The 72,089-nt window shown below is 38.6% G+C and overlaps 4 protein-coding genes and 2 pseudogenes across 4 annotated transcripts; 5 read left to right on the top strand and 1 right to left on the bottom strand.

Annotated features, from left to right (window-relative positions):
- Positions 1-2,443: 2,443 nt before the first annotated feature.
- LOC107518369 lies at positions 2,444-5,414 on the top strand (annotated as a pseudogene).
- Positions 5,415-22,629: 17,215 nt separating this feature from the next.
- LOC107509725 lies at positions 22,630-23,569 on the top strand (annotated as a pseudogene).
- A 7,325-nt stretch (positions 23,570-30,894) lies between these two features.
- Positions 30,895-31,848, top strand: LOC107518375 (olfactory receptor 5B12-like). Its single transcript, XM_016159957.2, has one exon. It carries the CDS (start codon positions 30,895-30,897, stop codon positions 31,846-31,848), a length of 954 nt encoding a protein of 317 aa, XP_016015443.2.
- A 7,941-nt stretch (positions 31,849-39,789) lies between these two features.
- Positions 39,790-40,749, top strand: LOC107518372 (olfactory receptor 10Q1-like). Its single transcript, XM_016159952.2, has one exon. It carries the CDS (start codon positions 39,790-39,792, stop codon positions 40,747-40,749), a length of 960 nt encoding a protein of 319 aa, XP_016015438.2.
- A 9,729-nt stretch (positions 40,750-50,478) lies between these two features.
- Positions 50,479-51,457, top strand: LOC107518377 (olfactory receptor 1S1-like). The gene has a single exon (XM_016159959.2). It carries the CDS (start codon positions 50,510-50,512, stop codon positions 51,455-51,457), a length of 948 nt encoding a protein of 315 aa, XP_016015445.1. The 5' UTR covers positions 50,479-50,509.
- An 11,927-nt stretch (positions 51,458-63,384) lies between these two features.
- Positions 63,385-64,329, bottom strand: LOC107518421 (olfactory receptor 9Q2-like). The gene has a single exon (XM_016160065.2). The coding sequence runs from the start codon at positions 64,327-64,329 to the stop codon at positions 63,385-63,387; it is 945 nt and encodes a 314-aa protein (XP_016015551.2).
- Between the last annotated feature and the right edge of the window lie 7,760 nt (positions 64,330-72,089).

Raw genomic sequence — 72,089 nt, 5'->3', positions numbered from 1 at the left:
ATGAGGGCCAGGGGGAGGTGAGTAGAGCATCATCAGCATTGGCTACAGAAGGGTAATTTGGAGGAGAAAAGAAATGCATCTGCTTACAGATCTGAACCAAAACTTTAAATGGACTCATCAGAATTAAGGCAGAATTTAATCTTCATCTCTCTGACTCATGTGTCATATTTGTCTGTTCTTTGTAAACCTAGGGGGGAAAAAATAAATATTATTTATCAATTTCTTAAAATTTCTGGTTTCCTAACATTTAATTATAACACTAAAAAGAATGGGAAAGAGGAAACATAATAAAAAATGTGGCAGATAGAAAACAAAATCAATTTTTAGAAATATTTTGAGTATCAAAAATTACAATAAACAAACTATTTAATCAAAATCCCTTTTGATGTATGTAAAAGGTACCTTAATACTTTAAATAAGGGCAAAAATAAAAGATAGCAAGACCCAAAATGTATATATGCGCTACTCAGCATATCAAATTATGTCCCTGCACACAGTTGAATCGCTATGTAGGTGGGATGAGAAGTGATTATTCTTACTGGGCCCTGTTCACCTGAGAGTTTCATGCCTAGTACAATTTTCTTTTTGTTTTCATTCATTAGGCCCTGAAGTTTTGTGATGATTCTGCATGACATTATTTTAAAAGGACCAGGCTCTGAGTCTTCTCTGAGCTCTGAGCCCATTTGTTCTCTATTCATTGAAGTGAATGCTAATAGTTTTAGTATACATTATTTTCTCCCCAAATTGAGAACTCATAGAGAGTCTACAACCCTAAGCTACAAATCAAATTGATTCATATCTAAAAGTTAAACCCTTACTAAGTTCTTTTATATACCTACTCTTATTTGTTATTTACAGATATAATTGTGTAAAATATGTAGACAATATTATTTTATTATCTCTATATTACAGATAAGGAAACTGAAGTCAACAGAAGATAAAAATTTCTGAGTACACAGGAAAATCCAAGTAGATGTATTCAAAGCTAGGCTTCCTAGCTCCACGTTACAATTTTTTTTCTCCACCTCTTTATGCTTCAAGGAATTTGGAACCTTGTGATTAATACAGTGAAATAATTCCTCCTACATTATTTATACAATCTTCTAGGGCTGAGTTTCTGATATTAGACTCACAATTCAGGATTGTCTTTCCCTTCTTTTCAAGAACAAGGTAAGCTTCTCTATGCAGTATATACATATAGGGGAAAATGGAATTGATGCAGGTGCAGTGGGGAAGTCCATCTTCTATGAGTTCTTGAGCTCAAGTCTGGTTGTTCGAATGCTTTTTCTGAAACATTGGCATAAGTGTAGGATTCAAGTGCAAAATATTTTAATCAGCAGGGAATAGAGTGATATTTATGAAATTCCATACTGTTTTCCTTAGGACAATAGCGAAAAAACCTATGATAGATTATGATACTCTGGTTGAGTAGCTGGTAAATTCCTCTTGTTCACTATGTATTGACTTGTCATTAAAGGGATGGCTAACCGCACAGAGTGAAATGACACTTCTTTAGATTCCAGAAGGATCATCATGAAGCTACCAAGATCCTTACTCTATTTTCACTATCATTTCCCCCCAAATCTCACCCTTTTATTACTTAATCATCTAAAAAATCTGACAATGCAGTGAATAAAGTCACAATCATTGGGTTCAATTAGATGTGGGTATGTATCTTAAATATCTTGTACTGGGTAAAGAATTTTTAAAAGCTACATAACCTCTCAAATTCTTCGCTTTCTTAACTGTGAATTAACTTATATACGTGTGTGTGTGTGTGTGTGTGTGTGTGTGTGTGTGTGTGTGCATACACTTTCTCATCCTTTCCTCTTCTGTTATTTCGGTCTATCTATCTATCTATCTATCTATCTATCTATCTATATCATCTATCATCTATCTAATCTATAATCTATCTATCGATTTATCATCTATTTATTTATCTAATCTATAATCTATCATCTATTTATCTAATCTATAATCTATCATTTATCATCTAGTTATCATCTATCTATCTATAGCTATCATCATCATCATCAGTATCATCTAGTATCTATAAATCTATCCATCTATGAGACAAACTACACACAATCAATAAATTTAAGCTGTTACTAGCCTCAGGAGATCTATTGATATCAATTAATATATGTGTGATATCTTAATAATATATTATCGTGTAGATGAGGTATTGACAAACAAATAATTTAAGGTGCAGACATGTAAAATAATGTGTTTAAGGTCCAGGAGAAATACAGAGAATAGTGGTTACCAAAGAACGGATAACTTTCAAATGATTTCAACTGAAAATACAAAAGATTTGTGCTTTCTCATGAAGAGATCTACAGATTAGTATCAACTCACAAATCATGAATTTTCACCCCTCATTTCCTCAATATCTGTGATCCAGCTAAATGTTGATAGGAATGACAGTAAGAATGAGTGTAAGATGGAGGAGAATACTTCAACGTAAGCTAAAATGTGGATCTCGAGAAAGATATCAAGAGAAAGCACAGCATAGGGAATGCAGTTAGCATTAATGTAATGGCTAGGTGGAGAGCCAGAGGAGAGAAAGAACAATTTGGGGCAACGTTTTATAAGCTATATAAATGTCTAACTAATATACTTGAAACTAATTGTATACTCGAAACTAATAAAATAAAATAAAAATACTCCCCCCCACACACACACACACAAAAGAGGACATGAAGATTCCTATATTATCATGCAAAATGACTGACACAGCCATGAGAAGAGAGTGAGAAATACAGGGCGGGGCGAGGGGGGCGGGGTATAAAATATCTGAGTGGGCAGAATGTAGGAAAAGGCAATTCAAAGACTAGGACTACCAGACTTCAAAACCCACCCACCTGCATCTGTCACTTGACTTTCCTAAACCAACCCAGGGACTGTGGTTCTATGCTAATAATAATATTATAGCAAGTACTCATCGGTATCCTGCTTAACATTCACGTTGTGCTGTTTCCATGCATCATTTTTTTAACTCTTACAATAATCTCTTGAGGTAGGTCCCAATACCACCTTCATTTCTCTGACAGATAAGATGAGTGAAGTCAAGTGACAAGGCGGAAATTCTGAGATGTTCTAAATTAAATTACAGTAGACAGAGAGTGAGAAAGACAGAACTGTTAGTCTGTTCATGGCTGCTGGCCAGCTACTAAACGACGGCTCTCATTTCTCGCATTCATTGCCTGTTGGAGTTTTGGGTGGATTTCCAGGTGGCTATTTATTGTAACCAGGCACCATCTACCTCCAGGAGCCTCTGCTTGTGGTTTACATGTGGGCTTTCTAGACTGCTGCCCACAGTCAATCGACAGGAGCAAACATTTCTTTGTGTGAACGCTTTGCCTGTCCCAAAGCTAGCCCTGTCTTACCTTCCCCCACCCCTTTGCCTATAGCTAATGTCGGTTTTTACAGACTACTTCTTTCCTCTTTTTCCCTCCTACTTGATGTATAAAAACTACTTTCAAAACTCTGGGACAATGGACATGCTGTCTTTTCTACATAGCGATGCTACTAGTTGTTTAGACTCTAGGCCCCAAGACTGGTCTTTTTTTTTTTTTTTTTTTTTTTGCCTACCATTTTTGGCTCAATGAAACCTCACTTACAGAAAGATTTTTGGCTGTGGGAGTTAAAGATTTTTTTGTTTAACATAAGTTAGGACCGATGTCTCCCAGGTAGTGAGTGGTAGGGCTGGTATGCGAATGAATACACATGTTTTCTCAGGGTCAAAGCTTTTATGGCCAACACTATACCTTCTCAGAATGGCCTTGTTGGCTGTACATGCTTCAAATGCTGCCTTTAGACCACAGCAACTACTCTGCATTTACTTGTGAGTTACTCGACTATGCTACTCTATGAATTAAGCTTGGTACAATAGAGGCACTTACATATAAATTGAATGACATTAAAATTAATTCAAATTTGTTTACTGCATTAAGTTGGGAACCTCTCTTATTGAGTTTAATAATGGACTGTGTCCATTAATACCTGTGTAAATTACTCATTCTCTCTGTTGTCAAGTCACCAGATATGTAAATGGGAAGAATAAATAATCAATCTAATGGATCGATGAGAGGATTAAATAAATGTACACATGTAAAGCACCTGGCATGTGAGTACTATAGTGCAAATATTAGAAAACTCAAAAGATCCAATTTAGGAGATGCATTCATTCTTGGCATGTGAATTTGAACAATTCATTAGCCCTTCCTGTAACTCAGTTTAGTCATATACAAAATCGAGAAGTTGGGAAGATGATCTGAAAAGCCCTTCCCTCTTCAAAAGTCTGTAAGTGTACAAATAAATGATCACTAAATGTGGTTGTCATGTTCATGCTTTAGAAATAGAAGAACGAGTTATTCTACTGAAAGAATGCTCGTACATTGGAATTTCTGTGCAGCTGGTTTTTGTTAATCTATGTGTTCCTTTTCTTATTCCTTATTCTTCCATGGAGAATAAATAATACAGAGGTGAAAGAATTCATCCTGCTAGGACTCACTAATGCTCCAGAACTGCAGATTCCTCTCTTTACCATGTTCATCCTCATCTACCTCATCACCTTGGTTGGGAACCTGGGGATGATCGTGTCGATTCTTCTGGACTCTTGTCTCCACACTCCCATGTACAGTTTCCTCAGTAACCTGTCTCTGGTGGATTTTGTATACTCCTTAACAATCACTCTGAAGGTCATGACTGGGTTTCTAATAGGAGACAAGATCATCTCCTACAACGCATGTGTCATTCAGATGTTCTTTTTCATAGTCTTTGCCACTGTAGAAAGTGACCTCTTGGCCTCAATGGCTTATGATCACTATGCAACAGTGTGCAAACCCCTTTATTACACCACAACCATGACAACGAGTGTGTGTGCTCACATGGCCTTGGGCTCCTATGTTTTTGGTTTTCTGAATGCTTCTATTAACACTGCAGACACATTCTGTCTCTCTTTTCGTGCGTCCAATGTGATCCATCACTTTTTCTGTGATGTTCCAGCCATCATGACTTTGACTTGCTCTGATAAACACATCAATGAGCTGATTCTTCTTCTTATCTCAAGTTTTAATGTCTTTTTTGCACTTTTTGTTATCTTGATTTCCTACCTGTTTATATTTATTACCATTCTGAAGATATACTCATGAGGGGGATACAAGAAGGCTTTATCTACCTGTGTTTCTCATCTTGTTACAGTTTCCATATTTTATGGGACTGTCATCATCATGTACTTACAGCCAAGTTCCATTTATTCCGTGGACACAGACAAAGTTGTACCTGTGTTCTATACCATGCACATCCCCATCCTGAACCCTGTGATCTACAGCCTGAGAAACAAAGATGTCAAGAGTGCATTCAAGAAAGCTGTTAAGAAGACAAAATTTTCTTTAGGTTTCACCTTTTAATGATATAGAATCTACAAAAGGTTATTTCATCTTTCTTATATCTGCTCCATGCGATAATTCAAATGCTAATGGCCATTTGGGATAATAGAACATTTATATAATGTTACTTATTTCTTTAGTTGAAGAATAACCAAATCACCTAAAATGCAGAAAAAAAATATAATAATGATTTTAAATGAAGTTTATTTAATGAAGTACATGCTTTTGTTGGCACATTTTATTCAGAGCTAAATAATTATAACAGCTTAATAAACTAATGCTTCAGTCATTATTGAGTGATTTAGAAAGAAAAAGCATATGCATGTGAAAGTTTTCAAAACTAAATAGCCTTATTAGAATAAAAGAAGAGATCTCATTGTCATTTTTACCTTAATCATTTGAGTACCAACTCTTCACATGTGGTTTTAAAAAACACACTGAAGTTAATAATGCTACTCATTTTTCTTGGCAGTATATGTTTTGAAATGATTAATGTCACTCACTCACTTATACTGTAGTTAAGCTATATCATGTCTTATCGCTTTCCTACCCTTCACCCACTTTACTCACACTGGTTTCTAGCAATACTAGACAGCTCCAATCTTGCCCTTCTCTCAGCTTCTTTGTATTTGCTGTTTCTTCTGCATAGATTATTCCCTCACTCATCTCAGATGCTGGTTAAATATTTTATACACAGGAAGGTTATAGAAGCCTGCCATGAACTACTTTATAAAATAGTCACTTTCTTCCCATGAACTTTTGTCCTAAACCTGCTCCATTCTTCATAGTCATCACCAACATTTAGCTCTGTTCATCTAGTTCCCTCATCTTGAATGGAAAGTCCCGTTGAACATTAACTTAATCTGGTTCTTTCACTGGAAATGAAGCTTTGAGCCTTGATTTTAAAAATCAGTTTACTGAGCATTATGGGAAGAAGTAAGATGCAGAAACTCTAGACTCTTCACTTGATAACAACTCCAACTTCTTGCAGGAAATTAGCAGTCTCAAAAACCTCTCCACCCCTAACCTTGAATAATCCTTCCCCTTTTGAAATTCTCCAGACTGTTTGCCTGCCCGCTTACAGCCAACCAACTGATGACGGTACATGAAGACCAGTTAGAATGTATCTCCCACTTCCAAAAACTGTATCTTAATAAAACTTTTGCCAACCATACGATGATTCAGTATTTATTCATTCTGCTCAATAAATTTACTCTCTTTTCTAACACCTTTGAACTCCATTGAAATGAAAGTGACCAAAGATGATTTTCTTTGTGGCAAGTTTAAGAACAAACCACCGTTGTTAATTTTATGTGAGATGTAGTTTTGTGTTTTATATGCTTCAGAAGTGGTAATGAAGAATAATGAATAAGACAAAAAAAAAAATCCAAGTGGTTAGAATGAGGGTCCAAGGAGAACATTGGAAAATTGAGTTATGCCCAGAGGAAAAAAATCGAGTATTATAAAGTAATATCTCTCATCACCAGATTTGAGGGACTTTTGTAATGTCAATTCAACTAGATTTCTAGACTGGCTAGTGTATCTTTCATTAGTTTCCACTATGAATGGAAGGTTTTTTTTTTTTTTTTTAATCTTTACTCTGGTCCAACATTATATATTTACTAGGTGTATATGTAAAATGAACTTTTTTCTTTTTGGTTCATAAGTTCCTGGACCATAAAAAGCCATATCTGGACTAGATGGAGAGGACTGTTTAACTCAGTCAATGATCTGGATGTGCAACTTCCATAATGATTAGTTGAATTTTAGATTGTCTCCTTGGTGGGGGTGACTACACCCTCCGCCTGGAGGAAATGCAAAATGGATATTCGCTGATCAAAGCATTACAATAAAAAAGACAGGATAATTGTTTTCCAACCTATGTCCTTTTCACTCCTGAGCTGGGCTCAATTTCTCAGCCTTCAGGAAGTTAATTGAGGTGATGTGATTGTGTTCCTGTCAATGAAATAAGAGCATAAGTCATTTGGGCCATTTTCAGGTCTCTCGTGAAACCTTCCATGTGATCTGCTGCTCACTCTCATTCTTTGTCATCAACTGGATAGAGAAGATTCAGACCACAAGAGATGGCAAAACCACTAAAGAGAAAAAACGTAGGGCACTGAATCACTGTATGGTTTCCCACAGAACAACTAATTTCCAAAAAAAAAAAAAAAAAAAAAAGAAACCCTCTATGACCTCCAGCACTGAAATATTGGAGTTTGCTTGTATGGCAGCTAATAATATCTACACTAACTAATATAGAAAGTTTTCCAAAAGTCAACCTGTATCCATTGGGAGTAAATCAAGAGTGAGGGGCTATATAATGAAAAATAAACTGTCAAAATGCTCTAACACAATTTAATGCCACAATTGTTTACTTGTGAATCCTCACCCAACCTCCAAATAATAACTGAAATGCTGACACAATTTAAATTAACACAGGTTTTAGAGACAGAAAATAGCTCAACTTGAACTCTATCTCAACAAGCATTTTGATATAAAGCAAATTAATTACATGTTCTGGGCTTCAACAGGGGAAAATAATGCCTGCCTTACAAAATTATATGCTCATTAAACCAGAACATATACTAAATGAGCCAGAATATAGCACAGTTCCATAAATGGAATAGATGCTCAAAAATTTTCTTTCCTTTCTTTCCCTTTTCATTCCCTACCTTCCTTTCATTTCTTCCTCTATATTGTCACTCTTCTCCATATAACTGTGGATGAGAAAGGGACTACATACTAAACCTGATAAGCTCAGGGGAGGCCTGCATGGAGGGCCCTACAAACTCAGAAACTGAAAGTAACCACATAGGATGGTCTGTACATATAAATTCCTAACTAAATGCAGCTCATAGCAGTCAACCACGTCCTAGGCCTATAGCTTTCTTGACGAAGGTCGTTCTTTAACTTAAGTGAGCCTGTCTATTGTCTTTATACATCTAAGATAACACCCCCTTGGAATGCCAGAGTAATTTCTTTATTCTAGACCCCTCAGGGTACAACCCATTGCACCAGAGCACAGACTACAGAACCCCTCATGGTTACCTTGCCCCCCTCATGCCATTTCTCTGTACTGTAAATGTCAATTATTTGTTATCTTGTGTAAGTCTCTTTGTTTTACTTTTTATCGAGTCCCAGAGATTTTCCTGCATTGCTTTCTCCCACCCCCTTAATCTACTACCAATGGATTTCGTGTAATCTTCCTTACACCTCCTCCTTCGATTCCAATGTGTAAAAGCTGCAAAACTTCCATTCTCCAGAGCATTTTCTTAATCCATTGAGATTTTGCTTTCTAGCAGTTGTCACTTTGGCTCAAATAAGCTCATTAAAATTCTCTACAGGTTTGAACATTCCTCACATCAACATAACTATTAAAAACTTAGCAATTATACTGGTTTGCATTTATAGTTGCTGTACTACTGAATAGTAAGTCCTTTGAGATCAACGATGTCTTCTTATTTAGGTCTGTATTCTCAGGATCTAATCAAAAGTTGATTACATAGAAAAACTCAAGAACATCTAATGAAATCGTAACTCAATTAATGAACAAATTTATATTGACTAATTTCCTCAATATTGACCCTACCACCCTCTCCTTCAGATTTTGATCAAAATGTATAATTGTATATTTATTTTTGCATGTGTTTACTTCTTTCATTTGTGTTCCCTAGAAAAATAAAAGTTCGGTGAATACTGAAAATATTTCTGATTTCTACTCTAATAAAAGCTTACATCTAGAAAAGAATTAGGGCTCAGTGAAAGATTTTAATGAATGAATAGAGTAATAAGGGAAAGTCAAGCAAAAGGCTCATCATTGGTTTGTAAAAACAGAACACAGACAACGAAACATGTTAGGTCGTTCTGCAGTGACAAATTAAATAAAAAATTTAATTGTTTAACCCTACAAAGATTTCGTATTAGTTTCCGTGGCTGCTGTAACAAATAACCATCCACTCGAAGGCTTAAAACAACATGGATTTATTTCTCACAACTCTGGAGGCCAGTTGTCAGAAGCCAGTGTCTCCAGGTGTCCTAGGGGAGAATCCGCTCCTGTGTGTAGCACCGTCAGGTGACCGTCAGCATTCCTTGGCATATATGTACATCGGTTCCATCTCTGCTCTTGTGTTCACATTAGTTTCTCCTCTTATTGTCTGTTTGACTTCCCTCTGCCTCTCGTTAATTGATATGAAATTTACATAACATAAAGTTAATATTCTAAAGTGTAAAATTCAGTGGCATTTCATACATCCCAATGCTGTGCAGCCATCACAGCTATCTAATTCTATCAGATTTTTCACTCACAAAGAAAATTTTGTACCCATTTAGCAGAAAACACCCCCCTACCTTTCCCCCGAGCCCCCTACCTTTGTAACTAATAATCTGCTTTCAGGCTCTATTAATTTATTTTTTATGAATATATCATATAAATGAAATTATACAATATGTGACTATTATGGATTGAATGATTGTATTGCCCCAAAATTCATATGTTGAGACCTTACCTCTTAATGTGATGGTATCAGAAGGTGGGAACTTTGGCAGGTAAGATTAAGATTAGATGAGGACATGGGGGTAAAGGCCTCATAAATGTGATCCATGCTTTTATTTAAGAGTTCCTGAAGAGCTTACTTATGCTCTCTGTCATGGGAAGATACAATGAGAAGTCAGCTATTGGCAACCAGAAGAGGCCTTTCACCAAGACTAGCCCTGATTTCAGGCTCCAGCCTCCATACTGTGAGTAATAAATATCTGTTTTTATTAGCCACCCAATTTATGATATTTCATGATAGCTGCCTAAGCTGATGAAGACAGTGACATTTTATGTCTAATTTTTTTTACAAGGTATATGTCCGCTGGCTGCCATATGCCACCCTCTCCTCTTCTTCAGAGCAGTGCACTGATTGACTGAGATATTGGATACATACTTCACTGCTGTCCTTCCCTCCTGGGGAGATAAATCTCATCATTGCACATCTTAACCTCACACAACCATGCAAACTTCCTGCCCCTTCTCTCTAGGACAGTGCACTGAGATGCTATGTTGTTGGGTGCAAGCTCCACTTCTTTTTTCCCTTGAAATAAAAATCTGAGGATTGTGCATATTCTCTGGATCTTGAAGCGCCAGGCAGGCTGCTGAGAGCCACCCGACCCTTTTCCTGGGGGAAAGCACTGGAATGTTGGGAGACTGGGTGCAACCTCCACTTCTCTCCCTTCTTCCTGGAGTAGAAGTCTCAGTAGTGTGCACCTTATCTCAATCTGGGAGACCTGGACAGGTTTCTAAGAATCTCACCCCTTTTCTTTGTTCTTTATTGCTCCCTAGAAAGTGTAGCTATATGGGTTGCTTCTGTCTCTGAGTGATGTGAGACAGAATTAGATCTTTTCGGTGGTGCCCCACAAGGCTGGTGATATCAGGTACATGCTGGATTGTCTCTTTCTCTTGGGGGGAGAAATTAGGATCCAAGTGGATCTCTCACAGTGCTGAGCCATCCTGGCTTGGTGGAGAAGCACTGCCAAGGGTAATATGAAATTGCTCTTCTTACCCATTTCGTAGCAGTTTTTACTCATTTTTGTGCTCCTCTGAGATGTAGCAACTTCTTAACTGGATTCTGAAGTGCTCATAAAATTGTTTGGACGCAAATATCTTTGCTTTATGAATGCTTCTGTTGGAGGAAGGAGGCTGGGGGACTTTCCTGGGACTTATCAAGATTGTACAATCTTGCTCTGTATAAATTCTTTATGTGTTCTGTGTAGCAAAATCTTATCAGATTATGATTTGGAAATATTTTCTCCCATTTTATAGGTTGTATTTTCACTGTCTTGAAAGTGTCCTAAGATGCACAAAAGTTTCTAATCTTGATAAACTCTAAGTTTTCTATTTTTTTTTTTGTTGGTATTTCATGCCTAAGAAACCATTCTGAAATAAAAGGTCATAAAAATGTATCCATATATATATTTTTAAACATATTGTTGTTTAAGCTTTTATATTTAGGTTTTGGGGTTTTTTTTTTTTCCTATTTTGAGTTGATTTTTACCTACGGTGTGAATAACAGATTCAAATTCATTTGCCTTATGGTGAAAAAGACACATAACATGAGAGTAAATGTACAGTATAGTATTGTTAACTGTAGGCACAAGGTTGTAAGCAGATCTCTAGAATTTTTGTGTCTTGAATAAAGGAAACATTCTAACCATTGAACATCAACTTCACAGTTCTCCTCTCCAAGCCTCTGCCAACTATCATTGCACTTTCTGCTTCTACTGGTTCGACTACTTCAGATACCTCATTATAAGTGGATTCGTTCTGTGTTTGTTCTTCTGTGACTTACTTGCCAAGGAAAATGTCCTCCAGGTTTATTCATTCTGCTGCAAATGAGAGTATTTTCTTCTTTTTAAGGCTGAATAATACCTCATTTTATTCAAATACCACATTGTCTTTATCCATTCATCCATTGATAAACATTTAGTTGTTTCTGCCTCTCGGCTATTGTGAATAATGCTGCAGTGAGGAGAGTGCAAATGTCTCTTCAAGGTCTTGATTTCAGTTTTTTGAATAAACACCCAGAAGTGGGATTTCTGGATTATATGGTAGTTTTTTCAAAATTTTTTTTAGAAATCTACATACTGTCTCCTACAGTGTTTACTTTATTTGACATTCCTAACAATGCACAAGGGTTCCAATTTCTCCACATTCTAACTGAAACTTATTATTTTCTAAGTTTTAATAATGGTCATCCTGACATAACAGATGTAAGTTAGTATCTCATGGTAGTTTTGATTTGCATTTGCCTGAGGATTAGTGAAATTGAGCATCTTTTATATACTTGTATTTTTCTTTGGAGAATTGTCTATTCAAATGCTTTGTGCATTTTTTAAATTATTTTTTTTCTTTTCTTTTTGCTATTGTGTTGTAGGATTTTTTACATGCATGTTTCAGATATTAACTTTTATCGGTCATGTTTACAACTATTTTCTTTCATTCGTTAGATTGCCTTTTTACTTTGTTGGTTGTTTCCTTTGTTGTGCAGAAACTTTTTAGTTTGATATAGTGTTATTTCTCTATTTTTGTTTCTGTTGCCTATGTTTTTGGTGTCATATCTAAGAAATCATTGCCAAGCCTAGTGTCAAGAAATTTTTTCCTGTGCTTTTTTCTAGAATTTTTACAATTTAAGGTTTTACATTTAAGTCTTCAATCCATCTTAAGTTGATTTTTATGTGTGGTGTAAGACAGGGGTTCAATTTCATTCTTACACATGAGTATATTCAGTTTTCCAAACATCATTTGTTAAAGAGACTATCTTTTCTCCATTTTGTAGTCCTGGCACTCTTGCTAAACATCAATTGGGCTCTGTTCTATTCCATTGGGTTGTATATCAGGCTTTATTCCTGTACTGTATTGATTACTGTAGATTTATAATATGTTTGAAATAAAGTGTGAGGGATTCAGGTATTTTTTTTTTTCCATAGTTATTTTGGCTATTCAGAGTTCTTTGTAGTTCCATCTGAATTTTAGAATTTTTTTTAAATTTCAGTCCTGTGGCAGAAGAAACAACAGGAGGGTTGTATATATGTTTGAATCCACTCAGAAATTATACATATTATCTCACCTGACAGTTCACTCTCTGCCACTATTTCATGTCTCAGCCCAGTGACAACAGAATAGGCACATATAGAGAACAGCACATGGAATGTTTGAGCAGTACCATTTTGGTGACCTATGCCAAACCAATTATTTCATAAATAATAAAATATTACCACAATTTATGAAACAAATGAAATGTGCTAGACATTGCACCTATCTTTGTATATATCCATCTTGTAATCTTGAAAGTTCATGAGTGTTATGTGATTTTCTTTTCTTTCTCTTTAAAGATGAAAAGCTTAAATTTGACTAGATTAAATCACTTTCTTGACTTTGAAGACAAGCAACCTGAGTGCACTGAACAAATCAGTAACCAGGACGCTTGTCTGTACTGAGAAAGGTATAATAAGTCTGCTTGGAAGTGTAAACTCATAGGTGACTATGAATAGGGAAGAATGGATATATCTTGTGGGGAGGAAGAACTCCCAGTTTAGAGTTGTCTTGGTAAGGCAAAGGGTTATTAACAAAAATATGTTGCCAAGAAAATTTCCCAAATCTTCATTGAGAAAACAAGAAATAAACTAAAATAAAACCAAAATAAAAGTTATACATTCCTTATAAAAACAAGTGCTGGCAAAACAGTGAAACAATTGTCATCCATTGCTAATAGAAATGCAAATGGGAGGTCTGCTTAAGAAAACAGTTTGGCATTTTCCATTCAATTAAACATATACTTACCGTCTTACCAAGCATCCCACCTCACAAATATTTACTGATATGAAATTAAAACCTATGTTCATGCAAAAAAAATTAGAAAAATATTTAGATACACTAATCTTAACTTCCAAACCCTGGAGTCAACCCAAATATTCCTCAACTGGGACATGGATAAAAAATCTGTAGTATCCAGGTAATGAAATATCATCCAGCAATTTAAAAAATATTTTGCTACTGATATAGTATGGGTTGAATTGTGTTCACAAAAATTTATATGTTGAAGTCTTAATTTCAGAACCTCAGAATGTGATAGTATTTGAAAATAAGGTCACTACAGATCTAATTAGTTAGGATGAGGTCATACAGATGGGATCCTAGTTCCTTATTGTAAAGGGAAAATTTGGAGAAAGACACGCACAGGGAGAACACCAGGTGAGGATGAACATAGAGATCAGGATTCCAAAGAAGTCAAGGAACACCAAAGATTGCAAGCAAACCAGTAGCTGAGAGAAAAACATGACAGATTCTCCCTTACAGCATTCAGAACCAACAGAACCAACCTGCCAACATCTTGATATCAGAAATGGGAGACACTAAATATCTGTTGTTTATGTCATCCAGTTTGTGACACCTTTTTAATGGTAGCTCTAGGAAATTATTACAGGTAACAATATGGATGGATCTCAAATGCACCATATTAAGTGAAAGAAGCCAGAATCAAAGGCTACATGTGCTAGGATTCTATGTAAATAACATTCTTCAAAGGCAAAACAATATGTAGAGAAAATAGTTTAGTGGTTGCCATGGACATTGGGTGGGAGAAGGGATTGACCGCATGAAGCTCAGAGCTTTTTCTTAGATGATGAAACTCTTCTACATTGTGGTTATGTTAGTGATTATGTGACCAGACCAAACTGTTAGAACTCTACACTAAACACTGTGGATATTACTGTCTGTAAATTATACTTTAATTAGAAAGTAAGGGGGGAAAGAAATAACAACAAGTAATACAAAAACATGTATGCATCCTCAACATATCTATCTAGGTTGCTACAGGCAATTTAATTGCTTCTTCATTAGGAAAATGGGATAAAAGCTATAGATGCCCACATAGGGGATGTCTCCAGAGAACTCCATACCTTTATAGCTCCCTCCTGATTCCCAGGAATTAGCTTCTAAAATTCCAATATAGTTCAAAGTGTCATCATTTTAGAAGGACCAGACCATGTGCTGAGTTCCTTTTGGCCATCATGCATTTATCCGAACACTAATAGTTGTTAGTACACGCAGTGCTTTCATCCCATTCCCACCTTAGGATTTGGTATAAACAATCAACCATGGCCAGGGAAAACATTTCAAGATGAAAATTATATTAATTGACTTTAAAATGACAACCCGTCAGCAAACTGCTTTATACAGCTTCCCTCATTTGTTGTTCACAGACACGATTCCTTGAATTATGTGGGGCAAGTAATTTTATTCATTATTTTACAGATTAGGAGAAGGTAGGAGACTCCTCCAATGGTGTTCAAAGAATGTGTAATAGAGTCAGGACTTGAACACAGGTTCCTAGCTCCACGTATATTCTTCACCTCATCTCTGCTTGCATTAAAGACCTGGAAAACTTTTGACAAGTACTCGATAGAGAACACATCTAGCAGTATGTATGCATTATTCCATGGTGAATTTCTGATTTCGGACTCACTATTCAAGATTGACTGCCCATTCTTTTCCAACATCAAGGTAAGTTTCTATATTTCATGTATACTTTTAGTGAGAAGTGTAATTTATGGAAAAGCAGTGGTACAGCTATACTTATTATGAGTTATTTAAGCACAGAAATAAATTTTTTGAGTGTTTTACTAAAGCAGTGAGTTGAGACTGGATGTAAGTATCAAAACTTCCATCAGTAGCAGTTTAGTGATACCTCTGAAACATTATCATGCTGCTCTCTTAAAAGAGGTTAGTAAAAAAAAAAAAATGGTGAGGTGATGCTCTGATTAAGTGTTAATTCCATCTTATTCACTCTCTGTTGACCTCTTATGGGAGGTTAAAAAAAAAAAGATGAGCATGAAATATCTTTCTTAAATTGGCAAGATTTATACTTCACTGTCCCGCCCGCGGGACCGGTTATTTGGTGGGAGAACCGAGGAGAACCCAACCTAAAGAAAAGAGGGGTAACACGGACGAGAGAAAAGAGTGGAGGCAAGACAGTGTTCTGATCAAGCCTCAAATTTTATTTTTGGATAACAAACATATTTATACGGCAAGAACAAAGGGGGGCAGGCAAAGGGTACCTGTTGCAATATGATTGGTCTTCAGCTGGTGGTGTGAGGAGCGGTAAGGACAGGGGGAAGTACGAGGTGGGGGGGAGAGCAGGAGACTATCAGCACCTTTGGTGGTCAGCCAGCTTCTCGGAAAGACTTGTTTATCATGGGTTTGGTTCTCACAGCCTGAGGGCTTGAGAAACCAAGGGCGCAGCTCCCAACATCTCCTCCCTTTCTATTTTAGAAAGGTGGGCCTTAACCGAGTGGGGGAACATTGACCTGGTTCCTCCCGTGGGCTATATATGCCCATCTATTGTTGGCTCTTGGTATCTTTTGGGGAGGAGAGGCAGAGCCGGTTTTAGATTGTGATTTGGATACCAACCTCTATGCAAACCAGGTATGTTCTCAGGGAAGGACAGAGGGGACCGTCTAGTGGGTCTTCCCTTGCAGTAGCTTTGCATCTGCACCCATCTCGATGCCCATACCTTCCCTTGGTCTATCAAAGGTGAAGGTAGACATTTCTCTGTCCCTTATGTCGTCCCCGTAGGGAGAGGGGGAGGTAAGTGTCTGGCAGTCCCCAACCTTGGGACGCCCCTGCAGCTAGGCGACAAAGGTCTGGGGTGAGTGAATTCCAAGGTGTGGTGGCCGCCAAAGAGGACGTAGAAAGGGCAACATCGCCCGCCTCGTTAATGATTTGCCATGTGTAATTAAATATTTGATGAGTATGGACGGAGGCAAAAAGTCCGTAAAGCAGGAGTAGGTACGTTATTATATGCAGGTGCAAAGAGTACACGCTCCTAAGAAGAAAAGTGTAAAGAACAGCAATCCTAATCTGTGGGTAAGGGGAATATTAGAGTCAGTGCAGAGGAGGACGAGAAACAGGAGGAAGAGCAAAATTCCCGTGAGGAGGAGAGGGGCTGGAGACTATCCTCTGCAATGCATCTCCGGAGGACGAGGCGGTTATCTGTAAGAGAACAGAGGGGAAGCGAGGTCTCAGGGCTGTGGATCCCTGGACAGATTATAGAGTTTTAGTAGCCGGTCAGGTAACCACCGGGCGTTTTGAGCCTGATTATCATAGATGCAAGCGTGTCCCTTTCCCCAGATAAGGACAGGGTCAGGGCCCTGCCATTTATTGGTGAGGGGATCTTTCCAAAGTGCTTGTGTATAATCAGAAGCGGTGGCCGGGTGCCAGAGACGATCACCAGCTGTTTTGCCGCAGGCGTCTAAGGTTAGGAAGTTAAGGACAAATAGGGCATGATTTATTAGGGTTTTAGGGCTGGCTCTTGTGTTAGAAAGGGCAGTATTTCCGGACTGTATTTTAAAGAGCATATTTTTTAGCGTTTGATGAGCTCTCTCAACAATGCCCTGTCCTTGGGGGTTATAGGGAATACCCGTGATGTATTTTATTCCGAGCTGCGCGCAGAATTGTCGGAAGGAGGCGCTGGTGTAGCCTGGCCCATTATTAGTTTTAAAAACTTTTGGCTGGGGGATGACGGCCAAAAGAGCTATGACATGTTGAATAACATGTTTGGTGGCCTCCCCGGTTTGGGGGGTGGCATAAATGAATCCACTATAGGTGTCTATAGAGACATGGATATATTTAAGTTTTCCAAAGGGAGGGTGATGAGTAACATCCATTTGCCAGAGTTCTCCAGGAACTATTCCCCGGGGGTTTACTCCCAGGTGAGGTTCAGGTAAAAGTGTCAGACAACCCTTGCATTGACGGACAATCTGGCGGGCCTGTTCTCTGGTTATGGAAAATTTTAGGCGAAGGGTATGTGCGTTGAGGTGATGTAGAGCGTGAGCTCGTTGTGCGGCAACAAAGGGGGTGTCTTCCTGGGCGGCAGCAATCAATTGGGTGGCCTGGTCTACTATATTATTTCCCTCTGTGAGAGGCCCAGGTAAGCCTGAATGAGCGCGAATGTGTCCAATAAAAAACAGAGCATTGCGATTAATGATTAGTTTTTGTAATTTGGAAAACAAGGGGGAAGCATTTGTGGAGGGACGTATGTAGGGGACTGTTTCAAGTAGGGGTACAGAGACAGCTACATAGGCGCTGTCAGTATAAAGATTGAAAGGAACCTCGCTTAGGAGTTCAAAGACTGTAATTATAGCTGTTAGTTCAACAAGCTGTGCAGATTGGAAGGCTGTCTGTATACGGGTAACCTGTCCATTAATACTAAAGGCTGCTATGCCTGAAGAGGAGCCGTCAGAAAACACGAGCGTGGCTCCCGCAATGGGAGTGGCTTTGGTTCTCCGGGGAAAAACAATGGGGGTTTTCTGTAAGAACTGAATTAATCTGTCAGCAGGATAATGATTATCAATTGTTCCTTGGAAGGAAGTGCAACTAATCGCCCAGTCATCATCGTTTTGAATTAGCCATTGTACCTGAGCTGTATTATACGGGAGGGTTATAGTGTCAGGGTCCTTTCCAAAGAGTTTTAAGGCTGACTCCCGCCGCGAGATTAACAGCCTGAGATACCTTGGAGGCAAGGGGGTCTATGGCCAGATGCATGGCTTGGGACATTTTAGAGGTGAAGGGATCAACGTCACGGCACATGCGCAACATTTCATCAAGGGTTTTATCTCGCGTCTTTCCGCGCAGCACCGCGCGGCAAGAGGCATTGGCATTTTCGTAGGTCAATTGTTTAACGAGCCTGTCATTAGAGGCTTCGCCCCCGAGGGTTCTTTCCGCCGCCTCTAGGAGTCTACTGACCAATTCACTATAATCCTCTTGAGGGCCCTGTGTAATTTTGGTCAGGGGAGTAGTAGCAGCCCCTGAAATGGGGAGTGCCCTCCAGGCTCCGAGTGCGGCGCTAGTGGTCTGGGCAAGGAGTGCAGAAGGGAATCTTCTCTGTTTAGCCTCCGCAGAGGTGGCAGGGACCGCATTGGGCCCCTCCCTGTGGAGCTTATCGTTTAAGTCACGACCTACTTTCTGCCATTTTTTAGGGTGAATTTCAGGTCCATTAACAATGAACTAAGGGCAAACCTTGTCTATAAAAAGAAAAAACTTAATAAGATCCTTTTTCTTAACTCTAACTCCTCTTTCCCTAAGAGATTCTTTTAGGTCTCGAATAAAGACCACTTCTTTAGAGAGCTTGGGGCCCATTTTTCAGGGCGGGGGCCATTTACTATGAACCAGGGACAGACTTCATCAATGAAGAGAAAAAATTTGACTAAATCCTTCTTTTTTACTCGGATTCCTCGTTCCTTGAATGAGCATTTTAAGTCTTTTATGAATTGTGCTTCTCTGGACAAGGTTTGTCCCATTTTTCTTTGTTTTATTTATCTAAAAAGAAAGAGGGATAGGAACTGAGGAAGTGAACATAGGTATCAAGGCAAAAAGGAGGAGAAGGGAACTTAACTTCTCTCCCGCGTGGGCAGCCGGTTAGTACAATCCGCTAACACGGACCCCCTGGGGTGCGATGCCTACGGACGTCCCGCCGGCTGTGCCTTTGGGCATAGACAAGGCTCTTTTACAGAGGCGGCAGAGGAGGGATTATACCAGAGGCCTCGACGTGGGCAGTCGGTTGGTACAATCCGCCAACACGGCTTCTCAAGAGGCGAATCGCAGACCTACAGCTCTCTCCAGGGCGGAGGGAGAGGTCTACGACCGGGATGCCCTCTGAGTGGACGACTTCTGCCTTAAAGTCGACTGACACACTGTATTCTCCCAACTCAGAAAAAGCAGCCTCTAACCTCAGGGGTGGACGGCTTGTGCCGAGAAGCGGGCTAGAGAGAAAAGTCCCAAATCCTTTGAAAAAAAAGGAAAAGACAAGAGGACCAAGAGAAGACAGAGGGAGTTTATGCTCAACTCTTTTCTCCGTTTAAAATTTGTTACTTATGATCCTAGCAGTCCGTGCCGAAACTAAACTAAGGCGGATGAACACTCACCGAAGACGGCGATCTCCGGTGAGCCGAAGACGAGGACCTTCCATGAGCGGTGAAAGGCAGTCTTCCCTGAAAAACTTCTTCTCTGAAAAACTTCTCCTTAACGAGCTGCAGCCTCTGTTATTTCGTAGTCCGCCTGGGTAAGGGTTCTGCACTCGGGCCCCACGTTGGGCGCCACTTGTCCCGACCCGCGGGACTTGTTATTTGGTGGGAGAACCGAGGAGAACCCAACCTAAAGAAAAGAGGGGTAACACGGACGAGAGAAAAGAGTGGAGGCAAGACAGTGTTCTGATCAAGCCTCAAATTTTATTTTTGGATAACAAACATATTTATACGGCAAGAACAAAGGGGGGCAGGCAAAGGGTACCTGTTGCAATATGATTGGTCTTCAGCTGGTGGTGTGAGGAGCGGTAAGGACAGGGGGAAGTACGAGGTGGGGGGGAGAGCAGGAGACTATCAGCACCTTTGGTGGTCAGCCAGCTTCTCGGAAAGACTTGTTTATCATGGGTTTGGTTCTCACAGCCTGAGGGCTTGAGAAACCAAGGGCGCAGCTCCCAACACTTCACTATAACCCTTTCCCCATAATCTTGCTCTTATTATTACTAGCACATCTATAATTGCTGACAGCGAGGTGGCTAAAAGCATAGGTTTTTGATTTGGTCACAGCTGGCTTTGAATCTTAAATGTTGGATTGTCCTCATTCTAGCTGTTAATTGGAGGGTTTTACATAGTTTCTCAAATCCTCAGTTCTCTTAATGGTAAATTGGGAATAATAATATTACTTACCTTATATGGTTATCGTGAGGATTAAATGAAAAAATCTGTAGATAGATAGTAGATAGATAGATGATAGATAGATAGATAGATAGATAGATAGATAGATAATAGATAGATAGATAATAGATAGATGTTAGATAATTGATAGATATAGGTGATACATGATATATTATAGATAGAAAGAGAGATCAATAAATGATAGGTAGGTAGGTAGGTAGGTAGATAGGTAGATAGATGATAGCTAGATAGATAGGTAGGTAGATAGATAGATAGATAGATAGATAGATAGATAGATAGATGATAGATGATAGATAGATAGATGAGAGAGAGAGATTTAAATATGCATGTAGATCTTACGGATTATAGATCTCGGTATATTCTAAAAGTGGCCATGATTATCCAACATTGGCAAACATAATGACTTCATGAGCTAGGCATGTTAAAAAGTAAATTTGTGAAAAGATTAAGGAGAACAGCAGTAAAGCAATGATTATTAGATGACAGATGCCTTTCTAAAGTCTTCAAAGTTAAATAAAAAGATTTAAAAAAACACCATTCCTACACAAGAATAGACTAAAAAATGTTAAAGCATGTATTTGGCTGAAAAAAACCAGATCTGCAGCCAACAAACTAGGAAATTTCACCCACTAAACTCTGGATTCAACTATGGGATAATAGTAATGAGAGAAAGAATATGTTTTAACTAAAGAGACTCTTTGAATCTAAGCTAAAACATGAATTTTAAGGAAGAAATTAAGGAAAAAATGGCTCACATGAAATGACTGCAGCAGCCACTCATGCAAATAGAGGAGAGACAGACTAAGAAACACTGGAGATACAGAAAATCTCAGTGGACCAAGTGTGTGAGAAAAGGCAAATCTGAGAGGGAGCCTGCAAGGCTACAAAACACAACCACACTTGGACCTTGTTTTTCGTCATGCACCTTTCTCAAGCAAGCAGAGAGATTATCATTTCATCTTAATCTTAATCCTAATCCTAAAATTGTACCTAACACTAATGATTGTGCATATATCCAACATTTTATCTACTGTTTTTATATATTATGTCATTTAATTCTTACAATAATGCCTTGAGTTAGGTCTCATTTCTATTCTCATTTTGAAGATGAAGAAAATTAGGTCAAGGGAATTAGGTTAGGACCAATGATTCTTAGGTAGTAAATAGCAGGACTGATAGGCACCTCCTCCCACAACCCAAAATTTATACCCAACACTATGCCTTCCCCTCAAAATTGCATACTGGTTATACATGTTCCTACTTCTCCAGTTATCCTTTCACTTGTACTATGCATATATATATCTATGTTTCGGTTACTCCACTGTGAAACCCCAAACACTGAGTTTGGAACATCAAAGACAATGAATACTTATAACTGGATTAAATTCAATTTGATTTAAATTCAGTTAAGACCAGTGGACATGAGGATAATTCTGCCTGAGTACCAAGCTTAGAGTTAGCAGTAATAATTTTGTAAACTTAAATACATAAGTCTACCACTGTACTTCACAAGTTAAATAAAGGAATAACAATTAATCCATCCCACAGGGTTGTTAAGACTAATTAATGAATATACACGCAAACCATCTACAACAATTCCTGGCACATAAGCAAGATAGAGCTAAGTTCTGATGAGGCTCAGAAAAACTGAATTGACAGACATAGTCATTCAAAACATTTCATATTAATCAAGACATTACATTTTTCTACAACTGAATTTATATATTTATAAAATTTAAAAGTTGAAGGTGATTCAAGAAAATTTTTCAGCTTCGATAGTGTGCAACTCTATAGATAATTGATGCCTTAAATCTTCAGATCTGGAGAATCTTAAGGTATAGGGATGGCCATAGTATAGAACACATTACTATAAAGAAAATATACACGTAATATTAAATGAATTCACTTCATTCTCTTACTCATTTATCACTCTTTTTTTATTTCTCATAGCGACAGGGCTGTGAACCCCCAAGCGACATCTATGGAAAACAATACGGAAGTGACACAGTTCATCTCCTAGGACTAACCAGTGCCCCAGGACTGTAGGTCCCCCTCTTCATCATGTTCCCTCTCATTTATTGCATCAACAAGGTTGGAAACCCAGGGGTGATCCTGTTGATTCTCTTGGACTATGGTCTCCACACTCCTATGTACGTTTTCCTAGGTTACCTGTCTTTGGTGGGCTTTTGTTACTCTATAGCTGTCACTCCCAAGGTCATGGCTGGATTCCCTATAGGAGACAAGGGCATCTTCTACAATGCATGTGCTGCTCAGATGTTCTTTTTTATATAGTTTTTGCCACTGTGGAAAATGTACTCTTGGCATCAGTGGCCTATGACCGCTACACAGCAGTGTGTAAACCCCTACGTTACACCACTATAATGATGACAAGTGTGTGTGTCTGTCTGGTCATAGACTTCTACATCCATGGTTTCCTGAACACCTCCAACCACATTAGAGACACGTTCATTGTCTTTGTGTGTCCAATCCGCTACATCACTTTTTCTGTCATGTTCCAGCAGTCATGGCTCTCTTTTGCCCTGACAGGTGTATTAGTGAGCTGATTCTTGGTGTTGTGCAAGCTTCAACATCCTTTTTGCTCTTCGAATCATCTTAATCTCCTACCTGTTCATATTTGCCACCATCGTGAAGATGCACTCAGCAGAGGGTTTTCAGAAGGCTCTATCCACCTGTGCTTCACACCTCACTGCAGTCCCATCTTCTATGGGACATTCATCTTTATGTACTCCCAGCCCAGCTCCAGTCATTCCATGGACACAGATGAATTCACACCTGCATTCTATACTATGGCCATCCCTCTGCTGAATCCAGTGGTCTACAGCCAGAGAAATAAAGCAGTGGAGAGTACATTCAAGAATGTTGTTGAGAAAGTAAAATTGTCTCTGGGCTTCACCTTTTGAAGTTGTAGGATACACAATGACCTAACTTCATTCCTGTCAAATCTTCTCCATGTAGAAACCCACATTTTGCAATCTACGCTTTATTTAAATTACTGAGGTGATACCATTTCCTCTTTAAAAGTCTGTCATCTAGGAAAAAATATTATGTTCAGATATGTAATATCTAAATGAGGATGGCCAAGGGGGACCTTAAGAATTTTTAGGTACTGCTTGTCATAAGCCCTATTAATTACATTTTATTTATTCATTTGTTCGCATTTTCTCTACAACATGCCAATACAAGCATAGATGTAAAACAGAGCTCACAAAAACCCATGAATAGAGCATGTGCAAGGATCTCATATGTGCACATACAAGCAAAAGTTAAAATTTGTTAAAGAGTTGGATTAAATATGAGTAGATTTTTAATAAAAAAATAAAATAAATAGCTATGGTATCAGAATATAAATTTATGTCTAACATTTTTATTTTTCTTGTTTAAAAAACCATTCCAAGAGTCCAAAATAAAGAAAACCAAAATAAAGGTGTATTCTTTTTGTTGATATATTTTACTCAGAGCTATATCAGTATAGCTTCTCAAAGGTATTTGTCTTCACTAAGTCATTTGGTAGCAAAAGTATGGTCACATGACCATTTTCAAAAGTAAAAAACCAGAGCACAAGAAGAGATCAATTTACAATAAAGAAATTTCTCAATTTTCCTGCGTATGACTACCGACCCTGAAACCGTGTAAAAAAATAAATGAAGCATGTAGTGGTAATGTTATTCTTTTTTTCCCCTCTGGAAATGCCACGAAATGACTGATAATACCTAGTCATGGATGCTTGTTTTCAGAGAGCTCCACCAAGTCTTATTCTTCTCCTACTCAATCGCTCCACTTCCTTCACACTGAGTTTCTTGCTTTTCCTGGACAACAAGCTCCAAGTGCGCTCCTGCCTCCGGGTCTTTGAACTTGCCGTGTCCATGCTCAGAGCTCCCTCACTTCTTTCAGGAGTTTGCTTAAGTGTTCCCTCCTGTCCTATTTGTAGTCCTGATTTGTACTCAACTCTTATTATTACTATTTTATTGTTGATTCACTTGTTCATCTATTTCCCCACCTAGAACATACACTAGAGTATAGTTGCTTCTTTACTATCATCTTCCTTTCCAATGCAAACCAATATCTCAGTAAGGACTTGTTAAATTAATAAATCAATGAATTAATTAAGCCTTGAGTCCAGCAGTCAATATACATGAATCACTGATAAATTAGTTCATTGCCTATTTTGTGATTTTATGGAAAATAATTTTAGAACATTTCTTGAGACGCAGTAAAAGAATGAAAAATATTACCTCATACAAAGAGCAGCCAAAAGAGAGCCAGGGTAACTATGCTGATATCATACACAGTAGACTTCAAATTAGAAATAAAACAAAAACAAACAGAAAAAAACCTTTAAAGAGACAAATATATATATATTTTTTAAATGGCGAGTTTTATGTTACATGAATTATATCTCAATAAAAATATATTGCAAAGAGTCTGTGGTCATGTCACCCTGAACGTGCCTGATCTCAGAATCTAAGCAGGGTCAGGCCTGGTTAGTACTTGGATGGGATACCACCTACAAAGACCAGGTGCTGTAGGTGTTTATATATACATATGTATATATGTGTGTGTATATATATATACATATATATACATACATATATATGTGTGTGTATATATATGTATGTATATATATGTATATATATACACACACATATATACATATTGCAAAAAAAAACAAAGAATGAAATTGAGCCCCCTTCTTCGCCTTACATAAAAATTAACTCAAAATATAAAACTAAATGTAAAAGTTATACCTTCAAGACTCTTAGGATGAAATATAGGAGTAAACCTTTGTAAACTTTGGTAGGGCAAAGCCTTGACATATAGCACCAAAAGCACAAATGATAAGAGAGAAAAAAAGTATATTAAATTTCATCAAAATTAAAATATTTGTACTGCAGAGAGCACCATCTAGAAAATAGTGTCAACCCACAAAGTTAAAGAAAATATTTGAGAACTTATATCAAATAAAGATCTTATCTTTAGAATATGTAGGGAAAGTTTACAACTCAATAATACAAAGAAAATAAACTAATTGATAAATGACCAAAGATCTGAATGGACATTTTTCCAAAGTACCTATAACATGAAAAGATGCTCAACATCGTTATCCATTACGGAACTGCAAATCAAAGTCACCATGACCTACCGCTTCTGACCCAATAGGATTTCTAAAATGAAAGAGATAGAGACTAGCAAGTGTTAACAAGGATATGAAGCAATAGAAACTATCATATATTGCTGATGGAGAGGTAAAATGGCATAGCTGCTTTGGATACAGTCTGGCAGTTCCCCAAAATTTAAACATAGACATATCGATTTAACTCTGAACTATGTACCCAAGAGAAATGAAGACATATGTCCCCCCAGTCACAAATGACCACATATTGTATGATTCTATTTATATGAAATTTTCAAGTTGGGCAAATCTATTGAGATGGAAAGTAGATAAGTTGTTTCCTAAGGCTCAAGTGGTGAGGGGGCAAGGTGAAAGGAAATGGGAGTAACTGATAATCAGTACAGAGTTTCTTTTTTCAAGAGATGAAAATGTTCTTAAACTGATTGTGGCAACAGTTGTACCATTCCTAGTACCAAAATCATTGAATTATAAACTTGAAAGGAGTGCCTTTTCTAGTGTGTTAATTTCATACCAATAAAGCTATTATTATAAAAGAAGGAATAATTAATAAGAGGACAAGTACTCAAGGCTCTGTTAAAAAAAAAAAAAGATACACAGACCAAAAAAAAAGTACATCGTTTATTATATATGTTTTTATTTTTATATATGTGTTTTTATTTTAACAGAATAAACTATGTCATTCATACTAGAGTAGCAAAGCTACCCAAAAGTCCAATGATTTAACACAACGAAGATTTATCTTATGTCTACTACTACATGTGCATCACATGTTGTCCAGGAAAGCAGAGGTGCCTCTGCATGTGTGCATTTAAGCACCCAAGTAAATCGAGGCTTTACCATCTGTAGCTATACCCTCTGGAACACGCAGCGTCTTCAGTTACCATGGCAGAGAGAGAAGCATTACACAGATGTACACCGACTTCTCTTTCCTTCAACTTGACACATATCACTTCTTCTCCAGCTCATTATACAGAACTAGTTCATGGTTCTACCTCACTGCAAACAGGCAAGGAAATATGTAGAGCAGATAATGTTCAAACACTACTATTTTTGTTCCGCAAGGTATATCATTTTTCATTGATGATAAAATAGTAATACATGCATTGATCTCTTGATTTGTGCTAGAAAGCATATGTATATGTCATCTCGTTCTCTTCTTAGGATTCTCCTATGAAGAATACACAATATTATTATTCCACTTTTCTAAGTGATATTCTGAACTTTGGAGAGATTAAATACCGTGGTCAAGGTCACCCTGCAACAGAGGACAGAATTAGGATCTGAAGGCAGGATACATGACTGCACAGCTCACACCTGTACCAGTTAATTCTGCCTGGATGTTTGGGATCAGACATGACTATGCAGAGAAAAGAATGGATCCACATCTCCTTAGTTCTAAAAATAAGGGGAAAAATCCCCCCCAAAAATATCCCTAGACTAAGACTGTAGTGGTAAGATGAATGGGTATATTGTGTTTTAAAAAATAAAATAAAATCCTGGGGAGATTTGTAGCCTTTTAAGAAAGAACTCTATAGGAGAAAGTTGCATAAGGTCTTGTCATCACTTAAACCAGAGATTTCCATGAGTTTTAATTTCTGTTGCCTAACTTGGCTGTGGCACTGCTGATTTGATGATTGGAGGCTCTTCCCCCTAAGCTTCCATTCCCCCAGGTCTCCGTTGGCACTCTTAGCTAGCTACATATAAACATGATCTTCTGGTATCTCTAGGCAGGTTCAGATTGGGAGGGCCAATTAAGGATCAGGAGCCTCCTGAGACTTCTATCCACATGCCACTAAATGTCTCCCCCCAAGATTTGTTCTGTGAAAAGGTCATTGTCTCTGCCTTGGTATTTGCAAGAGCACAAGAGCAAGTTATGTTTCACAACACAAAGCTCCACCGGTGGGGCAGGAGTTTCTCCAGTATGATGCTCTCCTGGATGTGGACTTCTGGTCAACAATCTAGGCATGAAGGTTTTCCGTGCTCCTGCTTTGTACCCTCACTTGTCTGTTCCTAGGAAAAAGGTGAGTATCAAGAAAACGTACACTGAGAGTGGATTCGAATGGGAAGAGGTTCTAGAAGTTCCAACAGGTTTTATTTTGTAAACGAGGACAATAAATTCCTGTGAGGTTAAATGGCTTGATCATATTCACCTCCTTAGATAGCTGACTTCTCAATTCCAGTCCACCTCTCCTTCCAATCTACTGCACTGCTCTAAAGCATCCAGATATCCATGCTTATTGAAGTTAGATGTCTTATATAAATGATGGGGGTGATGCTTAGACTCCAAAGAAAGAACGTGCCTCCTAAATATTATTATTATTATTGTTATTATTATTTATTTTAGAACATGCTATAGTTGAAGCAGTGCAAATATCATGGTCTCCTTTCTGAATTTCGGGAGTTGTAAAACTTCCAACATCTATTTGGGAATCTCAACTATAAAGTCATTTTCTTTAGGAATGTCAGAGTTTGCACATTCAACATTGTTGGCTGAATATTTTGTGGTAACCCAGAAGAGATGAGATAGACTATGGAAAGGAATAGCTAAGATTTCCGAATTTGAAAGTGTTACTATTTTTTATGCTTTTCCAAGAAGCTTTATATTCATTGTCACATCAAAGCAGGGTAGCAGCCAATGAGGGAGACAGAGGATGCTTTTCATCTTGGGAATTAAAAAGCTCTGGCCAAATGTCAGACCTACACCCAATGGATTATCAACAGGAAAACGATTCGATTTGACCTGCGTTTGCAGTACAATACTATTCACACCCCTATACCTCTGAATTTCTGGATCAAAAGGAGCTGTTTTATGTCCTTTTCTACTTACAAAAGTAGAGATAAGAAATTTAGTCACGACCTTAGCCATTCTTAGTGTGCCAGTGAAATACACAAATTACTTTTTTTTCAAAAATACATTTAATCAGATTCACATGTTTATGCATTTGGACTGACTGCGGCAGCTTTAGCAAACACAGACATGTAAGAACTGAGAAACCAGTTTTAAGAGGAAGTAACTTCACGGTCAGTAGGTGTTCTGGCATATCCTGGGTACTTTAATGATCATTTTGTGACACTTTCTATGTATTTTTATTATGGTACTTAACACTTTGGGGGCATTAATTTGTAGATCTGGCTCACTCTACGCCCTTGAAAAGTAAGGACTCATGTTTTTCATTTTTTGCCACCAGTTCCTGGTGCAGAGCTGGTTTATGTGCAAAACCAGCCAGGTGGGGAACAAGAAGAGGGAGCTAACACTGAATACATTCCATGTGCCAGGCATTGTGTTAGTAGGGCTCCATAGGCCTGTGAAATAGATACGTTCGTATTTCATGAACTGGGTATTTCATGGACAATGAAACAGATTCTCAGAGGGTAAGTAATGTTCCCAAGGCCACATGCCATCCCAATTGTTAATCAGTGAATGACACATCTGTACAACTGGAAAAGAGAGTATTTTCTTGTGTTATACTTTGGATCTTCTGCTAAATGGTTGCATTATGTCTGTAATCTAACATCTTTATGTTCTCTTTCTTTTAGGTTCAATCCTAGCTCACTGGTTTGTACCAATTACTGTTTTCACATCCCATCCGAACTGAGATTTTGATTGTGCCATGTGTTTTACTTATTAGTATCTATCTGCTTATAGTCGCCAGTTTACACATCGTGTTTAGCACTTTGTGTTTTAACCCATGATGTTTCTTCTGCCTGGTGTAATAGTAGCAGCAGTAGTAGCAACTCTCATGAATTAGAAAGAAAAGTGTGGGTGACCCTAAAGCAGGGCTCCAAATCACCCTACATTTTCAGCTCTTATGAACTGGCTGGTGAGGCGTCCCTCAGAGACGGGAAATGTGCTTGACAGGGCTTGTCAGCATCACATACTAACAACTTACAAAATGTTTCCTGTATTTTACTTTCTATTAATTAAGCTTTTTACGTATATATCTTAGACAAGGGTGCTTGCAAGATATGGCTGTGAAAAAGAGTCCTCTCGGAGAGAACAAACTGGTGATTGCCAGGGGGGAGGAGTATAGGGGGTCTGAGGAAAAAGGTAAAGGAGTGAAGAAGTACAGATTGGTAGCTACAAAGCAGTCCCAGAAAGTTGAGTACAGCATAGGGAATACAGTCAATAGTATTGTAATGGCTATGTATAGTGCCAGATGGGTACTAGAGTAATCAGGGTGATTGCTTCATAAGTTATACAAATGCCTAACCATTATTTATATACCTGAAACTAATAAAAAAAAAGAGTCAACTAATTATGAAAACAGTACTTTATGTATTTGAATATTGCTGAGAGTAGGTCTTAAATGTTCTCTTTGCACACACATAAAAATAATTATGTGAAGTGATACTTTTTTAATTAACATTACTATGGTGACCATTTCACAATATATGTTTTTCAAATCACCTTTATCTTATACAATATTATATGTAATTTATACCTTAATTCAGCTGGGGATGGGGGAAAGCCACCAGAAGAATAGGATCCAGAGATAATTCATAAAATCATGAAAGAATTTCAGTAATTATTTTTTTAGATTTGTTTGAAGATCATCTAATGGCCTTAGGTTTCTTACAATCAAGGTAGACAAAGGTCTGTAAATAAATTAATTAAGTAAAGTTATAGTTGTGCTACAAAAGCCATGTGCCGAAATGAAAATGGTTTTCTTGAGCCATAGCAAGCAAAACAATTTTTGACAACTTTATAATGTTTTTTGAAATAATTTTATAGGCACTATAAAGACATGAAATGAGAAAAAGAAGAGTCCTCTGTGATTTAAGGTAGTAGAGTATGCTATTCAATGAGCAAGCTAAAATGTGTCCCCAAGTCATCATCTGGGAGCCACAATTAGCAGGGACATTCCAGTGTCTTTCCATTCCACTTTTAGGTAAACGACCCCACTCAACCCCCTTGTCCCCTGGACCCAATCATTATTCTGTCCAACTTCTTGCACGTGGGCTCCTGACCTTGACAGGAAGCTGACAATATGTGAGCAAAAGACTGTTCACATTTCGGTTCCCATGATAACCATCATAGAGCATTATCTTGTGTTTGTTCGTCTTGTCATAGGTGCCTTTCATGATTGTACCCGAATGACTTTAATGGAGAACATTTCAGAGGTGACTGAATTCACTCTTGTGGGGTTAACAGATGTCCAAGAGTTACAGATCCCACTCTTTCTCATTTTCTCTCTCATCTACCTTATGACTCTGCTTGGGAACCTGGGGATGATCATATTGATTCTGTTGGACTCTCGACTCCACACTCCCATGTACTTTTTTCTTAGTAACCTCTCCCTGGTGGATTGTGTTTATGCCTCAGCTGTCACTCCCAAGGTAATTGTAGGGTTTCTCACAGGAGATAAGAACATATCCTACAATGCATGTGCTGCCCAAATGTTCTTCTTTGCAGCTTTTGCCACTACTGAAGGTTTCCTCTTGGCCTCAATGGCCTTTGACCGCCAGGTAGCAGTGTGTAAACCCCTTCATTACACCACCACCATGACGAGTACTGTGTGTGCCATACTCATCACTGGCCCCTACATCTGTGGCCTCTTGGAATCTTCCATACATGTTGCTTTCACTTTTCACCTCTTCTTCTGTCATTCCAATGTTGTGAATCACTTTTTCTGTGACATTCCCCCACTGCTGGCTCTCTCTTGTTCTGATATCAACACAAATGAGATTGTGCTCTTCGCACTGGCAGCGTTCACTATCTTTTTCACTCTCCTGGTTATCTTGAACTCTTATGTGTTCATTTTCATTGCTATCCTGCGGATGAACTCAGCTGAGGGACGGAAGAAGGCTTTCTCTACTTGTACATCCCACCTAACCACAGTTTCCATTTTCTATGGGACAATCATCTTCATGTACTTGCAGCCAAGTTCTAGTCATTCCATGGACACAGACAAAATAGCATCCGTGTTCTACACCATGATCATCCCCATGCTGAACCCCCTGGTCTACAGCCTGAGGAACAAAGAGGTCAAGAGTGCACTCATGAAGGTGGTTAGAAAAGTAAAGTCTTCTTGGGGTTTCACCTACTAATTAGAAACAGCATGCAAACCATGGGAATTTTCTACTGGACTTCTAGTGTTTACCAATAGTTTTTAAATTCCAATTATTTTTGTCTTTAATTTTTCTGAGCAGTTTCCTCCAGATCAGACTGGTTTCATTTGCGTTTGTGAATATGATTGGGTAGGAGAAATTTGGGTTGTCTTTTTCCAAAAATAGGATTTTACTTCTATCTTAAGATCAAGACTGTAATCCTAGATACTATAAGGTCCCAGACAACATTACTGTATTAGTCTAAAGTGCTTTGCAGGTAAACCTCATAAGTATGTGACACTAGAGTTACATTTTTAATTTCTAGAATTCAAAAGAACTTCACGATTCTTGTTTATAGCATAGAAGTGTGGTTCTCCGACATCCATGCTTCTAAGAATGATCTTGAAAGACTGTTGAAATGTAGAACCCCAGAATCTAATTTCAAATGATCTAATTTGGTACAGCTTTGGTGGAGCCCAGAAATCTGTAACATGATCACATATACCTGAATCCTGAGCTTTGATGGTGGGAATGCCAGTGGTAAGTTTGGACAATAGGGGATAGTATATAAGTTGAATTTATTCAGTTCCTGAATTTCAGAGAGAAAAACAGTGCAGAGGGCAAAAAATATATCCATACTTATTCCTTACCTGAGTTAATAGATAAAATGTATATAAGAGAGTCTGGATAGGGAAGACCGCCTTTATGCTTAATCTTCCCATATATTCCAGATGTGGTTGGTGTGCAGATCAAACTTTGATAACTGTTTCTCTAGAGCAGTGGTTCAAAGACCAACAGCATCAACATCACCTGGAATTTTTCAGAAATGACAATTTCAGAAGCTCCACCCCAGACCTACAGAATCAGAAACTCAAAGAGTACAGCCCAGCTATGTGTGTTTTAACAAACCCTCCTGGTGATTCTAAAGCATGCTCAGGTTTGAGAATCGCTGGACTCATGCAGCGCAGAAACACCAGCCTAGAGCACTGGTTCTCAACCTCAGCTGCACATTCCAATAATCTGGGGAAGAGTCTTAAAATACTGCTGCCAGAGAAGATGATTTACTCGGTCTGGGGATAAGGCCAGAGCATCAAGAGATTATAAAATACCATCTTCCCCAAGGCCTGATACACAGAAAAGATTGAGACCAAAAAAAAAAATTAAAAAAATTTTAAAAAGATAATAATCAATTGACGTCTAGTGCCCACTCAATTATTTGCATACACTATCTCATTCAGGCCCCACACTAACTCTAAGAGAAGCAATCAAACAGAGAGGGGAAAATGAAGATTCAGATGTGGGTAGATGGTAGCAAAGAACAATTTTGAACCCAAAGCAGCTAACAACTGCTTAACACTATATCATACTATAATGGGCATTCCATTACAGTATGATATAGTGTTAAGATATGAAGGCAAAAAATTTCTCTCATATCAAACCACTAGTCTTCTCAGTATAGCACAACTGTCTTTGTTACTAAAGCATGAGAAACACTAGAGACAAAAAGTTGAAAAACATGGATCTAGCATGTTCCTTGAAACTGTTTAAATCTCCTTTAATGTTGATATTCTGAAGACTCCCTATCACTCACCACAGTTCTGAGTTGGAGCACACTAAAAGCAACACAGGTTTTCGAGGTCATCAGAGGGATATAAATGGGATCAGAGCTCATGTTCTCTCCGGTGTGTTGTCACTACTTGCAATAAAGCCTGTGTTACCTGGGAAAACTTGTCATCCCTGTTTTTGAGAAGCTCTGTGCTACATAACGAGAAGCTTCACTTAGGTAAAGAAGCTAAACTGTAAACGTTGCATGCCCCAGTGAACACCTTCCTTTAAGGGGTTTAAAGACCAAAAACCTCACTTCCTAGGACATTTTATCTAGTTTCATGGTTCAAAATTAATCTAGAAGCCTAACAATAAGTGTTTGGTTTATCATAAATACTACATATCCTGAGCTCTTTTCATATAGATCACTGACCACAGATAGGTTTCACCCTACCAAAGAAGACAATTTGACCCTTAAAATTGTTGGTGAACATAATTATGTCATATTTAAAGCACTATGAATATCGTACGCTATCTAGCATTTTGAAGAAATGGTGGTTCTATGAATGGTAAAAAGAGATGATGTGTTCTTAACCTCTATGCACTTGATTTATTTATGCTTCATCTATAAGATTTTTAAGTCAAAAAAGAGTCTCTCAATTAATCATTGTAACAAAAAATATTCAAATTCATGTGTTATAATTACATTATATGTAGTCTAGTGCCAAAACAAAAACAAACAAAAAAAAGGCCTCGAGTAATCCTGATTTTGATGGAAGGTTTGTTTGCAAGAAATTACAGGATAATGGAGAGGTTGAAAATGAAATTTCTGTTAGCAAAATCAGGGGAAACAAATGGTACATGACATTAAAGGGAGAGAACTAAGAAAGAACAAATAAAACTACCTGGTTAGGTGAGTTAAAATTATACTTAGCATCACAGAAATAAGTAAGAATTGGGTGGGGTTTAGCAGAGAGAAATAGAAACATGATTGACAGGGAAAATGAGAAAGCTAAAAGTGATGGATGGGGCATCATTCCTTTCCGACAGAGGAGAAGAAAAGTAGAGTTTTGAAATTAGAAAGGACCATGAACATCAAATCGAACCACTTACAACACTTCTAATTTTCCCAGCTGAGGTCATTTGGGGCACTCTATGCCTTCTGTGTGCCATGAGTTATGAAAATTCCCCACTAATTGAATTTGCTAGAATACAACATCCATAGGTCCCTATCAGGCATAGATAGGAATGAGGACACCATCCTATGGTCCCCAGATGCAGTTATCTGTGAGCATCATGTGGAAAGTTGCCCATTAACATGGTCACAGTTGGTCAACCCAGGAAATTTTTTTCCAAATATAATTTTAGTTGGATTTGTTTTAAGTAAGACCATTGGGGAAATTCTTCCTCTTTGGGACCCATTATTTTAAGACATCTTATAGGGCACTAAATTATCTGGCTAAATCAGGCAGGAATGACCTCAGAATATAGAGGAGAACACAGAAGAGCAGCCTGCTTCTCCCATGCAGGACGCCAGCTTAGGAGGAACCCAAGTAGCCCTGCTTCCCTGCTCTCCCTGTTCAGCTTACCTAGTCCCAAGGAGGGCATCTGAAAACCTGACTTGTTTCCTGAACACCAGCACGCTCTTCCCCAACCACATCTAAACATTACGAGGACATCACCTACTGGTCACTTTTCATTTTAGATGATTGTACACATCTGAAGCCCATGTATCCTTATTTCATTTCATCTTTAAAGAATGTGATACATAGGTTGATAAAGCATTCTGGGAGAGTTCCCTTAATCATCTATGGTAGAAACTTTTAGCATTTCAGCAAAAAAAAAAAAAAAAAATTCCCCAAATGAATTTTCTTTAATGGCTAATGGAACAAAGTGAATTGTGAAAAGGTAAGAAAACATATTCAAAGATTTTTAAATAACTAATTGGCTATTCTTTTCCTAAATGATCTTAACTTACTGTGTATAATACTTTAGAGCAAAGGAAGGAAAAACTAAACCCTACAGACCAAAATCAGACTCTTTCTTTAAGGCTCTTGAGCTAAAAATGTGTTTTTACTGTTAGAGAAAAAAGGAAGGGGATGGGGAGGAAGGAGGGAGGGAGAGTGAAAGAAAGAAAGAAAAAGAGTGAAAGAAAGAGGAAGAAAAGAAGGAAAGAAGGAAGGAAGGAAGGAAGGAAGGAAGGAAGGAAGGGAAGGGGAAGGGATGAGCAAAGATGGAGCAAGAGGTCTCCTGCTCCTACCTCCTGCTCCCTCCCTCCCTCTCTCTCTCTCTCTCGCTCGCCTCCTACCTCCCTCCCATCCATCCCTCCCCTCCCTCCTCCCTCCCCCCTAACCCTCCCTACATACCGAAAGAAAGAAAGAATGAACTGGGGGGAGTGCTGAGAGAGGGAGGGAGGAAGACACTATATGCAAGAAACCAACATGGCCCACAATGCCTAAAATATTTACTCCCTGGTCCTTTATAGAAAAAGTTTGTCAATCCCCACTTTAAAGTGTGGGGAGAATTTTCAAGTACATGCGAGAACTGTTGAATAAATCAAATGACATAGTGGATAGGGTGTAATTATCCATACTTCTCAGAAGAGGAAAATGGACCTCAGAGTGTGGCTTGTCTAACATTATGCAACTGGAAAAGAGTGAAGCCAAGGGCCAAACTCGCGTCTTTCTTTCCTAGATCCAAAATGCTTGGTCTTGAGCCCCCAACGCCTGGGCTCCAATCTGTAGAAATTAGCTAAGAAGAAAGGAAGATAAAGTCGTCTAGGCTGAGGGACTTTCTGTATTTCTGGAGTCACAAGATAGTGGTCAGGGGATTGAAGAGGGTGGAGAAATGGCAAGAGACGAGCCCCTGCTAAAAGCTAGACACACTCAGCGAAACAAGCCAGTCACAAAAGACATGTATTCTATGTTCCATTTGATGAGGTATCTGTAGTAGTCAAAATCAGAGACAAAAAGTAGAATAGTGTTTTCCAGGAACTGCGAAGAAGTGTGGATGGGGAGTTGTTGAATGGTATAAAGTTGCAGTTGTGCAAGAGGAAACAATTTCTGGAGATAATGGTGAGGACAATTGCACAAAAATATAAATGTACCTAATACTATTGACCTATACATTGGAAGTGCTTAAACTATAAATTCTGTTACGTGTATTTTACAATAAAAAAAGTTTTTTTTGGAAAAAAGCTAGGCCCTCTCTGTATGTTTTTATTAACAGTCATGCAAACCCAGCAAGTTGTCAGCTAGGAAACTGAGATGTGCACGTTGCATTATCGAGAATGCAGGCAGAAGAGCCTTAAAGCCTGTGTGTTCTTTCACAGGAGTAACAATCACAAGAATTTCCTTCACAGTGGTCAGTGCCTTTAGCAGGACGATATGGGACCGTAGACATTTTCCGAGGCTTCTCAAATCACACTCCTGTAAGTATAAATCCAGAGTGTAAGTACAAATATTTGTGTCAGACCCTTTTAACAGAATTGTTCCAACTAATCTGTCTTTTCTGCATTATATCTTTGCAACACCTTTACTAAATTGTGAAGAAATTGTTATAGAATCAAAGAGAGAAATCCAAGAACCAAGGAATACAGCATAGACTCTACCTTCTAATAATCAATCTTGCTGGGATGAGGTCTTAGTTTTGCCCTGAACTACGTAGTCTTCTAATTCCTTTACGATTTTGCTTTTTAAGAAGATGAGATTTTTGGCCATGCAAAATAAATATCAGTAACTTAGGAAATGGTAACTCAGGAAATGAGTGTCAAAATAAATATTAGTCCAGTATTCTATACCGTCTGTAGGGGCTGGTGGTATATTAAGTGTCTTTCATTTATTGTCACTATATCACCACACAAACCCTCCAGGCAAGAGCATTTCTTATCATTCCCATGTGATAGATGAGGAAATTGAGGTCTAGAGATTTTATTCAAATCGTCCAAGATTATTCAGAACCCAAGCAATCTGATGGCAGAAAACATGCTTTTAACTACTCTCCTCTCCTCCCTTGCCTTTGCCATGTCTTATGGGCTCAGATATTCAAAGGCATTTCCTATCTTATAGACTGTCTCTATTTTCCTGCACTTGTTTTTGAATTTATAGAAATTTTTAAATTATATCTTTATGACATATTCTCATCGATGCTGCAATTTATACCAAATGCAAGCCTCACGCTTGTTCTCTTTTGAACATTTATTCTTACTTGATAGCTCTTCCAAATAAACTTAAAATCACATTATGAAATACACGCATAGGCACACAAACACATGTCCACACTCAAGTTCTCTTGGGATTTATTAGATTTGCACCAACTATATGCATTATTTTGAAGGTACATAATATTTTTTAAATATTGAGTTTTTCCATTAAAAAGAAAGCTGTAGCGATCACCTTAAACTTGTCTTAAGATAATATTACATATATCAACATTCTATTTGTGTGGCTATTGGTATGGGAGTGTTCTAAGTAATTATTGCTAGTATGGAGAGAAACTTTTGTGTTTTATGGAAAGTAAAAGCCCTTTCATCAAAAGCAATTAGGGTCAGCGCTTGATCCATTAACGGAAAAGGCAATTATAAGGAAATGGATTTTAAACTGTATGTGTTTCTTAAAATCTTAATTTAACTGAAAGCATATGATTCCAAATATTTATCACCAGCCTTCTGATGTTTGAACAAACCTGTTCTGTGTTTGGCTGATCGTTGTAGACTAAAGTGTGTTTACATGAACCATACTCACAAGTCCTTGCCTGCTATTTACAATGTCAATGACTTTAAAATGGAATGAAAACGTAAAGATATTTGCGGGGGGAAAAAAACACATGCTATATCATCGTTTTATGTTTTTTCCCCCTTAAACATATAGAGCAGTTGTGCCCATCATCTATAGTGATCACCTTTAGCTTATCTTAAGATAACTATTGGGCATCTTTAAAAGTTTCATATCACTTCTAGGAACTCAGTTGGCTGCCTTGGAGTTCTCATAGGAGTAATCAGATCCCTGTCATCTTTTTTGGTTGGGGATGACGGTTTGTTTTATATTTTAGAATTTCCAGAAATTTTGAGAGTAGGAAGAGTGATTGTTTTTACATGACAGTATTTTTTTTTGCCACTCAAAAATATCTTTTGATTTCTTAACTCAATCCAAACATCTTTATATTTCAGTAAAAGTATATGTCCATTTATATTTATTGTCCTAATAGTTTCATCCTGCTCTTAAAACATTTTAAAAAAGATTTTGTTCTATACAATTCCTTATCCATTTTTGTTTTTTTCCTTTTGAACTATAACTTCATTCTTTCATTTTTTTCTCTTTAATTTTTGGTAAAGACATGTATTATATATATATTGAGAAAAAAATCAAGAATATAAAAATAATAAATTTTAATTATCCACATTTCAATAATAATGTGGTTTATACTGAATCATTCTATAAAAATCAGTATGATATTTACATATTATTATAGAAATATTTAGTGTTATGAAATAAATATTTAGACATAACTGTTTTTATTCTCACGACTTTTTTTGTATCACAAAATACCCATCACTTAATTCATTTTTAATGAACTAGATTGAGTTATTGTTTTAGCATGAATGGAAACAATATAATTCCAGAACCTCAGAAAATTTGAAAAAAAAAAAATTGAATACATACATGACAACTGGATTGGGCATAGGATCTCTTAATCAGAATTTGTTTTCCTTAAAATATTTGGGAGACTGGTCCAACATCTCCTACATTTTTGTATCATAAAAAGTATTTAAATACAAATCTGCTGAACGTGGTGACTTTGTGAAAAGTGGTTACCCTTTCTTTCTTTTTTCCCTTCAAGGAAATTTCTAGTATCATTATCTTTCCGTAACTTGGCTTGCTCCACTCTCGTTTTCACTTACCACACATTGAAAGTTTCTACCTGTCAGCATATTTGCACTCTAAAGTTTTGGTTGATGAGTGAAGTTTTACAGATAATACTTCATTAAGAAAATATATATTACTGGCACATGTTAAAATAACATTAGAATAAAAGGGTGTTCCCTATTCTCTCTGAGACCAAAATATCCACATTAATATGAAGAGTTCCAGAATTTGAAATTTAACATGTAAAATATGTGTCTACATTTATACAACTACAAATACTTATGGAAGCAAAGAACTAGCACCTATGAGTGCATATGTAATGGCTGATGATTCCAAAGATTTTGGAAGTCTGTTTCTTTGTCTTCAGAAACATACATATGAAAATTTCCAAGGAATACTATTCCGCATATTTTATTACAGTTAGGAAACTCCCATATCGGAAACAAAACCTAAAATCTTGTATTTTACTCAGGCAATAAGTCAGCTCAGCCCAGGAAGAGTCAGGACTTTCTGTTCTTCTTCTGCAGGAGACATGTTTGCTAGGAGCGCCGTCCTCAATCAGTCCGGCCCCACTGAGTTCGTGTTCCGCGTGTTCACCACCGCCCCCCATTTCCAGGCTCTCCTCTTCCTCCTCTTTCTCCTCCTCTATCTGATGATCCTTTGTGGCAACACGGCCATCATCTGGGTGGTGTGCACCCACAGCTCCCTCCGCACTCCAATGTATTTCTTCCTGTCCAGCCTGTCCTTCATAGAAATCAGCTACACCACCGTTGTGGTGCCCTTGATGCTTTCCAACATTTGGGGGGCCCGCAAGCCCATTTCACTGGCTGGCTGTGGGACCCAAATGTTCTTTTTTCTCACGCTCGGTACTGTTGACTGTTTTCTCCTGGCAATCATGGCATATGATCGCTATGTGGCCATCTGCCACCCGCTACACTACACCCTCATCATGACCCAGAAGCTGTGCATCCAGATGGTGGCCTTCGCCCTGGGCCTGGCGCTCTTCCTCATCGTGCAGCTCACATCCTTAATCTTCACCTTGCCCTTCTGCGGGCACCTCCGGGAGATCAACCACTTCCTCTGTGATGTGCCTCCCGTCCTGCGGCTGGCCTGCGCGGACATCCGCGTGCACCAGGCTGTCCTCTATGTCGTGAGCATCCTCGTGCTGACCGTCCCCTTCCTGCTCATCTGCATCTCCTATGTGTTCATCACCTTGGCCATCCTGCGCATTCGCTCGGCCGAGGGCCGCCGCCGGGCCTTCTCCACCTGCTCCTCCCACCTCACCGTGGTCTTGCTACAGTATGGCTTCTGTGCCCTGGTCTACATGCGTCCCCAGTCTAGCTCCTCGGTGGATGAGGACCGCCAATTTGCCCTCGTTTACACTTTTGGCACCCCCTTACTCAACCCCCTGATTTACACCCTTAGGAACAAGGATGTCAAAGGTGCACTAAAAAAAGTCATCAGTGGCAAAGGCACAACTAGAGCTCCCTGAAGCTTTAGGGGGACTTGAAGGACATCGTGAGCATGTGACAACAGTGAAACTTTCACATACAAATGCCAGATTTACATTCATTTCTCTACAGTTTGTCTTTTCATTAATTCTATGTTCCCAATACACTTAGTCGCTATAGTTCAAGCTCATTTTTTGAAGTTCTTTGACAGTTTAAAACTTTGGAAACTGGACAGGGATACGGTAGGCTGCTTGTGTTTATTTAGCCCCAAATTAAACGTTTACATGTCTTCTGAAGCAACTTTCTTATCTCGGAAGCTTTCTCCTGAGAAGCAATAGTATTAATTGAGTCCTTGACCAGCACTTTGGATGAAAAATGTCTGTAAAGATATTTCACTTAGCTTAATATGTCCTCTGTTGTATTTGTCTTTAAAGCGTGACAAATAACTGCCTGGCAAATTTACCCATTTCTTTCATTAAACCTCTTTGGCATGTAACAGCAGTCCCTGTGTGCTGGTCTAATCTGTGCTTCTACCTTTAATCCAGGAATGTGCAAATATGTCAGGGAAGGCAGAGCAGAGTCAATTTGCTCTAAGAATTAAAATGCATTGAGAGTAATTTTCAAATTTCTAACATAAGGCCCTTAAGTTGTCAGAAAAGAAGAGTGAGTCATCAAGTGGTATGGTCGAACTTTCTAGAGGTCATCCTCTATATTAGTCAGGGTTCTCCAGAGAAACAGAGCCAATAAAATGTATGTGTGTTTGTGTGTGTGTGTGTATGTATATATCCACATATATAAATACACATACATACATATATACACACACACACATATATATACATATACATATATATATCTATATATATATCTATATATACACATACTTGCATGCACGCATACACATATATATATAAAGGAGACATTTATTTTAAGGAATTGGCTCAGGTGATTGTGGAGTCTGACAAGTCCAAATTGTTCATCCCAGGCAAAGAGGCTGGAAATTCCAGCAGACGCTGATGTTGCAGTCTTGAGTCCAAAGGCATTCTGGGAGCAGGATCTTTTTTTTCTTTTTTTCTTTTTTGGCAGATAACAAAGAGTAGAGCACCTTTGTCACCCCCTTACTCAACCCTTGGTTTACACTCTGCGCAGCAAGGAAGTCAAAGGTGCTCTGAAGAATATCATCATCCGTGTATCAGCCTCTGACACCAACCGAAGGCTTGGGGGTTGGGGGAGAGAGGGTATCTGAAGGTCGCTGTGATAATGAATTCCATCCAAATTACGCATGTAGAATTTTAATACCAACTTTCTCACACTTTGCAATTGAGATTTTTATTTCGCCGTATTTGCCCCATGTTATTCACAGTCTGTAGTCATTTTCCAGAAGTGTTTTGAATCGATTTGAAAAATCTGAACAAAACCTTCAGTGTAAGAGCTCTAGTCTGCTAGCCTTCATTTAAGGGTCCACAGCTGACCCAAGGCAATTGCTCTGTCTGGGACCCCACCCCCACCTCGCACACCCTGTGAATAAAGACACTGATACATTAAGGCCGCCTGCCTCTTGAAGAGGCAATGATATTAATTTATCCTGTGAAAGATGCCTCAGGTAAGGACTACTCATTTAAGACATAGAATTCTGACAAAGACATATATTTTATGGTTGTTTTAGATCCAAATGTATGGCAAACTATAGCTCATTTAATGCAACAATTTGCCTTCACTCCATGCATCCCAACTGGCCACCTGGGTTTTCTTTCCTCCTGCCAGGCCAGGGAGTGCTCAGGAATGAACACGCATTGACGAGGCGCTCTCTGTGCGGCAGCCTTGCCAGAGTGTGGAAAACTGCCCCGGTGGATGCCAGCACCGCCTGCAGGAGCCGGCTATGCTGGTGGCTTCCAGGCTGTCTTGGCCCTTTCTGCTTTCTCGCCTCTTCCTACGTCTTCCTGATGGCTGCTGCTCAGAGATCCAATCAGCAGGTGGCACCACTGATCCTCCTACCTCAGCAAGGTCCCGCTGTTGGATGACTGTCCGTTTTCCTGTCCCTGTGCCAGGACCACAGATAAATCCTCAAGGAGAATCGGCGCTCCCCTCTGCTGCCTGCAGCTGACACCACGCTGCTCCACCTTCTCATTTACGCCCTGAGGACCAATAAGCTGAAGAGGGCATCGGGGACAGTTCTCAATGAGAATGACCTCGCCACAACTGTCAGGCAGGGATCTGATCCCGCCCCTAAAGTTGACTTAGTTAACCTCAAGTCCAGGAAGAGAGTGAGTGTTTGCCAGTGGATGTTAAAACTGATCTAAGAAATTGGTGTAATCCTCTGAATGCCAGATGTCTAAGTGTAACAAAATCTTCAAAAGTTTCTTTTTTTTGTTTTCTGGTGCATTTTCTTTATTCATTTTTTCCTTTCTTTTCTCCTGGTTCTATATGTAGAGATACAGATATTGATAGGGATATTTATCATATTGCTATTTATCATACATAGATTTTATATCCTGACTTTCCTACTTAATGCTATATTGGGAGTATTTTCTCATTTCTTTGTTTTTTTCTACAACAATTTTTTAAATTTTTATTTTATTATTAGTTTCACATAGTCTTTTATTAAGTGATTCTTATTCTAAAACCATACCTCAAAAAAATTAAGAGTCAAGCAGATTAAAAATATAGGGCCATTTCTTAATTTTACAAAATGAAAAGCTATTAAAATCTTCCAATTTTGGTTGCCTAAACACAGTATACTTAAAATTGTATGTAAATTAACATTTAATAATAAGGTGCAATGTTTATCATTTTAACTAAATAATAAAAGCAAGATACAAATCTATATTTATAGTAGAGCCCAATTTTATAAAAATGTATATGCATAATGATGAATAGAAAAACACTAAAAAGTTAACAGTTATTATCTGTGATTTGTAAAATTATGGATATTTTTCTTCTTCGTTAACTAATACATTTCAAATCATCTTTTTCAAAATATGACTGTGTTCCTCTTATATCAGAAAAATAATAATTTTAAAAGTCCTCTGAGGCTCATATAGATTTATTTAACACATAAACCCCTCATCGGCACAGCATGATCCTTCTTCACTTGTCATATTTTTTCTAGTTTAGCATTTTTTGTCTTGGTTACTCTTTTATCTCTTCAAAACTACTTTCGATGCTTTAAAATTTTTAAGCCAATGAGAATACGGAGTATGAACTACAAAGTGTTATTTATTCTGGGAACAGTCTTGGACTTAATATATTAGAAATGTCTTTGGTCCAACTAGATGTTGGAGAAGGGGAGCAAAACCCTCTGGTTGGCAAGTTGCATATGAACATATCCGGGCCAAGTCACACAGAACATAATGAATCAACCGGAGGTATGCTTGTGTTAGGCTTATCTGGAGTGCCAACAAAAGGAAAGCTTGCAACTGTGTTTTCATGACTCCTTTCATTTGTATCTAACGTCACAAATCATATAGAAAATTAACTTGGAACTTATAAAGAAGAGGATGAAATAGTACTCTGTTGGGAAGAAGGCCCTGAAGGCTTGATCAATCCTTTCAACTGAATTACTGGGCTCCCCCAGTTACCTTCCTGTATCTATTCTAGCTGAATGGAATGATCTCCTCCTCCTTCTCAGTGAAAAATTATTTCCTTAAATGAGAGTCTTTCCATTAAATTTTTTATTAGATTCTGGAGTTAGAACACTGAGTGGAGTATATCATCAGTCAAATGATGGAACCGAAATGTCGATCAATGATGTTTCGCTTGAGAAAATGATGCCCACCCATAACAAGGTAGCCTCCTGGTAACATAAGTGGAAGTCAAAACCTGCAAAACTATTTTAGGTTTCCTTCACTTTTCCTTTCCTGTATCTTCACCATTTCTTTCAAAATTCTTTTTTTCAAAACACTGCTTAGTCCCTCATGCAACCTTTCGGATTTGTGAGTCTGTCCTTGGTATTGACTTGCCCAGAAAGTAACCTCTCCATCCATTGATGTTCTCTATCTATGCCTCTCCTGATGGAATTTTATTAAAATACACTTTATCATGTAGTGTAGTTAACTGAATGTATGTCTCCACTACGAATCAATAAGCACCTTGAGTCCAGACAACAAGTCGAAAATATCACTTGTATGTTGCCATGGTGGATTTTTCCAACTTTTTTCTTATGGTTTAACTGGTGGATGAAAGGAAGGGTTAGTCACAGTGGTGGGAGTAGTGTTTCTATGTGGAAATTTCTTGTCAGTGTTTCTCAAAAAAAAAAATAAGTATTTATTTTTAAATTCAAATTTAAATCCAAGTAGTTGAGAAATCAGGAAAGTTGGGGAAAGTATTATACTTCTCCTGCAAGAATCATAGCATAATAATCAACATAAAGAGATGATAGATTCAGAAGAATTATGTCGAGGGAAAGCAAGAGCAAAAAACATGACATGCAGAGTTAAAGGTTAGGTCTACATTTCTGGAACCAGGACAAGAAGTGCTTCAGAGAAGCTGTCATGATCCAAGCACCCAGCCTGCTGTTTCCAGGTGTGTGTTTGTGGTCCCATCTGCTGCCAACAGTAAGTCATTCTGGAAAATAAAATTGATATTCACAAGTTTAAATGCTTAGGATATTTTAAACAAATCCTGTGTGCGATGTACCAAGAAATAACAAATTTTGGAAGCAAGTAAGTCCTTAAATAGGCAATTTTGACATGTGATTCTGTGTAGGGCTATTAATTTTATTGGGCGATCTGAATGTTTAGTTATTAAAATACCACCCAATAATATTCATGGTAGTTTTCCAGTGTTTGGTTATTTGTTATAGTCTACAGTACTTGGTATATACTAATATACCTAGTGGTATAGTTATTAAACAAATTTAAATACCTATAATAAGTAAAGAGTGTTGAAAATATTTTAAGAATGACATGCTTTTATGCATTTCCAAAAATTCTCAGTTTTTAATTCTCCCATATTGAAGACCAAGGATACCATGTAGGAAGTGTGTGTTTGTGCGTGTCTGTGATGTCTAATTACAACCAATAAGTGTAGATGGAGAAATGGCTAAATGAAGAAATGATTGAATGAGAGAGATTACACAAGAGCACTTCCTGGGCAGACTCAATTTGAGAATTTGCCTAGTTGCTCCTTATTGGTTTCAATCCAACTCTCATGAGAAGGAAACAGTATGGTGTTCATAGCTTTGGAAAAGAGGCTACTCAACAGAGATGGGCAGATTTTTGTATAACCATCCCCAGAGAGTGCAGACCATGTACTTGGTGATTGCTATAAAACTATTTTAGAAACACCCCTCTATGTCATAATGCAATAATTCCTTTAATAAATATTTACTATGCATTTATTTATTTATTTTAAACAAATATTTTAAAAGAACCTGTTATTTGCCAAAGTCCCTGACTCCATGGATCTAACGTTCATGGGAAGAAGGGAAAATACATAGGCAAACGGTAGAGAGGGCAGGAATTTAGGATAAGAAGAAGAATGTTGAGAGTCGGTGGCTTGGGGATGAAGAAGGGACCATTCTGTGTGCAGGCACTGGGGTATAGGTTTGAATCCACAGACAAAAACGAAATTCTTACTTTCAAGAAGTTTAAAGACTATTGGGGAAATAAGCACACAATTATAAGTCCACCTTTTTTTCTCTAGAGAAGAATAATATCTGCAAGATCGTAGTGTAGGATATGCCCCTGTCTTCCTCAGTATAAGTTTTGGTAAGTTCTGTGTGTTCTCCAAGAAGGTATATACCAAGTATTGTTTTTTCTATGACCAAGGTGTTCTTGGGAACTCTAATTCCAAAATGTCTACATTGACAACTCCCTCCCATGTGCACATACGAGGCTACGAGCCTCAAGCAAGTCCTTAAGGTTATACATAAGTGCCTGCTACTGGCTTGTTCTATCCTGGGTCTTATTTCTGAGAACCTGCCACATATCTGGTCTCTTCTATCTTGTCCACTGTGGACTAACTTCCTGTTAGACTGTTTGGGAGGATGAACCTTCGCTCTGGATGTTATCATTCATTGGAGCATCCTTGGCTCCACACTGTCTCCTAGCTTCTGCTTCCAGAATCCCAGTGAAGATTTAACATCTCACCTCTGCTTATCTGAAAGAAAAGATAGGGCAAGAAAAGATTTTTCATTGACTATGATATGATAATAGACTCAAACCTCACTTGAAGCAAAAAGGAAAAAGCGGTGAGTTTGTTTTGTTTTAACTGAAGTGTAAATCGCATACAATAAACAGCTCTCAATTGGTTCATTTCCATGTGTTTGGGCAATTGTATTCAACAATGAAATATTTTCATTGGCTAAAAATTTTCTTGTGTTCTTTTCTCATCAATTTTTCTCCCTGCCTAACCGACCATCGCTCTGACTCCTTTCACTAATAGGTTTTGTCCATTCAGGAATTTCATGTAAATGGAACTCATACATAATATATTCTTTTGTGTCTGGCTTCTTTCACTTAACATAAGGTTTTTGAGATTCATACAAGTGGTTATGCGTTTCAACAATTTGTTCTTTTTAATTCCTGAGTAATATTCTGTTGTATAAATATACCACAATTCGTTAATCCAATTTCTGTATCCACTGTAAGTCCATCTATTTTTTTTTTTATTTTAAAATCTCCTTTGCACTCTTTTTCCTTGGTCTTTTATGCTTGACATATGAAATGGGCTTTCATCATTGGATAATTTCTCTGACTGATTCATATATTCAAGTTCTTCTCCATTCCTATCTCTCACTGTTCCAGACCCTAGCACACCTGTGTCTCAACCAGGCCTTTCTATAGATGTGTGGTTTCTGAGCCCTTGGTGATTTTATTAGCATTTATCTAATAAGGCTGGGGTTTGAGAGCTCTTAAATTATACCTTAGGAGTAAAAAAAGAGGAAAAGCTAAAATCTATTGAGCTGTTATGTTCCAAGGACCAAGTCAGACATTTTACAAACATCATCACCAGCTTATTGATATGAAAAGAGGAGCCTTCAGGAGTTAAGTGACATGACCAAAGTCACATACCCATTAAGTGACAGAGCTGGAATTCAACCCCAAATTTGTCCTATATCAAAGTCCCTGCTCTTTCTACTACATCAGCCTGATGTTATTGGACTAGGAACCACTTCATGTGGATTCTAGTTCTGGTTTTGCCAAAACTAATCCCTCTGGGGATCAGTTTACTCATTTGTACAATGAGTGATGTTCTATCAGACCTTTGTGGTGCCTGTCAGCTCTAGGTTCTACGACTGTTCGTCGAATTACTCTGCTTTGTGTAATCTATGAGTGATTAGAAATGTTTGGTAAGGAGCTGGTAAATGCAAATCTAAACACCTTATTCTCACATCAAAAGTATGCGAGGGTCAGGCCCCAAGTTACAACTTTACAACTTTATTTCTTACTTCTTTGTATAAATCTCAGTCTTGGCAACACTAGTCTCTCTGCTGAACCCAGAACATGCCATGCATAGTCCCACCACCTGGCTTTCACTCGTACCATGCACCTGCTTCAAAATCCCTCTCTGTATCTCCCCACCCATATAAAACCTACCTGTTTTAGAAGAATGGCTCTGGTTCACTTCCTCCATAAAATATTTACTTCCTACCCCAGGCCACAGGTAGTTCTTCATCTTTAGAATTCTTGCAGCATTTCCCCTACTATGCTTGATATCTTACAGCAACCATTTTGCTTGTCTCCACCTGCCTTCAACAAGTACAAACTCTTGCTTCTTGCATACATGTTGCATCTGTAGATTGACTGATAGAACCTGAGCGTTAGCCCTCGTGACTTTTTCATAATACTTAGGCCAGAACAAGATATAGCGTAAGGCTTAAGTAATATTTCATCAAAAACATCAACCAAATAAAATGCAGTCACAAGCTCAGGAGATTTTTCCAAGTTCTTCTGTTTAGACAGGACTAACATTCAAGTTCTAGCTGCACAGTTTTGCAGCACAGAAAATGTGCTTCCTGTTCCTACAACCTTGAACCAGAGTAAATCTGAACTCTGGAGGAAAGATTGCAATGAGCAACTCTGGAGGAAAGATTGCAAATCTGAACTCTGGAGGAAAGATTGCAATGAGCAGTTAGCAATAACCACAAACCAAATGGTCAGGACAACTGAGAACTTGTACCCCTGAAGGAAAAATTTCTGGGTCCGACAGAAAACAATCCACATCAGTCAAAGTATGATAAACCAAGGCTGAGGGAATCTAAGGAGTGATAGAGGAAAGAGATTAAAAAATATCAGATAGAGCCTTGGGGCCAGCTACAGACATGAGGACTGTGACGTGCTTAGCTGTTGCTTTTGCTGCACTGTTATGAAGCGCATGCAAGCGTTAGAAGAAGGGAGAAACTGATTTGAGCTGTGTCTCTGGCTATACACTCCCTTGTTCCTGCCCATTTGAAGGTCTGTTTTTCCAGTCTTTTGAACAGTATATCTAAGAAGCACTTGACGTCAATTCAAGATGTTTCTTTGCAATATTACAAAGCCAGAGTTTATTTCTTTGGTTTGCATCTAAGAGCCCTGAGTGCTGAATCACTAAGTCCCCAGATTCCCTTCCTACACGGACATCCTTTCAAGCAGTTCAGAAGCCATAGACTGTCCCCTTCCATTAGAAATAGCATCTCTTTGGAGTCATAACCCCTAGTACAAGAACTGAACTCAATTCTCATAGTATCTACTAAGTGCTCCCCCTCTATTTGGCACTAGAGAGGAAACAGAGAAAGGACTCTCAAAATGTTTACCATCTCACCGGGAGCATAAGACACACTGCACACAATTCACTTGCTGCGAAGAGCAGTAACCAACTACATCACAAAGAGGAAGTCGCAAGTAGGAAGAGGCACCTGAACATGAACAAACAAACAGAAAAGCAGGGCTGCCTGCCTGTTCCTCATTTACCTCATGGAGATTGGGATGTGAAAACAACTGTTGGTCTTGAGGAAAACACTTCAGGGATATAATCCCAAAGGACTTAGCAGGAGCTAATGCCCCATGGGAACCCAACACAGTGACTCTGGTTCTAGGGGAAAATGTGCTGTAGAAAGCACATAAGAGTAGCTCTCAGTCTCCCCACTGCTACCCTGTCAACAAGTTATTGGGTCTAAATTCCAGCAGCTTCCTGAGATCTTACCATTTTTCAGAGGTAAGCCTTTTAGGCTTTAGTGCTGCTCTTAACGAATGAGGCAGGTACCTCAGGGACTCAGCATAATTTGTGCAGGAACGCTGGTAGATGGAAGAGGTGGGATAGAAAGGTGAGATTGGAGATTGTCACTCAAAAACACCCAGTTCCGGATTCTGATCAAACCCAAATCATCCCAGGGCTTAGTGAATTTTCTCCCAGTTGCTTCTACTTCCCCAAACTCTTCACTTTAATGATTTCTCAAATTTCTGTCTTCTTAGATTTAAAGGATGAGGATGAAAGGTAGGAAAAGTCTTATGATTGGATTGTTCATTTTTAAGTATTTCTTTCAGGGATATTTGGCATCTTTAGAATATGGAGTACACCTTATATAGTGTCCTTAATTTGGGGCATTTGGAGCTAACTATGGAATCACGTTTAGAATTATATTAGAGTTTAAAACATATTCATTGCAAAGTATCTATCATGTCTTGTCTTTTCTTTCTAAGACATTTTTTGAAGCTCTGCACTGCTGACACAGTTGCTTACTAAGTAAACTTTTCTCCCCGCTTCCTTCCCCTCCAACCTAGAGGGGGTGCCCCTTTCTCTTCAATGGCTATAGCTGAACCCCACATCAGGGCTCCTTGTGAGATATGAAGACCCCGTGTTTTTCTTCAGATCAGCGGAAACATGCATCAAGGAAACCAAACCACCATCTCTGAATTCCTCCTCCTGGGGCTCTCCAACCAGGCTGAGCATCAGAGGCTCCTCTTTGTGCTTTTCCTGGGTATGTACCTGGTCACAGTAGTTGGGAATGGGCTCATCATTCTAGCCATTGGCTTGGATTCTTGCCTTCACACCCCAATGTATCTCTTCCTTGCTAATCTATCGTTTGCTGATATTTCCTCCATTTCCACCTCAGTCCCCAAAATGCTGGTGAATATTCAGACCAAGAGTCAATCCATCTCCTATGAGAACTGCATCACACAGATGTACTTTTCTATTGTGTTTGTCGTCATTGACAATTTCCTCTTGGGAGTCATGGCCTATGACCGTTTTGTGGCTATCTGCCACCCTCTGAACTATATGACCATCATGCAACCCAGGCCCTGCATTTTGCTCACAGTTGTTCCGTGGGTCCTCAGTAATATTGTTGCCCTGACACACACTCTTCTGCTCCTTCGATTGTGGTTCTGTGAGAGCAACACTCTTTCACACTTCTTCTGTGACTTGGCCCTTCTGCTCAAACTGTCCTGCTCAGACACAATGATCAACGAGCTTGTGCTGTTTATCGTGGGTTTATCAGTCATCACTTTCCCCTTTGCCCTCATCCTCTTCTCCTACATTTGCATCATCAGGGCTGTGCTTAGAATCTCATCCACGGAGGGAAAGAGGAAAGCCTTCTCCACCTGTGCTTCTCACCTGACAGTTGTATTGCTCTTCTATGGGACAATTGTGGGGGTTTATTTCTTCCCCTCATCCACTCACCCTGATGACAAAGATAAGATTGGTGCAGTACTATTCACTGTGGTGACACCCATGATGAACCCCTTCATTTATAGCCTGAGGAACAAAGACATGAAAGGTGCCCTGAGAAAGCTTATTAACAGGAAGAGCTTTTTCTCTTTGATGCCCTAGGCATTAGAATTCCTTTTATCCCCATAACCAGATGGACGATTCTGTCCAGAGTTTGTGGCATAGTTGTGATGGTTCAGCTTTTAATAAAGCTTTCCAATATCTGCCTCCTATTCCAATCTCTGAGGGGTTGGAGCTTTTTCATGTAGCTCTGTTCTTGGAAACAAGCCCCCTAATTCCCATAAATCGCAACCGTAAAACATGTCTTGAGTTTAATCTATGTTACTGAAAACTGTGATGAGGATTGTTTAAAATTGGACAATAATGAGTGCATGTAGTGCGTACAGTCTATCTTTGGCAGCTTTGAAAATAATTATTCTAATTCCTTTATTCAATCTAGATTTCTCTAGGTCAACTTTTCTCAATATTTGTTCTGTCAAGGTACTATTCAGTGAGATGTTCAATAGTTTTAAAGATGAAGGATCCTACGTTCAAATAATTTAGAGGAACTCTGAGTTAAATAAAGTAAAATGCCTTAACTAGACAAATCCTCAGAGCCTTTAGTATAGAAAAAATCTCCAGGAAGTTAATATGGTACACAGCATTGCTCAAAATTAAACTTATTTAATCATACAGGACCTGATTCATCACAGTCTAGTTCATAGGTCTGGTGTTCTTCAAATACATTTTAGGAAATGTGTTTTAATGGAAAACTAGAGAGCGCATATGTAGAAAACATCAATTCTTGTCCTGCCTCTGTCCCTAAGTGTCTGTGAGACTTTAGGCATGTCGGCCCACTTTATTGAGCCTATTTTTTCATCTATGAAGTGAGGCCATTGGTCCCAGTAATTTCCAACTGTGAGTGTATATCAGAATCACCTGGGGCAACATTTTCAAAATTTACTTGCTTAGACCTGCAAGGATTCCTTTGCTAGACCAGCTGCAGTGGTCTTGGGTTCAACTTGGCAATTAAACTCACAAGATATACCAAGAATTGAACTTTAAGAAAGCTTTAAGAGAGAATACAAGACAGCCATACAACACACACAGCGACAGTGTAGTAGATATCTCATGATTCTCAGGAATGTCTTCTAAATATCTCAGTCATTCCACACTTGAGCTGTGCATAATCATGAGTGTTGAGCAGGTGTGGACCAGCTCAGTTCAAGGAAACTTCAGCCCTGGTGTTCCTGAAGCAATAAGACTTGACTATCACATAGCTGCCTCAGGGGTCAGTAACTAGCACTCATTTTCTGGTGCAGCTGCATCTCAGCAAATACAGGTTACTCATCAATTACAGATTTCTCCATAACCAATTATAACCAACAGATATAAGTGCTCTTGTCATGTCAAAGCCATTTCAGCAGAACTGTCATGTATCTTGGATCTGGTCTACATCTATTCAATTCTTAGATTAAATGCAAGAGAGATTTGATTGAAAGTCAAACCTCAGACTCCCCTGAGGCTGACAGAAGGCTGCAAACTAGCTTTGACTGCTTTCCTTCCAAACCCCACCCCGAATCTGCTAACCCAGACTCTAAGGAAGAAATCAGGCACTTGTATTCTGAAAACACCCCTCAGTGGCCCCGATGTGCTAAGAATCATTGACTCACATGAGCTCTGAGTCTCACTCCAGCTCTGGGATTTTATGAATCTGGATGCTTACTGGTTGATGGAGATGTTTTTCAGATATTTGCCTTAAAAATATTCTGTAGTTACCCAGAAAAGTGTGTTCTTTTTCCCTGTCTAAATTCTCTTTTTAAATATCTCTGTCTCTGGAGCAAACCAGTACTAATTATTAAATCCAAATTCTCTAGCAATTGCTCTGTAGTATAGAACACTCTACACCAAAAGACCTGATTCTAAATCTTGACTTTTCGGCAAGTTGCAATCCATCTGTGTGATCTAAGGAAAACTATTTAAGCATTTGAACTTATCTTCTTCATCTGTAAAATGGGAAGAATAACTTCAACATCCCAAAGCCATTTGTAGCTAAATTTACAGGTATGTTGGACAATTACCATACTGCTTAGTATGTCATAGGCACTAAAAGCCGGGGAGGTGTCCTTTTTTTGTAACTGTCCCTTGGCCTCCAACTCTAATCTATGTTTATTTGCCCCCAGTCTAGGTTAATTTGCTCCCAATCTAGGTTTACTTTTATTTTTCTCTTAACTTATAAAAATTCATCTTCTTTAAGAGGAAATATATAATCAGCCACTTGCCTTTCTCTGTAACATCTCTTAAGCTTTTATCTTACATTTGAGTTTTCATTACAAATGTAAAGTCACCTGCTTTTATGTGGGCTACCAACTAACCTCTTAATTGTCCTGCCTTCCTCAAGTACCTCAAAATCCACTCTATTCCACCCACAACATCAACATGAAACATCACAGAGCTCTGCTTTTATTATGCCATATGCAGTAGTAGAGAGTCCCAGATTTGTAACCAAGAGACTCGGAGTCTGGCCTGATTAACTCTGCAGCTAACTCACTATGTGACAAGCCATGTTATTAACCTCAGTTTCTTTTCCTGTAACATAACAATTAGGCTAATGTGAACACAGAAGTTTTTATATCAGCAGATATCATGAAAACCAATTTATGCAAAACAATATGGAGAAAGAGACCGAGGAGGAAAGTTAACAAAAATTAACAGTGGTCATAGCAAGTTGTATTTTCCAAAAAATGGTCACAATATTTTTCATCCCACATGCTGTTGAAAGACTTGGCCTTTTCCCCATTATAAGACATAATCTATGTCCTTCCTCTTGAACCTGGAGGAGTTTGGGGACTCTTCTGATGAACAGAGTATCCCAGAAGAGGTGGTGCATGATTTCTAAGAACTCACTAAAAAAAAAGTCAATGCAGCTTCTACTTGGTGCTCTCTTCTCTCAGAACATACACCCCTGGGGCCCTGAGTTACCGTGTAAAAGGTCCCCACTACTCTGACGCCGCATGCTGGAGAGGCCATATGGACAGACCACATGGAGTTAGAAAGAGCAGCCCAAGGAGCCCCAGCTATTCTGGCCTACAAATTTTTGTTTCCTGGACGATCTTCTGACATATGAGGAGGTGAAGCTTTGGCTTATCCCATTCTCAGCTCTGATTGCAAGTACATGAGACCCCAAGCAAAAACTGCCCAGCTGAGTCCAGTCAACTCCCAGGATTGTGAGAGATAACAATAAAATGATGGTTATTGTGTTAAGTCCCTACAATTTGAGGTGATTGGTTATACAGCAATATGTAACCAAACAGTCATTTCGTTTCATAGGATAGAGTGATTTATATTACACCTGGTGTTGCTTTAACATTTTACAGTGAATGGCATTTTAGGAAGAAAAAAAGTTTGTTTGTTTTTTAATTTTTTATTTTAAGGAAAAAATTGTCTCGCCCATTAAAACTATTAAACCAACACGGTGCCAGAATCTTCTCTGTTACATAAACATCAATTGAGCAGATCTGTAATTTTCTTTTTATTCTGGTTTCCTCTAGTCCATATCTGATATAATAAGAACCATCAGGGTTAGATTCAAGTTGTTTAATTTAAGTCGGTTGCCATCTTTGTGTGCCTGTCCCAGTCTTTTATTACTTCCAGCTGGTAGGCTCCATAGGAGGCTGTATCCATTCTAAGGTGTGGCTTCCTCTGCAGTGGGTAATGGGGAGCCTTACCTGGTTCTGAGTCTGGCCCTGGGACTAAAAGGATAAATAATTCACAGTCTATGGTTTCAATGCTCTCAAAGCCTAAAGAGAGAGAAGGATATAAAAATACTTTTAAGTGATTTTTAAGACTGGATAAGCAAAGACAATATTTAGTAAATAATTAACGTCATTAGATTTAGAAAACATAAAGATTTTGTGCAAAGCACAGTCAACTGAATTTCGTGATACTCTTGTTCTTTTGTGTTAACTATACTTGAGAAAAGCCAACTTGTAGTTTTATGAATAAATTAACAGAAACCCCTGCACTTACTAAGCGTAAGTAACACAAATGCAAAAGAAATGAATAGAAAAACAAACAAAATCCATACGTTAGAAGTATAACTTGTAAAACCTAATGTATAGTATCAGCAACAAACAATCAGAACAAACAAACAGAGATTCATGGACATGGACAATAGACTAGTAGTTACCAGAGGGCAGGGGCAGGAGGGAGAAAGTGGGAGATAGACGGAGTAAAGGGGGACAAATATGTGGTGACAGAAGGAAATCTAACCATGGGCGGAGAACACAAAATGCAATATATAAAGGCCTTACTGTTGAAGTGTACACCTGAAACTTACCGGATTTCGTTAATCAATGTCACCATGATATAAATAAATAAATAAATAAATAAATAAATAAATAAATAAATAAATAAAGTGTCAGTCAAATATTTATTTACTTAGTCACTAAATAAATATTTTTGAGTACCTAAGAAGAGTTGATAGGAAATAAAACACCACCACTGCATTCCTGGCTCTGCTGTCACAGTGCATGAAACAGACAATGGACATATCAATAAATGAAGGCCACGCTACAAGGCTGCAGGAAGACCTATGATGAAGAGGAAAGCATGGTCAGAGGACAGATGATGACACAGGGTGCAATAGCTATTTTAGGCAGAGAGTTTTAGGGGTTCAGGAAAGCCTCTCTTAGATATTTGACTGAGAACTGAATAAAATAGGGAGCAAGCCATGACAAGATCTTGGAAAACACATTCCAAGACAAGGGAAGAGCAGGTATGAAGATCCTGTTGAGGGAACAGGTCGACATCCTCAAGAAATAGTGAGTGGAATGGACTAGGGAGAAGGAGAAAAGAACTAGATAGAGTCGTTGAGGGAGTTAGGGACCCACACTAGCAGAATCTTGTGGGACATGGTAAAGAATTTGAATTTGATTTAAATACTTTAAATGTTTAAATTCACGGGACTGTACGAAATTACCTAAGGAGTGACTACAGAGAAAGAAAAGCCTTGAGTATTTCCAACATGAAAAAATAAGGACCCAGCAAAGAAGTCTGAGGAGCAACAGCAAAGGAGGTAAGGAACCAGAAAAATGTCAGAAAGACAGAAAAAGACAGTGAAAATTCTTCCAAGAAAAAGGAAGGATCAATTGTTTCAAACACCATGGGAGCTAACCATCACTCTTGAAACCACACTTTCTGGTCTGCCCTCTTCGACCCATGCCACTATCACACTCAGTGCTCTCTCAACCAGTCCTGTGTCCTCAGGGTTGAATTGTAATTGAAACTGCCTAATTCAGAACATGTTTCTTAGAAGATGAAAATATCTCAAATTTCTTCTTTGCTTCCGTCTTCCTTTCACTGCCCCTCACTCTATTCACCTTTTAATAGAGGAATTTATATGACTCGGAACTACAAAAGCCTTTTAAAACTGGCGTATAGCTGTAGGCAGTACCATTTGTGACCTTCTTAATCAGCCAAGAATTCTCAGGAACATTTTCTACTTTCTTTGATAATAAAAAGAGTACTACACTGTAACCAAGTGTGGTTTATTCTAGAAATACAAAAACTGTTTAACATTCCAGAAGCAATCATTATAATTCACCATGTTAACAGAGAAAGAATAACACTATATGGTCATCTTAGTGGATGCAGAAAAATCTTTTGACAAAATCTAAAATCTATTCCTGATGAGAAAAGAAAAAAAAAAGCTCTCAACAAACTAGAAATCAAAGGGAACTCCCTTAACCTGATAAAAGGCATCTATGAAAAACCTGTATAACAAATGGCAAAAGGCTAAGAAGTTTTCGCTAAGATCAATAACAGGACAGGAATTTACATTCTCTTTACTTCTATTCACCATGATATTGGAGGTTCTAGCCAGTGCAATAAGGAAAGAAAAAATAATAAAGTCACTCAAATTAGAAGGGAAGAAAACTTTTTATTCATAGAAATGTGATTGTGTATGCACAAAATTCAGTATAATCTTAAAAAAAGTTGCCATAACTAAGAAATAAGTTTAACAAGATCAATATAAAAAAGTAAGTACGTTTCAATACATAAGCAAGGAACAATTAGAAATGAAAATTTGAAAATCAATATCATTATGACAGCATCAAAAATAATGGAATAGTTAGGAATAAATCTGACAAAAAATTTGGAGTATTTATATACTTAAAAGTACAAAACAGTGATGAGAGATACTGAAGAAAAGCTAAGTAAAAAGAGAGATACACCAAGCTCACAGGTCAGAAGAGTTGATATGTCAATCCTCCTCAAACAGAACAATGAGATTCAATGCAATCCCAATCAAAATTACAATAAACATTTTTGTATAAATTGAAAAATTGTTATTAAAAATCATATGGAAATTCAAAGGGCCTACAATAAATAAAATGACTGTAAAAATCCATGAAGTTGAAGTATAGCACTACCTAATTTCTAGACCTATTAGTATTCAAGACAGTGTGGTATTAGCATAAAAATAGACAAATAAATCAATGGAACAGAATTGAGTACAGAAATAGGCCCACACATACATGGACAATTGATTTTCAACAAAGGTGCAAAGGCAACACGGTGAAAAAAATAAGTCTTTTTAATAAATTGTGCTGGAACAATTGGTTATCTCTATGCAAAAATATTTACTTTGACCCATACTTTGTTCCGTGTACAAAACTCAACACAAAATGGATCTTAGACATAGATGTAAAACCTAAAACTATAAACTTCCTGAAGAAAACAGAGAATATCTTTGTGAATACGGGGATAGGCAAAGATTTCTTAAACACGAGACCAAAAGTATAAGCCATAGTGGCAAAATTGATAAATGGGACTTCATCAAAATTAAGTGTCCATTCTTAAAGGACACTGTCACAAGTAACAAATGACAGTGCAAAAACTGGAAGAAACTATTTTCAAATCACATATCTGATAAAGGACTCAAATCCAGAAATATAAAGAACTCTCAAATATCAATCGTATGAAAACAAAAAGCCCACTTTAAAATGGGCAAAGATTTGAAAAAAAAACACTTCATCAAAGATTTACTAGTGGCAACTGAGCACATTAAAAGATTAAACATCAACATTACTCATCAGAGAAATACAGACTAAAACCACAAGTAGGTACCACTACACACCTTTTAGAATGCTAATATTAAAAAGGTTGACCATTACAAGTGTTGATGGGGACGTGGAAGATCTGAAATGCTCATGCACTGTTGGTAGAAAAGTTTCCACTTTTCTACAGTTTGGTAGTTTCTTAAAAGTTAATCATATACCTACCATCCAACCATCTTGCCCCTAGGTAGTCGCCTAAGAGAAATGAAAGTACATATCCATACAAAGACTTTTCATGAATGTTCATAGCGGTTTTATCTAAAATAGCCAAAAACTAAAAACAACCAAAATTCACAACAACAGGTGAAAAAGCAAACAGTGGTCCATCGTGCAATGGAAGAGTACCCAGCAATCATGAGAAATAAAATGCTGATAACCTGCAACAAAAATAATGAATTCTAAAATAATTATGCTGAGTGAAAAAAGTCAGACATGGTTCCATTTATATAAAATTTATATGAAATTTTAGAAAATTTTAAGTAATGTATAGTGAACAAAAGCAGATTGGTGATTGCCTGGTGGTGTGAAGGGGTTGGGTGGTGGGAAGGAGCAGATGGGAGAGAGTACAATGGGGCAAAAGGACACTTTTGGGAGTGATGTATATGTTCGTTCTGATTTCATGGGTGTATTGCTATGTCAAGACTTACCAAATTATGCACTTGAAATATGTGCAGTTTATTTCATGTCAATTGTACCCCAATAAAGCTGTTTTTAAAAGTCTTAGCAAATCAGAATGGATTTCAGACAACCTTTGAGTACTCTTATGATGACAAATGATAAACAGATAATGATAGATGATGATAGGCAGATAGATGATAGAAAAATAGATAGATAGCTACATGATAGATATAGATGATAGATAGATGATAGATAGATAGATAGAAAAATAGATAGATAGCTAGATAGATATAGAACAATATAATGTTCTTTTTTTTTAATGATAAGAAATAACAATGATTGATGTTAGGAAAGGAATCTTGAATTCTTAGGCAATCCCTCAAGATTGAAAAAGAAGACGTGAAGGTGAGGTTGATGACTGCTCGGGATCACCGTACAGGTGAACTATTTATTAGAGAAAGCTGTGACTCAAGAGATATTCTGGCAGTCTTCAGAAGGTGATCATTCATCTGAGCCAATCCTCTTTTTTTGGGTGCAAGACTGCATCTTATCAGAGCTGGAAATTCCCTCAGATCCTTCTCATAGACCTACAAGAGGGCAAATGTGAGTTTCACGAACCTCACTTTTAAGTCAGGCAGGCCATAAGATACATGAAGTTGAAGTATAACATTACCCCACCCCACCCCCCTAGCTAGCCCTGACCTACCAAACATTGAGCCCAAGAATGCAACTGAAGTCCAGACCCTCTGAAGCAAATTGCAACTGAGAGTTTGGACCTGGAAGAAAGAGAGGGAAAAATTCATAAGGATGGATATCATGTAGGAGTAGAGATTTTTATTAGACATATTGGGGTGATCATTTGGTAAGGTATATAAATGTCTAATCACTATGTTGTATACCTGAAACTAATATGATATTGTATCTCAACTATAATTGAGTGAAAATTTAAATTTAAATTTGAAAAATTTTTTGAAGACTACATACTTTGGAGTTGGAATAAGAGAGACTTGAGATCAGCCCTTCCCTCGTCTGCCATTTTCTTGACAAATAACTTGGGCAAGTTATATATCCTCTTTGTGTCTCATGTCTTCCTTTTGCTAAATGAGGTCAATAATAATTACTTTCCATTAAAGCTCTTTGGAGGACTAAAATAAATGATTCATGTAAAACTCGTAGCAGAGTGCTTAGCATTAGTTTAAGTGTGCATTTACATGTGCATTACTTTAAGAGTTAAGTTAAAAAATTACTAGTGAACTCTTCACTTCTGGAGCTGTCTGGATCCCAGGCTAACCTCAGCCCAGGAGAGACCGTTCCAGACAGTTCAGAAGTAAAGAGGCCCACTGATCAGCTATGGTTCTTTCTGTCTATCAGTGCTCATTGGGCTGTGGGGCCTGAGACAATCATCATAATAAAACTAATGAATGTTTATAGAACTTCACCCAGCACCTTCCTATTCTTTATGGGCACCAAGTTGCCGTGAAAATAAATGAGATACGAAGAAAAGATGGTCCAGAGTAAATACTCTTATAAGTTATTTCACAGGTGAGGAAGCAGACCAAAATGCTCTAACTTATCTGAAGCCGTACAACTGAAAAGTGACAGAATTGTCACTTTAGTGCCAAATTCTGATCTTTTCCTACAACACAAATGCCTCTATCACCTGCTACAGAAGTTGATGTATTAGGGAAACATTTTCATGGCTGTTAATATTTGATAGTAGCCCCTAGGATGCACTCTTTGCTCTACCCCCGTTCTGCAGTTTTTAAATGATTTGTGCAAAAACACAAACAAAAGCTGATGTGTCAACCCAAATCTCTTTGGCCGCCAGTGCAGTTTTTTTCCCCGTAGCTTTTCCTAGACATGCCCACCCAACTCTTTTCTAAAATATTTGTCATATGTCCTTTTAAAGAAAGTTCCTGGGGTTCAGAAGTTGCCACGTATTTAATCTACATGTATCATTTTCTCATACATAACTGCATGCACAAACACACAACTGACATATGCTGCCACATTACACGACACTGACATGTGGGGGCTGTAAAGTGACTGTTATTAACTACCTAATACCTCTAAAGATTGGACTTTTATCAGTACGGCAGAGGGAATATAGTCGATAATATTGTAGTACGTTTGTGTGGTGTTGAATAGGTACTAGGTTTGTGGGGGTGATCACTTTGTAAGACATATAAATGTTTAATCACCATTACACCTGAAACTAAGATAATATTGTATGTCAATTGTAATTGAAAAATAAATTAATTGTTTAAAAGATTGGACTTTAACCTTTCCTTTACCAGGTAAAAGGAATAAAGAAAGTGCAATAACGATTAATTCCAGATTGAGTGACTGTATAGAGTGGGCAGTAAATCATAACAGGAGACCACGTGTGTGGCAATTAAGAGCTCAGGGTCTGTCCGGGTGGGAGACCCACTCTACCACTGGAGTGCTGACCTTGGGGAAATCGTTCCACCTCTAAGTCTCAGGTGCCTCACCTGAGGGGTGATAAGAAGGGAAAATAATAGAACAGAACTTGTAAAATTGTGGGGAAAATTAAATCAGGTAATTCCTATAGAAAACATCACCACTTTGTTCTCTGTACCTGGCAGGTAGTAACTGCTTAGTAAATGTTAGTTTATATTTTTCTATCTATCCATCTATCATCTATCATCTATCTATCATTTATCTATGTATCTATCTATCATCTATTTATTTATCATCTATCTATTTATCTATTATTATTTATTATTATTCAAAAACCACAGAAACGATAAGAAGGGAAACATTAAAAGAATAAATGATAGGATTTGGAAAATCCCCTTGGATCAAAAGAATAGTTGCATTTGTAGATAGCTTTTTGATTTTCCAAATATTTTTGCTTCACTCATCAAGTACTTGCTGTGCCAGGCAATATACTACATTCAATAGATACTAGTGAATTAGACAGACATGGTTCCCGCCCACTCATGCGTAGGATCCTCAAAAATGTGTTTCTTACATACAGATTGCCAATAGATATATGAAAAGACACTGAATGTAACTAATCATCAGAGGGATGCAAATCAAAACCACAATGTGATATCACTTCACATCTGTCAGAATGGCCATCATTAAGAAACCAGAAAACAACTGTTGGCAAGGATGTGAAGAAAAGGGACCCCTCATACATTGCTGGTGGGATTGCAAATTGGTACAGCCGCTATAGAAAACAGTATGGAGATTTCTCAAAAAAACTTAAAATGGATCTACCTTTTGATCCAGCAATTGTACTTCTGGGTATTTATCCAAAGAAAACCAAAACACTAATGTGAAAAGATATATGCACCCCTATGCTCACTGCAGCACTATTTTCAATAACCAAGATATGGAAGCAACCTAAGTACCCATCAGTAGAAGATTGAGTAAAGAAGTTATGGTACATATATACAATGGAATATTATTCGGCCATAAAAAATGAAATCTTACCATTTGTAATGACACAGGTAGACCTAGAGGGTATTATACTGAGTGAAGTAAGTCAGACAGAGAAAGACAAATACTATATAATTTCACTTATATGGGGAATCTAAAAAACAATAAATGAACAAACAAAACAAAAACAGACTCATAGATACAAAGAATAAATTGGTGATCGCTAGATAGGAAGAGGGTCGGAGGATGGGTAAAAAAGGCGAAGGGCTTAAGAAGCATGAATTGATTTTTACAAAATAGTCACAGGGGTGAGAAGTATAGCATAGGGAATAGAGTCAATAATATTGTACTACCTATGTATAGTGCTAGGTGAGTACTAGACTAATTTGGAGAATCACTTTATAAATTATACAAATGACTAACCACTATGCTGTATATCTGAAATTAATATAAAATAATATTAGTAAATAAATAGATAAAATATGGGCCTATAAAGTAGGTAAACCCACTTGGCAGATAAGAAACTGAGGACAGAAGAGTTGGACCTTATAGGTAGACACTGGAACCTGAGATTAATTAGTTCATTCAACAAATATTTATTGAGAGCTTTCATGTGCTAGGTGCTTTGCCAGGCACTGGCATACAGAAATGAATCCCACAGGTAAAAATACTTAGTCCTATTAATTTCATTTCTAGTTGTGAGAAATAGACAATGTCAAATATGTAAAACACAGGACTTCAGATGGTGACAAGTATTACACAGAGTAATAAATCAGAACGTGGACGTGGGACATTCAGGTGCTGTTTTAAGTAGGGTTGTCTGGGAAAGTCTCCCCAAATAGGTAATATTTGAGGACAATCAAAAGATGGAAAACAGGAAGGACCTATTTGACAAGGGTCCATCTAGGGCCTTCCAGAAGCCCTTGATCTGCTCAGGGCTTTCATAACAGCCTCCTTTACCTCCTTATTTCTCAGGCTGTAGATGAGGGGATTCAGCATCGGGGTCACCACTGTATAGAGCACAGACACCACCCGGTCCTCCTCGGAGAACTGGCCTGAGTTATCTCGCAGGTACATGAAGATGAGGGTGCCAAAGAAGAGTGATACAGCAGTGAGGTGGGAAGCACAGGTGGAGAAGGTCTTGGCCCGTCCCCCAGCAGAGCGGATCTGCATGATGGCCACAACGATAAACAGGTAGGACACCAAGATCACCAAGACACAGGCAGGCATGACAAAAATGGCAAACACAATAATCACCACCTCTTGGGTGAAGCTGTCCCCACAAGTGAGTTTTAACAGAGGAGGAAGGTCACAGAAAATAAAATTGATCTCATTGCTTCCACAAAAGGAGAGCGTGAAGGCTGTGACTGTTCGAACAAAGGCACTGGCAAAGCCAGCCACGTAAGCCCCAGCCACTAAGCCCCAGCGGACTCTCTCAGTCACGATGGTGACATAAAGCAAGGGCTGGCATACAGCCACATAGCGGTCGTAAGCCATGATTGCCAAGAGGTAGCAGTCGATGGAAGCAAAGAAGGTGAAGAGGAAGAACTGAGCTGCACAGCGAGCCTGTGAGATGGCTGCACCCTGGTCCCACAGCACGGCCAGCATCTGAGGAACGATGACGGAAGAGTAGCACATGTCCACGAAGGAAAGGTGAGCGAGAAAGAAGTACATCGGGGTGTGGAGCTGGCGATTTTTGCCGATCAGTATGATCATTCCTGCGTTCCCCAGCAGAGTGAGAAAATAGAAACTCAAAAATACCAGGAAGAGAGGCAGCCCCAACTCGGGGTGCTCAGTGAATGCAATTAGGAAGAAGTCTGTCACCAAGGTGCGATTCCTCCCAGCCATCCATTCAGCACTGTGCTTGAGAGGGCTAAGACAAGAGCCAGATGAGGGGAGCCCTGTGGAAAAGTTCAAGTCGTTTCAAGTAATAAAACTTTAAATTGAGTGTCTGACATGTAGGCACTTGACTTCAACAAACTTCGCAGACTAATGTGGAGATACACAAATATAGAGCTCACTATAATGTAAGATAAGTGATGAATGCTTCTATTATACTAAGGATGGAGAGCCAGTGATTCTCTGACTTATAAGTCAGCCCTTGTTTTTGCAACTCTGTCCCCAATTAGCTGTTTGATTTTACAGAAAGCACTTAACCTGTATGAACCTCAATTTCCTCTTCTGCCGAAAGGGAATCATAACATCTGCCCTGCTTTATGAGATAAGGTTACTGCATAGATTAAAACAGATGAAAAAAAATGCATTGGAAAGCCAAAAGCACTCCACACAGATATGGTGGCTATTTAAAATTTTAAATGAACATTTTAAGGAAGGAAAATTTATATTCCATGAACACAAGAGCATGGCCCCAAAAAATCCATTAGCGATCAGCAATGGGCTCTGCTTTTAGGAATATTTCTATTTTCAATCTAGCAACATGAATGTTTAACTAACAGCTGTTATCCTAATTAGAGTTGGCTGGCTTATTAAGGGTTTTTTGTTGGTTGGTTGGTTTGTTTTTTGTTTTCTGTAAGTACTAGCATTAACCTTGGAATCAAAAGAGCAAACATTAGCTCATTTTAACACCTAACAAAGCTCCATAAGCATTGCCTGGTTATTCCTACTGTCTTAATAAAAGCAGTAATTTGATGACAAATGACATCCAAATTTGAAAGCAGAGATAGCTCTGGTGTTGTGTAAGCACTGTTGGAAGAATTCAGGTTAATGGATTTGGGGGTCCTTAATGAAGTTCTAGAATGAGCTGTAAAGGAGGGCTCTGATAATATTTGATTACCTGATACAACAGCAGCCTGGTCAATGCTAAGCTAACTTATTGGAGATAACAAAGAAAAGAAATTAGAAACAGAAGACTTGAGCTGGGCATGAACCATCCTCACCTGAATTCCATTTTGCCAGTGCCTTCCTCCTTTGTTTAGTGTTTCCTCTGCCAGTGACCTGCTAATTCAGAGGAGACCTGGTTTCTAGTTTACCCACGCTAGATGCGTGACCCTGAACAAGTCACTGTTTCTCTGTGGACTTCAATCACCTTATCTTTGTTCCCTTTCAATAAACAGCAAAGCAGCATGAGTCCATCATCATAGCAATCTTGTTGAGATGTTGTCACTTCCGGAACCCCTATGTCTTGTTCTCACTTCATGGAGTCCCTCTCTCTATTCTTGCCCTTAACGAAACACTACATCCCTGACACTAGAGTTTCCTAGGATTTTTATCTCAGAGTCAGCCCAGGATAGTAGGGCTAGGGGACCAGCCTCTCTCCCTGAGCTTCTAGACTTTGCTGGTGATGCTTCTTGTATTAACTGCCCCAGCATCATGCCCTAATTGGCTCCTGCATGAGTCTCCAAGGATAGGCAATTTACCTTCATGTGACTTCCTAACAAGGCATCTAATACCTTTGAAGATTCCTCTTTAATTTCAAACTCCCAAAGCCCCATCCCAACCCTGCCATCACTCAGTGGGGTCCAATGGGGCTGGTTCCTAGTCTTGCCTCGCTCCTGTCTTGTACCAAAAGGAATGTATTTCTTTGACGGTTTCCCATATCTCACTTGGGAATTTTGTCAAAGGCTTTGCACAATGGCACCCTTGCTGGCTACAATCTGATCCCAGAAGGGGACTGTTTTGTAAGTACAAGCTTTTGCTCCTCATCGCCAAGATAAATTATAATTGGTGGCTGTGAAAGTTCACCGTAAGGCAGAAACGACATAGTGTAAGTGCAGGAGTCATGAATTGAGGTGATGGACAGACAGGTTTGAGCAGGTCATGAACAGACTTCTACCACGCAAGTGAGCAAATTCTTGTTGCTGACTGACCTCTCCTCCAGAGCACTGGTTCTCAGACTTCAGTGTTCATAAGAATTACCCAAGGAATTTATTGAAAATGTGACTACTATCATCCCAAATCCCCAAATTCTGAGGCAGTGCATCTGCCATGGGGAGCGGGCAACTAGGTTGTTAACCAGGTGGTTCTGACACAGCTAATCTCCAAAATTTATGTCTGGAGACAGCGCCTTGGGAAGTGTTCTCAGGAGCTCTAGTCCTGCTTGACCATCTGTGCATCGTGCCGTAAACTAAAGTTAAATATTAAAGGCACGTTCTCGAAGTGCATGATTTCTTCGAGATCCCATCTGCACCTTCCTTCCTCACAGGAGACCTCAGATAGTCAAGCTGGATTAATGTTTCTTGTATTCTAAATTTAAAAACCTAGATACAGCGAGGTGGTTGCAGCTACTCGGGGACAAAACAGTGACTTGAAGTGCGGCAGTGCTCTGTTGACTGAGCCTATTCAGAGGATGACGCGAGACAAAAGGACTTAAGCGCAGTAGTGCTCGACTTTGGTGCACAGCGGAATCACCTGGGCTGGGGAGCTTTGAAAATCCTGAGGCCCAGAGCGTATCCCCTAACAATGAAATCGGAATGCTTGAGTGTCGAAGCCAGACATCAGTATTTTTTTAATCCCCAGGTAATTGCAATGTGCAGCAAAGTTTGAGAACCACCACCCAAGGGCTCCTACCTTGCAAAGTCTTATGTTTCCTCAGGTGTCTTAGGTAGATGCTACTGTGAGGAAGGTAGTTTTATTGCTCTCATGAGTTTTGAAATCACTGCATACTACATCCCCCACATGGAAAATCATGTTACATGTTGGTATATTAAAGAATCTAAAAAGTCCTATAATTAAGAAAGCTCATCAGCTGTCACCCACCATTTCCCAAATGTATTTGAGCACAGACATTTTTTTTCATTGAGAGCAGATTAGCATCTTGCAGAACTAGAGGCCTTAGGGAAAGACATTGCTTAGGCAGCCCATCTCTTAAAAAAGCTCGGCAATTGACCAAACGCCAAACAGCAAAGTGGTAATCATTCCAAGAAAAGGCATCTCCTGATGACTCATCTCAGGATCTGGCTCCTTTAAGTCTCTGTCAGACAGGCTGCCCCAAGAGCAATCATTCCTACTGGGACAGGAGCTGGGAGGAGGCCAGACAGGGAGCACCATCCTTCTAGATGGATCCCCAGGAGCTGTGGAAAGAAAGATCGTCTTTTCCTTCAAGAAAGATTTACCTTTCAGTTGTGAAGTAGACCCAATGGCTGAGCCCCTGCAATGCTGCTTCATAAAGATAATGACCCTATCCCACCCTTCCCCTAGGTAAAATAAGATGCTGAGGCCATTCGAACCCTACTTTCAGAAAGCTACGTTAAAAAGTAAAACCATTATCAGATAGTTATTAAGGTGATTCTGTCATCCTGAAGTCAGCTCCAGAAAAGAAGCAGAATGAACTTCATAGAATATAAATCAAGGTTTCACATGCTGTAAGTATTAAGACTCATAAAACTAAAGTAAAAGAAGTTTAAGGATTTGTTCCTAAGACCTACAGATCTGACCAACTTTGGCTTCCTGATTTAGCAATTTAGGGCACAGTGGTAGCTGAGCCAAAATGTGAAAGGGAATCCAATAGCATAATAGTAGCAAAGACTATTTAAGCTGCTTACTGTATGCCATTTCACTTTCTAAGATGATGATGATAGATTGGTAGATAGATGATAGATAGATGATAGATAGATAGATAGATAGATAGATAGATAGATAGATAGATAGGCAGACAGATGTATTAACTCATTTAATCCATGCAACAATCCTATGAGTTAGATACTATCATTATCCTCATTTTAAGGAGATGAGAAAATTTAGGCACAGAAAGTTGAAGTGGATCACCACTAGTTCCACAGTAAGGGGCAAAGCTAGGGTTTGAACCCAGGCAGTCTGGTTCCAGAACACACACTATTAATTCCTATACTATATTGCAAACCCTCATGAGGATGAGGTCCTGAAATCTATGTTTAGAAATGGGGAGTTCTTTCTTCTACATCTGAACTTTCTTTCTAACCATTTAGCAAGAAGGGAAACTGTGCTTAGAGATGGCACCTAAGTTGAAGACTGCGCAGATCATGATAGAAAATTCTTGGGGTACTTGGCCGGGCCCTTGCTCCTTCTAAGAAGTATTACTCACAGCCATGGGGAAAGGATGGACTCAGCATTCTCCTTCACCCCATATGGCCTCGCCTTTCTAAGCACAGATGTTTGGAGGAGGAGGAAACTCAGTCTGAGCTGATTGCCAGAGTTAACATTCTCCTCTTCCAAGAAACTCTTTTCTTGAACCACCGTAAGCAGATATCTATTCCTTATAGCCAAGGAGTCATGACTTACAGTCTGGGGGAGGCATTAGGAAGGACTGCGGGTTTGGTTGTAAGGAAGACATATTGTCAACTCTCACTGTGGTGTCCATCTCTACTAACTACTCCCATTCATCCTTGGGTGGATCTCCCACCAGCTCAAGGCTGAAAACTGCCTAGTGCTCATAAATTTGCTTTGCAAGGTATTATCCTGCTGTAATAGTTCATCACTGATAAACTGCCCTCACTTTACATATTCTGGAATTCCAGAATTTTTATAAGCTCCTATAAGGCACAAGAACCAAAGGAAATATTAGAAATCGAATGACCCAGACATTTTAATTCAGAGGTGGACATACTGAGGTCTCCAAACAGGAAGACGGTTACTGGTTGGATCACTTCATTTAATTCCCAATCCATAAGTATTTAAGAACAAACTCAGAAGTCCCTTATGTCTCCAAAATACAAAAAAGGCTCCAAAGAAATGGTGAACATATTGTCAAGGGATTTTGTTTTGATTCAATTCTATTTTTTTTTATTAAATTTGTTGGGGTGACATTGGTTAATAAAATTATGTGGGCCTGAGATGAGTTTCTTCCATGACTTCCTTTATAAGTTTTCTCAAAGTTTTCTCACAGCTTCTGTGTTTGAACTTCCCAGACTGATAAAGCCAGAAGTGACACAGGAATCCAGTCCAACTCTTTAGAAATGTGGAGAATGAGAACCTAAAAGAATAAGATCTACAGCCCCTGAGATTCTTAATGAGAACTTCTTAGTTGCAAGTGACCAAAGCTCAGCGCGTGACATGGCTTAAACACACAGATGAAGTCACAACAAGATTCTCAAAACTACAGGAAGGGCAGGCAAGGGTGCAGCTTGACCTCAAACATGAGCGGGACTGTGACATGAGGAATTTCTCTTGTTCATAACTGTCTTTGAATATCAGCTTTATCTTCCTCCTAAACCTACTTCTTCTATAACATAGGGGGAAAAATGGCCACTGGCCCTGTCCATACTTCACAAGTTTCAGCTTTTTCACCACAAAAAAAAAAAAAAGACAAAATCACTATCTTGGGTCCCAAGGTAATCTTCAGAGGTCATATGGCCAAGGATTGGGGTTCCGGGATTGGCCCAATGTTAGTTAGGTGCCTGCCTCAAGGCCAATTAGTGAAGACCAGAAGGATGGGATCACCAAGGAGATGGAAGTGCTCGCATGAAGACCACGGTTAGAGTAAAGAAAGGAGCATTTCCCAGAGAGGGGGTTTGCTGTTCTGAAAACACAAAATAATAGGTTTTCACCAGGGTAAAGAGAATCACAGAAATTCCCACTGCACCTGTGCTTCACTGCATCCCACAGAGGTGGTGGCCGAGCGGTGACTCGGGGAGGCAACAGGTGGCAGAGTTGGAAACAGATCTGCAGCTAGTGCTTAAACAGTTGATGTTTACCTCCTGCCTGAAAAGCTAGTTGGCCACCAAGAAGGCATTGGAAAGACAATGGTTGCTGGGCGATTTCTTTAAGTTTTACACTTAGTGCCAATGGGAAGTGTGAAAGTGTGTCTCTGGCCACCCCTTCTTCCTGGGCCTCAGCACCCATCCTCATACTCCTCAGTTGCTCAGTTCTCAGATGCTCCCTCCCTATCCTAACTCATGCTCAGAGGAGACTCTGAGACAATCTCCTTCCAAAGGAAGTGGCTGGCTATGCGTAATGTGGGATCTCTTCTCAAATAATTTATATTTTAACATAGTTAAAGCCCAGATATGTAAAATGTCAGACCACAAAGGGACTCTTAGAATTCTCTTTTTCTCCTCAATTTTACAGATGGAGAAACTGAGGTACAGATGGGGACTTCCCTTGTGGAAGGATGCACAGCTGGTTAAGTGGCAGTCGCCGACCAGTGTTCTTTCTATCATATCCTACAATCTCCAGAAAAGAAAGTCAAGCAGGCAAATTTCAAAAAAAAAAGGAGGGGGGGCATTAAAAGTAAAGAAAAGGGATTTAAGAAAGAATCAGGCCCCTTTTTGGCACCTTGAAAATTATGCCGTATTGCTCATGTCTGCAGCAACCAATGTAAGGTAAAATCTGCTAGCTTGCATTTCACCCTGGAAAGGCTGTGGCTTTTCTTCTCCCACCTCCTGCACCAAACAGTATGGTCCCTGAAACCCCCACTTCCAAGTCTGGGGCACAAGAGTGTGGGAGGGTCTACTGAAGCCACCAGAGAGGTTATGATACCAACAAGTCCCTTCTTTGACAGCTCCTGGAGGACCTGGCTTATGGTAGTAGAGTTCTTCTTGGAGGTAACCATGTGTTGGCAGGCACAAGAAGGGTAATGTGCCAGGCGTGAGATCAGTTTGGCTGTGTGGGTAGAGTATTATACTTGCCGTCCCCTTACTGAGCCGAATATCCAGGGATCTCTGTCTAGAAGACCTTCTCCTTTCAAGTATTGTAGCCACCTCCTAACTCTTCCAGTAGACAGTGTTTTCTGGTCTGAATAGCCTAGTATTTCTTAAGCTTTTTTATCCCAAAGTGGAATTGTAAATTATTTATCATCAGCTATGTTTTTCTGTTTAAACAGGACTTCCAGAATTAAAATCACCCAACAAAAGCAATCACAGCAAACACAAGGTAGAGCAAGATGTGAGGAAGGATTAACACCTATTTAGAGTCAAGTAACCTCTATGCGATCAACTATTCTTCAAAATTAACTGATTTAACCCTGTTTCCTCTTCAATATATAAATGGAAAGCATTTTTTAAACTTTCTCTGAGCTCTGTTAATAGCAAGAAAAGTATATGAAGTCACATATACAACATTGGGGCTTTGTGGCCACGAGTTCCTACAGCATTTTCGTGAGACACCTTTTCTTAATAAGTCTTTAAATTCTGCTTAAAATTTAATCAGAAAGAGACATTAAACTGTCTCCTTAGACTTGGCAATGCATTCTCTTAGTAGTCCCTATTTTTTATCATTAATTGAAATTTGGGGGGAGGTGACATTGGTTAATAAAATCAAATAAGTTTCAAGTATACGATTCAACAATATGATATAAATATATATACATATTATATATATATATATATATATTACATTGTGTGTTCACTACCCAAAGTTAGATTTTCTTCCATCACCAAATATTTGACCCCTTTTAACGCTATCTACCTCTCCTCCTCTCCATTGCCCTCTGGTAACCACTAATCCACTGTCAATCCACTGTTGTATCCATGAGACTATGTTTGTCATGTTTGTTTGTTGCTTTCTGTTTAGTCCTTTTCAATTCATTGTGTTTTCCCTTGGCAGATTCCAGAAGAGCAAATACTCTTCGGCGTACTATTCTTGTTCACACAGACCCAACATTGTTCTTTTCAATCAGGAGGGAACTCCATACAACAAATCCAAACTTTCTAACTACCTCACCACCTGTAACACAA

Source organism: Rousettus aegyptiacus, unplaced genomic scaffold (assembly GCF_014176215.1).
Source record: "Rousettus aegyptiacus isolate mRouAeg1 unplaced genomic scaffold, mRouAeg1.p scaffold_m13_p_5, whole genome shotgun sequence".
Classification (NCBI taxonomy): domain Eukaryota; kingdom Metazoa; phylum Chordata; class Mammalia; order Chiroptera; family Pteropodidae; genus Rousettus; species Rousettus aegyptiacus.
This window is presented reverse-complemented; position numbering and strand designations above follow the sequence as displayed.

Coding starts and splice junctions, on each gene's coding strand:
- LOC107518421 (XM_016160065.2), bottom strand. CDS start 64,329: ATGGCTGGGAGGAATCGCACCTTGGTGACAGACTTCTTCCTAATTGCA.
- LOC107518372 (XM_016159952.2), top strand. CDS start 39,790: ATGTTTGCTAGGAGCGCCGTCCTCAATCAGTCCGGCCCCACTGAGTTC.
- LOC107518377 (XM_016159959.2), top strand. CDS start 50,510: ATGCATCAAGGAAACCAAACCACCATCTCTGAATTCCTCCTCCTGGGG.
- LOC107518375 (XM_016159957.2), top strand. CDS start 30,895: ATGACTTTAATGGAGAACATTTCAGAGGTGACTGAATTCACTCTTGTG.